Source organism: Zingiber officinale, chromosome 10A, assembly GCF_018446385.1.
Source record: "Zingiber officinale cultivar Zhangliang chromosome 10A, Zo_v1.1, whole genome shotgun sequence".
Classification (NCBI taxonomy): domain Eukaryota; kingdom Viridiplantae; phylum Streptophyta; class Magnoliopsida; order Zingiberales; family Zingiberaceae; genus Zingiber; species Zingiber officinale.
The window spans coordinates 64515117-64587205 of NC_056004.1; the positions used below are offsets into that span (position 1 = coordinate 64515117).

General features: G+C 39.0%; 1 protein-coding gene across 1 annotated transcript; it reads right to left on the reverse strand.

Annotated features, from left to right (window-relative positions):
- Positions 1 to 3749: 3749 nt before the first annotated feature.
- Positions 3750 to 28510, reverse strand: LOC122027616 (CTL-like protein DDB_G0274487). The gene is made up of 7 exons (XM_042586607.1): positions 28349 to 28510; positions 27749 to 28269; positions 5794 to 5977; positions 5472 to 5696; positions 5227 to 5343; positions 4273 to 4506; positions 3750 to 4132 (listed from the first exon to the last, which is right to left on the reverse strand). Exons 1-7 carry the CDS (start codon positions 28430 to 28432, stop codon positions 3926 to 3928), a joined length of 1572 nt encoding a protein of 523 aa, XP_042442541.1. The 5' UTR covers positions 28433 to 28510; the 3' UTR covers positions 3750 to 3925.
- Positions 28511 to 72089: the final 43579 nt, after the last annotated feature.

The window sequence follows — 72089 nt, forward strand, 5'->3', positions numbered from 1 at the left end:
GGTGCTAAATCCCTCCTTCATGGCCATTGTTTTGCTCTTCGGGTTGTTAAGCCGAAATGAAGAGCACCAGGCTCTGATACCACTTGTTAGGACCTTAGATGGCTAGAGGGGGGTGAATAGCCTCTTTGAAAAACACTAAACACAAATTTCTTCAAGAACTTTGTTAGCACAGCGGAATTAGAAAACTAAAACAAGAAAGCACAGCACACTAACTCAGAGATTTACGAGGTTCGGGGATAACTTGCCCCTACTCCTCGGCGTGTCCGTAAGGTGGACGAATCCTCTTGATCTTTCGGTAGATCACACCCCGGAAGCTATCCGGCTAAAGGATTCTCCTTCTCGGTGGAGTAACCTCTCCACAAAGTCTTTAACAGCAGTAAGAAATTAAGCACAAGACTTACAGTAGTGGCTCAAGTGAAATGATCAAAGGAAGCTCACAGCCACAATCAGCGAAGAACAAGCACACTGCTTCAATCTTCCAGAGAGTTTTTTTCCACAGTTTTTCACAGCAAGAGCACAAAAAGCATTGTCACGAGAGCCTCTCCTCTCCACCTTCATATGCCTCTCTGCTCTGTAACGGATCTCTGCCAAACCTGCAGCAAATCCCTGCAACCGTCCACGACGTCGCCAATCACGCTTCTTCCTTGTCTGATTGTCTCAGCTCCCACCAATGGCATCCTCGTTTCCACTGGTACCTCTGAGCTTGAACCTATCAGCATAAGTCAAGCTGATTTCGACCAAACGGCTGCCAGCAGATCGCAAACGAGACGTTGCTACCAAAACTGGTTTGTCCGCAGCGAGACACAGCAAAAGCTTTTTCGTCGCCTTCTACTAATGATCCTTAATTTGAATTCACCCAACATCAAGTAATCTGTAACCTGTAACTTCGAGAAAGCTTACAGCAGATGGTTAGAAACGAAATAGGTAAAAGCAATTGTGAATCAGAAACAATAAGAGAAAGCGCATGCAAAACAAGCCATACTGTGGATCGGTCAGCAGACCGATCCACGCTTCTATTTATCGTCACTGATCGGTCTGGTGACCGATCAGGTGCTTGTCTGATCGGTCCCAAGACCGATCCACCCCTTCACGCGAATCTGGCACCGAAGCCTGATCGGTCTGTGGACCGATCAGGACTCAGCTGGATCGGTCCGTAAGACCGATCAGTATCCACTCAGCGCTACTGAGGATCATCTGATCGGTCCCCGGACCGATCAGTATCCACTCAGTGTGCTACTGAGTGTTATCTGATCGGTCCCCGGACCGATCAGTATATACTCAGTGTGCTACTGGTTCCCGGACCGATCAGTATACACTCAGTGTGCTACTGAGTGTTGCCTGATCGGTCTGCAGATCGATCAGGCAACTGGATCGGTCTACAGACCGATCAGCCGTGCCACTGTGCCACTGGATCGGTTTGCAGACCGATCCAAAGCTGTGAGTCTCGAGTCAAGCTTCCAAGCTTGCTGCCCTCACCCCTGATGGTCTAGAGAGCGTGCTACCGAACCCTCTCCGACCATACATGCCAAGCTTCCACACTTGGACTTCCCAATTGCCTGGTTTCACTCACCAGGACTTTCCAATTGCCTGGCTTCACTCACCAGGACTTTCCAATTGCCTAGCTTCACTCACCAGGACTTTCCAACTGCCTAACATCCCAGTTAGGACTTTCCCACTGCCTGGCTTCACTCACCAGGACTTTCCCGTGCCAAGCTCCTCGCTTGGACTTTTCCCAATCAGGTCAATCAGGTTAACCAAGTCAACCTTGATTAGTAATTAATCTGAGTTAATTTAATATCTGATTCAAACTTAAATCAGTGTCAACATCAAAACAACATCCAGGTCAGACTGTATCAACATGGATATCACTAGAGAGTTGTCTACGTTGACAACTTCGAGATCCGGTGTACCTTGGACTTGCGGGATTTGCGAGGGCACGCATCGAAGGTATAAAATGTTTTTCCTTTGTAGATCTACTGTAGATTGAAGTTTAAAACTTGTACTCGTATTTCCAAAATTTTTCTTCGCACGGATCCAATGGCTAAGGGGGTTTCGAGGTTTCCGCGACGCGAAAAAGTGGTTTTCGCGGCCCGAAAACCCAACAGTCCTAATGACAGAGGTATCTCGTTACTAGACTTCATAGAAATCACTTCTATTTAGTAGTATAGGACATTGGTTAAGATAGCATTCCAGCTTGACCTCACGAGAAAAAGTTGGTAATGAATCTAACTTCCTACAAGAGCAAAAGATTAGAGGATAGGAAATAGGTGATCCATAATACATTGATTAGCATTACAATGAAATTGAACCCCTAGAATATTTCCCAAACCAAGTTCCTCAACATTCTCTCTTTCTCTTTTTCAATCTTACTTCTCTTTACTTAGAGCGTGACTCTCAACCATCGATTGTTTAGTTAATTCACCGTGAGTAATCATTAGTGTTTATAATTAGTTCCCGTGGGATCGATATTTAATTACTTGACGATACCCGTATATTTACGGGATCACATCATAGATCAAATACAAAGTTTCTAAATATCTAAAAGCTTCAAATCTATAAAATCATTCATTAAAATATCCACAAAAGCAACCATGATAACACGACTACTAACTTCATAGCTTTATTCTCCCTCACTATTTTTTTTTATTTTCTTCTTCAAGCCCGTTAGCTTCTGTTTTAATCTTAGAATTATGGTCATACCTCTATAGCACATGGGTGGATCTTTCCAAATAAAAAAAAGTTACAATTATCCTTCTACCAAAAACAAGAGTATGAGACATTAACATTCATAATAACATCAATAATGATTAAGAATAAATGAAAGGAAAAAAAATATCACCTCCCTGTCAATGCAACCATGAAACCTCCTACCAGAATCATCATTTGTCGAAGAAGTTTGTAATACTGACCATTTCACATATTTATAGAACATGAATACACTTTTGGAGGATTAAAAAATCTTGCTCGTTCAAATAAATTACAAATCCAAACGTGAATGTTGCTTTGTTATCTTCCTACTTCTGTGAGCAAACCAGATTCAAAGGCTTGGGTCGAGTTACAAGATTTTCAAATCTAGGAGTTATAGTGGAGAAGAATGGGAGATCATTGATTTGGGGTGGGGGGATATATGATGGGTGTAAATTTTTTTTTTTAAAGAATTTTATTTTATTAATTTTATTTCTAAAGTGATGTAGTTTTGATTTATTTATTTTGATAGTGAACTTAAAAAATTTACCACATAAATAATTCGTTCACCAAAAGTAAAGATAAAGATGTTCAAATTAATTTTCTTTGTGCCAGTATCACCACCATCTAGATAATTATCATTGGTTAATTTAAATTCTAAGTAAAAAAGAATTGAAATTGAAAAAAAAATATATAAGTTAATATACTGAGAATGAGGGGTAAATTTATAAATAACAGACCAAAATTAATAAAATTAATACTTAGGGCACAAAAAAAAATTCTCTCAAATTTTGGAGGTTGAAAATTGACCGTGTGTGGACGTAGATGCCTGATCAGCTGCATTGGTTACAACGCATGCTGACATGTAGATAACATCGCAGACTACCATCGTGCCTTCCACAAATACTGCCAGTCGGGCTACCTACCGCACCAGCATTTGTGCGCTCTGCCAGATGTGCATTTGTACTTCATGAGCAATCTTAGTCTCTATGTTATTCCCCAGGTGATCAAGCGTTGCAACCACCCGTGGGCTCACGTCCTGAAGAGTTCCATTCCGGCTAAAATGAGATAATTACAAGAAATGCAAATTAAAAAGAATCTGACATGTGATGCTGGTGTTCCTCGAACAGCAAGAATTGTATTTGACAGGAGGTGAGGAAAAGAAAAGCATTTTCTTTGAATTTTAAAAAAAAAAGGTTACAATTGCAACTGTTTGCATTGTTTGATCTACCGAGCAACTTCAAATGGGTGAATCCGCCAGTTGATCATGTTGGCGATTCATAACTTCTCTAGCTCTTGCACTCCTGTACTGTAACCGTTGGTGCAATGCCTCCGACATTTGGTCAAAGAATTCAGCGTCCCATCGCTGAATCAACGAAGGATCTTCTGCAAAACATACATATATTGACGTAACTGCACTTTCAACAACTACTACAGCCAGTCCCACCTGTGGAAATAATCAACGAAAAAATGGTTAACAATAAAGATACGAGGTGGGACCTCACCAAAACAATCAGTCACTCTGTAGAATGTGTGTAAAGTAACATTGTGGCAAGTAACATGGGATGATGTAAGGTGGGAACTCACCAAAATCATTCCCATCAAAATAGCAGTTGAGCCAACCATAATTACTTTATCACTCCTTTTAAACCATGTCCACACCCCTGTACATGTTCCAGTAATCATCCCGCCCAAAATAATGCTCATCAGAAGAACTGCACCTGAACAATCATAGGCAACAAGTGCTTCAATGCCGGTGGATTGGAATAACTCCCAGGCATCTCTAGCTGAGCTGTTGAAGCCTTTACCATTAACTGCTATCTATATAAAGATTGGACAAAAACCACAAATGTTTAAGATGACAATGGAACTATTTGTTGACATCTTTGGCAAACAGTCAGAAACATCTGTAATCAGATATATGGCAGAAGAGAATCCGCAAGTCAACTTCAAGTTTCTATTATAGAAGGGAAATCAGGACCAAGACAGCATGACTGATTAAAGATTATCATAACTCAAACATCCCAGTAATGCAACTGCAGGGGAAATCCTTAGGAAAATATTTAAAGTCTGCTTTAAGATAGTAGACGAACATGGGAGACGCTTCTTTTTTTGCTCCAAGCAAACAAGTCATTAAGGTACAACAACAACAACAACAACAACAACAACCAAGTCTTATCCCACTAGGTGTGGTCGGCTATATGAGTTTTTTATTCCATTGGCCTCAAGATCTCCTACTATATTATCATTAATATTCAAATAAATTTTATCTTATTATATTCATGGCAATTTTATCTTATTCTATTGTCAATAACTAAGTCACTATGGTAACAAAAAAAAAAATGGAAATGACTTGAGCAGGTACAGTAGTAGCACACTGAAATCAGATATGTGTAAGGTCTGTTGCAAGCATTCTACCTGAAAGCTCTTCTATCCATCATGTGGTATATAATAAATGACTGGACTACCCTTCATTAAGTAGGAAAGTCAGTGACCTATCTCATTATAAGAAAAATCTCAGATTTACTAGATGCAACTAACCTCAACATAGGCATATTTGTTGAAGAAACGAACTAGAGTCTCCACAAGGTGAAATAAGAAATCAACACAGCAGAGAAGGCACTCATTACTTCCAATCTTTGATCGAACTCCTCGGATCTAGACATTCAAGCAAACATACATCAAGAAATTATTTGAAATTGAAAACCATCAAAGATATTTCTTTAGTAGCAAATTGCCATGAATATTGAAAACAACTATGTAGTTTATCAAGTCTAGAATGTAACCTCCCACCGCATTGCTCGGATGGCTGCTGTAAAAAGTGATCCATAACAAATGCTACCAAAAGAAGTTGTCACTGCATAACGTAATGACTTCAAAACTGGATTTAGAGGCATTGATGGTGCACTTCGACTACCATTAATGAGAACAAGGAACACCATGCCAGATACTATCACATGGACTGTATTGCAAAATACAGCACCAATCCAAAATAAGCTGACAGCAAAAATCTACAAATACAGAGGCACAGGAAGATTTTATGAGTTGTTTGAACATTTGATTGATTGGACATTTCATTCTTTGGAAGTAGCAAACTTGCCAGCTCACCACAAGGAGCCACCAGCGTGCACTGTCATCCATGTTTGATGCAATAACCCCAGATACACCAAATGACCACAACCCCATCCAACAAAGCATAATTGCAACAAAAGCATAGGCTACTCGCATAACTTCAGGAAGGTTCCAGAGCATCTTCACAGCCTTTTGCAGCACTAGCATTGTGAAAGGAAACCTAGAGAAGAATGTTGAAGTTGTCTAAGACATCATAAACAAGAATGTACAACACACAAATAATATATTATATAATATATATTGAAATCTCTGAAGAACGTGTAACCATGAAAAGGATTAGTCAAGAATATTAGCTTATAATAGTGCATGATTTAAATGTCAATGTGAACAATCTCAACCGAACAGGCCAACATTTATTTTATCCACTAAATAGGTGGGTGAGTACCACATACTTGGCAGTTATTTAAATTATCTCAACTATAGCTAAGAGTTGATTGAAATTATTAATATAAGTTTTTATAATTAAAATCTAAGTTGACTCCGTGTTCCATGCGGCCAGTGAATGCGAGCCTCGCAAGTGGCATCTGTGGCGAATGCAAGGCCTGTACAAGCCCTCCGCAAAGGCCGCAAGGCCATCACGATGGGTTGCGAGGCCCCGGTGGCAGTGAGGCCTCCACAGTTGCTACAATATCCTTATAGGGTCATCACAAGGCCTCGCGGCCAGGCTTCTCGTGGCCTCCCCGGCGGTCGCGAGGCCATCACAAGGCCTCCGCAACGGCCACAAAGGCCGTCGTGGGGCCTCTGCGAGGCACACGCAAGGTCTCCACTATGCCTCTGGTGTGTCGATGTCGATTTCTGTTGACGAGGATATTTCACCCGTACCAAACGACACAGCATGATATTTTACACCTTGGGCATATTATTTCTTTCCTTTGATGTTATTTATTGGGATTTCTTGTCCAAAATTTTCATCGAACCTCATGGAAAATAGCATATTAACCAAATAAGTTCCAAACCTAAACAAATATAAGATTTTGATTCCAACAAACTGTTTTCTTCACTTTTGATATTATTTATTAGGACTATTAATTAAGACATGATACGTTAATCAAATGGCCATCATATCCCAAAATCCTAGTTATTTAATTCACTTCATAAAGCTCCTAGTCATCATTCACATATTCTCAATATTCAATTTCTTTTCCTCCAATCAATCACATATAAAGTAGCTAAATAGTTGCTCTCAAGTTGCCTACCAAGATTTTTCAATATACATATTCTCTAGGATCGGGGCCATAACACCATGGATTATACCTTTCAAAGAATTTTCATGCTCTGATGAATGACGCTAACACATGTTGCTTGTTAAATTTCCCATGTCAAATCTTCTTGTATTCTATGGGTTCCTAAGTCTTATATTATTTCCTAGAAAGCCAAATATTAAAATTCAGCGATTAAATATAAGTTATTTTAAAATTTTGACAGAGTGTCTTGATTAGCTATATTTTCCAACTTTAATGTAAATTTCACAAAAATATATGAATGATCAAACAATAAGAAAATGCATAAGTGAACGACTACCATGGAGTCAATACTTTCATTAAAAAGATAATTCATTATAGTAATTTTGATCATTTTAAGATAATAAATCTTAACAATTTCTACAAAGGTGAAATCCGTCACCCGCCATTGAGAGTGAGAAAATCAGGTACCGAACAAGCCCCACAGTGCATTTTTCATCGATTTCATCGGGATTCGACCCTTGCTCCATTTTGCAAATGTACCACATGGTTACCAACTCGGCTACGCCTTGAGACATAATAAATCTTATATATATATATATATATATATATATATATATATATATATATATATATTGATCCGGTGATAAGGGCCCACCCTTCAGGGAGTCATGGTCATGATGGAAGTCAAAGTCTAAGCGGTCAACATCCATGTATTGGTGGCCAGTCGGACAACTCACTCGCCCAACCGGGACAAAAAAGTATCAATCAGATATCACCACAGTTCGGCCAGGCACCGAGCTTCCGACGCTCAAAGCAAGACATACGCCGAGCGGCTAGCCCCCTCGGACTTACATCGAACCTCGGAGCCGGTGAAACAAGATCACAGCACAACGGAACTCTGACAGTGGAATGTTGGCCGAGCGGCCACTTCGCTCGGTCGAAGGGCTGGACCACCCGAACGGCCAAGGGTTGGCCGAGCGGGATGGCCACTCGGTCCACTAACAGACAAAAAGGAGGATCAGCCGATACCCTAGTGGGAACTCGCGCCACCGACAGACGGCATGGTTGGCGGCATGGCCAAGCAGAAGATCGTACGGCGGAAGCTTCCACTGTCATGTCAGACATATGCCCGGGTCATTGAGGTATGGTGTCAAGGACGCTTTCCTGACATGTCTTTTCAGGGAAAGCTTTGAGAAGCGTGCATGCCTCGAGAAGCGTGCATGCGCTTCCCCGGAGCCCTATATAAAGGGCTTCAAGCTTCGACGGAGGTAGGCATATTTTTACTGTAGCTACTGTTACTCTGCTTTTTGTGGTTGCAGGTTCCTTCGACTCGGAGTCCGTCAACAGTCAACAGGAGCGCCACGTCCCAGCGTCCATCGCCTCGACTCTCAAACAGGATCATACTCCCATCAATACGGGGTCTTGAGGAAAGGTCGGAACACATTGAATCTATTGTACGCAACCACCCTGCATTGCAAGAGGTTTCCACGACTTGAACCAGTGGCCACAAGGTCGCACGACAACAACATTACTATTGTGCCAAGGCTCCCCTTCATAATGCATTGTAAAGGTATTAATCAATCAAACACCTCCATGTTTGTTGTGATCAGGAGGATGAAACTTAGAATCTAGAGAAATCAAAACAAGTTTAAGGAAGAAAAAAGATAAAGAGAGAAGAGTTAATAGTATTTTAGTTTAGGAATATCTTTTCATAACAAATGCTAAAATTAAAATAATAGATCTACAATAATAGACAATGGAAAAGTTGTAACACATAAATTTAAAGAATTATAAAAATATAAATAAAAAAATGAAAAATGGTGGGAGATGCAAGCGATTACTAATTAGCTTTATACAAGGATCTACATGAAATGAGAGGTATTTTAAAGTTGCTGCCATCAAATACCAATCAAACACAAAATTAAATGAAGGGATATTAAAGATCAAGTAAATAAAGAGATTGTGAACTTGAAGTGCAAAGCTATCTACCAATGTAAAGCGACATGAATGCAAGTCATACATTTCATGGTATACAAAATTATTGACTCAATAAATATGCAACCAATAATTTATTGCTTCCTGTATTAGCTAGAAGTACTCAATGGAAGTTATCAAATGTTCAATTAACTACATGTTATCATATGGGAATTTTCTAAATTTGATTAAAATTAAAATTTAATGTTACTAATTTTATCCTATTCAAATTTTGTATTTTAATTTTTTTTTTCAAATTTTAGACTACAAACTAAGCGTGAATTAGACCACTATTTTGAGCTTTGGGGGTCGAGTTAAACTTAGATTAAGGTTAAGTTTAGATGGAGCTCATTTAAATAAATATAGCAATTAAGGGTTAGGTGAAGTTCATCAAATAGACATGATGGTAATTATGTTTGTGTGGGTTAAAACTGACCTTGATCTCGGTTCATTTTAACCAATTTAGGCCACAACCAATTTTATATTTAGGATAGTGTAGTTTAGACATGTTGGGTTGGATTAGCAAAACTCTTGGGAGGTTAACATTTCCTTCTATCTCTCCCACATATTCACTTTTATCCTCTCTCTTGATGCTTTTCTTCTCTTCCCCGCAGTGTTGCGCCCTCTCATGCTCATGTGTGTATTACTCGTTTTTTATTGTTGTTGCCATAAAGCATTGACCACTCCCACACCTCCAACAACTCTCTCTCTCTCTCTCACATAAACAGTCTCTCTAGGTCTCTCCCTCTTGTTTCTATTTCCGGTGTGTCACCGTCACTCAAAACCAAGACTTCGTCCCTTGTATTTTCTCTCTCTGCCTTTCATGTTCCTTTGCACTTGCTCACATCCCTATGTTGCCGCCACCTTTCTCCCAACCCATTTTTTCTCTCTTTTGCTATTTTCTTTTCCGAGGGTACCCTCCCCACACAAAGAGAGTGACGGGAAGCCTAACTTCGCCACTCTTATTTTCTCTCTCTTCCTTTCATCTTCCTTTGCACCTGCACACATCCCTATGCCGCCGCCACTTTTCTCTCTTTTACTACTTTCTTTTCCAAGACTACCCTCTCCACACAAGGACAGTGATGGGAAGCCTAGCTTTTCCTCCTTAGCATTCACAGTTGCCTCATTCCCCTTCTTATTCTCATTTCTAAATTTGGATCAAATTTTTTGGCTTTTTTGGTATAAAAAAAGTTCTCTTAGGGTGTAAGATTCTCTTGTTTTCTTTTCTTTATGTTTTGTTGATAATGATTATCTTTAACATTAAAACTATTGGTTATCTAGATTAGAGATTCAAGTTGTTCCTTATTATCATGCACCTTGAAATCACTACTTAGAAAAATTGTAAATAAGAGTTTAATCTCATTAGTTGGAACTGGGTTGTGATAGATTAGTGTATGGTGTTAATTTGGAGAAGTCTAAGGGGTGTTTTATCATGGTTGTTATGTTCTATTCCAATTTGGGTCATAGCATGGTATTTGGACCAAGATTGGATCCATTCACTGAGTTTTGATTAATTCTAAATTTTTCCATTATTATGAATTTAGTTTATCTTGAGCTTTTTTATGTTGTCCCTACACTTCAATTTGTAAGTACCCATTGGGAGAATAATGACAATGTAGAATTATGGATCGTTATGGTATATATATGAGTATATCCTTGAACCAAGGTTTAAAATTTTGACCCGTGTCGAGGTTTCGGTCCTGAACCGGAACGATACGATTTCGGTACCGTATCGTGTCGTGCCGATATAGTTTCAATATTTTTTAAATATAAAATATATTAATTAAAAACTAAAATATTTAACATAAATATTTAAAAAATAAACAAGATAAAAAATAATCTTTTAAAAAAGGAAAAGATATGAAAATAGATAAATAAATAAATAAAAATTTTATTATAATTTTTAAATTAAAATAAATGAAATATAAAATTAATTAGATAATTTTATTAGGGTTTAATAAAGTCTTTTTAGATTATCTCCACCATAACTAGGAGTTGATTATAAAAATTAAACTAAGTTTAATTAAAAAAAATCTGAAATCCATGTCGGGGTCTGGTGCACCTGTCGTGGGTCTGGTGCCAGGGTCGTGCCGGTGCCGGTCACCGAGCAAAACAAGACGTTTCACCCGTTTCGATCGTTTTAGCATGACACTTTAAACCATGCCTTGAACTTAAATTCGTTGTGTATGAATGAGGTTCAATCTTTATTGATAAGAGATTATTTATGTTTCTATAACAATTTTAAAAAGGGAAATAAACCAACACCAATAAAATGAGTTCTAAAGAACTAGATTATTGGAAGTAAATGTATTCTTTTCTTGCTATTTACAAGTGAGGATTTACATAGGGAGGGTTATTTTTAAAAGAAAATATTGTATTTATTTCTCCTTTGATGCATGTCTTTAAACTACTTTACCTTCCATGCTATATATTGATTTGTATGTTGACACTTATACACCTCTCTAATGCAATAAGTCCTTCTCAAGAGAGCATATATTAATATATTATTAAATTAGCCTAATACGTATTGCATAAACACTCAAAGTGAAACAAGTATTATTGAAAAAAATACTAAGATCTCTAAGCCTACCCCTTTATCATAGCATCTAAGTGTTCGTAGACATGTGGTAGCATAGATGGCACTATTAGGATCGATGCAAGCTAGAGGAGGGTGAATAGCTCCTTTCACATCAACAGATTGTGCCGTGGAAATTCGAACTACAATCGACGACACATCGCAAATATGGTCAGTTTATTTGGTTCACTACCTCTGAAGGTTGCTACATCCAAAGCCTAGTCCTAACGAACAACCCCTACTAACCTTCTCCTTCTCAGATAACTTCCAGAGGCAGAGAAGTCTCTTGCAACTTATTTCTAATAAACAATACAACAAGAAACTAAAATACAAATATAAATGAAAGTAAGGTTTAAAATTTCGACCCGTGCCATGGTTTCGGTCTCATACCGAAACGATACGGTTTCGATATCGTATTGTCATGCTGATACGATTTCGGTATTTTTTTATTTATATATAGTATATTTATTGTGTATAATTTAAAAATAAATTGTATATTGATTTTATATAAGTTCTCCATTATTAAACAACTTAATATTATTAGAAAAAATAATTAAATATAGTTTTCTATAAAGAAAATTGATCTATCAATAATTTGAATTTAAATTAATACATCAAAATATGTTACTTTGTGACCAAAAGATCACGGGTTCGAATACTGGAAATAGCCTCTTGCAAAAAGCAGGATAAGGTTACGTACAATGGATCCTTCCCCGGGACCCCGCATAGAGCTTCGTGCACCGAGCTGCTCTTTTTTACATCATAATATGTTACCTTACTAATACTAAAATGAGTGACGTTGGTTTTTGTAACATTTTGCTTAAGTAACCTTTATAGTTCTCCAATGCCAAGAATAAATAATCATAATTATATAAATTAATACAAAGATGATATTTTATATATAATAATTATATAAATTAACTATTTATTCAATTAATTAATTATTAATTTAAATAATATATATTTAAAATAATAAAAAATATTTAAATATCAATTAAATATTAAAATAGTAAAAAAAATACAAAAAAAAATTAAAAAAATATCATAATATAAATTTAATATATTGGGATTTTTATAAAAAAAATTAGAATTTTTAAATAAAATTTAAAATAGTAAAAATAATTTTTATTATTTAATAAATTTTATTAATTTTTTAAAATTTTAAATATTTTTTTATATTTTATTGAGATAATTTAAATAGAGTTTATGAAAACTTCTTTAAAATATCACACTTAAATGGAAATTGTTTGAATTATTTAAATTATAATATTAATTTTGCACAGTACACTCCCGCGACGCATGCTCGCAACGCATGCACGCGACGCCTCTAATGCCCCGCACACCTCTGACGGTGCTGGAGGCGTCCGGAAGTGTCTCGCTACACTTCCGGCTTCACCAGAAGCATCGCATTGCGACACCTCCAATGGCACCGGAAGCGTCCAACGATGCATTCGGGATGTTGTGCTCGTGACACATACTCGAAACAGCCACACGTAGGGTGTCCATTTCGCTTCCCCAATGGAACGGTAAAAACCGTTCGTGCCGCTTGGCACAGAATGACATTTCAACCGCTGAATGAAAGTAAAACACCTTTACTAATGAAAACTTAGCTTTGGATGCTTTATTATTGTTTTGGATTGTTTCTTGATGGTAAAAAACATAGCAACACTTTGTATCTAACCCCTCAAGAACAGTCGTAGCTTAACTTCCTTGAGACCCTCTTTTATAGGGTAGGGCTGATTTCCACCTAATAGGCGATTGCCAGGTTTCGATGTCCATGTAGAACTGCTCTTTCTGACTCATTTTGACCACTATCAATCGTCTGTTAAACTTCATCAATTGATTGATAGCCAATTAACTGATAGGCAACCAGTCAAGTTTCTTTCCAATCGATTTTTGAACTTTCTGTTCGCTACTACAATGTTGATCAAACTCATTAATCGACTAATATAAAATATTATAGCAAAAAACCTAAACCCTGACACTAAAGCAAACCTAGTTATTGTAGCAACTCTAATTATTATAGCAATCCTAATTACTATAGCAATCTTGGTTATTATAGCAAACCCTAAAAATACCTCAAACCCCAAATTCGAGGTTTAGAGTCCATTGATCGATCGATACAACTACCAATCAATCGATACTCCTGTTTCAGCCTTGCCAAAACTAAATTCTCGCCTTGCCTATATCTGTTGAATCTCAACCTACCAAAACTTTTTGTATAATATCCAATCAGCCTTGATCTGCAAGGACTTTCCAATTCTAACATCTAGTCTATTTTGATATGTCAGGACTTTATACGCCTAGCATCTACTCACCCTTGACCTAATAAAACTTCTCCAAATGGCAAACATTTGATCCATGACCTATTAAGACTTTCCTACTTACCTTTCATCCACATGCCAAGTGTTTGATCAACTTTAATCGACTTGGATTTCACATTTCATGACAAGTGTTTGGTCCTCCATAGTCCACTTGGACTTCGCTTCTCATGTCAAGTGTTCGGTTCTTCATGACCCACTTGCACTTTTCTTTTACCAACTCCCCGTTGAACTTCCTATCGTCAAGTGTCCGCTTAACCATTGACCCACTTGGACTACTCCACCGTCAAGTTATCAAGTCAACTTTGACCTACTTAACGTCTCACTCAATTCAACTAGCAAATTGATCAAATATCAAAATTCAATTCGAGGCAACTCGAGCTTAGTTAATTAAGATTGGTTAACCTTAACCAAATGTCGATTACACCAATATACACGTAGTCAACATTTATTTGCATAAAGACGCTATATCATTGATTATCTTCAAGAAAGGCTTAACCAACATGTTAGATGACATTGTTCATAATATGAGAACCCGACTCTAATGATTCACTTCTTAGTATATTTGTGGATTTATTAGTATGATTAAGAGGTGATAATTAAAAATTAATTAATTTATGATAAAAGATAGTGAAAATTAAGTAGAGCTATTTATCTTAATAAATGGTTATAATTAAATAAATTTTATTTGTGGAGAATAAATGATATTAATTAAGAATAATGGTGAAAACTCTGTGGCATAAAGATAAGAGATAATTTTATATTAAAATAAAAAACTGAATTTGAAACTCTAGTATTGTAATGAGAATTATGACTTGTCTAAATTTTTGAACTCTTAATTTAAATCAAGTTTACCCACTTAGTAATTTATGTTTTCCTCAAACTTTGAGACCAAGTATTTATTTTTGAAGTCTTGCTCAGCTAGAGTATAGAGTTGCCTAAAGATCCTCGACATGATGGAAATTCAATTTTACTTTCCTTGTTTTACTTATTATTTTGTGTGTTAGACTTTGTTGCTGTATATTCTCACATAGTCTCATTATACTTTCTTAAACAAAAGAAAGAATATATGTTTTGTTAAACACCTCGTGTTGCCATTTATTATCATTTTGGTCACTCTTTTATCATATCATCACCAAGTGCTCTACCTCTTGGTAAATGGAATTACAACCCTAAGTCATGACATTTATAATTAGACTTTTTTATATTCAACTTATCAATGAACTAAACTGATTGCAGTTTTATGAGAAACTTTAAATTCCATAATTAACTTAATAGTCTGAAATTTAAAATATAGTACAAATGGTAATTTCTGATAAGTTATTTAGACTAAGGATAAAGAAAACATAGGTGAGCAAAAGGGCACTTGGGGAACACATTTACCTATCTATATATAATTAAGATAGCTTTTGATTTGGTAACTATATTGTATAGAGTAAAAGAGTAATACAATGTTTGATCGAGTCCATTTAGTTATATGGTTATGATTCTCTTAGAATATGGAGCCTTTGAAAATGACCAAATCTCCCAATGATAATTATCATGAGTTTAATAAATTTTATCTTTTCATCAGTTTTTGTCCTTTGTGAGATCTGATTACTAGTATGTAGTGACTAAATCATTCAGCAATGTGTATATTAAATGACATGTCTTTCTATCTATTATATATATATAGGGAGAGAGAGATTTTAAATTATATATATATATATATATATATATATATATATATAGAAAGACATGTCATTTAATATACACATTGTTGAATGATTTAGTCCCTACATACTGGTAACCAGATCTCACAGAGGACAAATTTGAGGACAAATTTTTCTACCTGAAGCTCTAAGATGTAGGAATTGGAAAATAATAACAACTCCCAAACATTTATCCCACTAAGTAAAATCAGCAATATAACTAAATCTTTTTGTTCTCATTCTTCCTTGCTTAATGTGTGTATTTATCATGGTCTCATATCGCCTAAATAGGTCATTTATTGGTCGCCTAAATACATGAACATATCATTTTAAACATAACTCTCACAGTTTTCCCTCAATTGACACGACTTCGACTTTCTCTCTAATATTCTTATTTTTATCTTATTCATCCTGTACGTTCACACATGCACTTTAATATCCTCATTTCTACGACTCTCATCTTCTGCTCGAATGTTTGATTTATAAGTAATATTCAGCTAACCAACATTTTGTAAAACTTACTTTTAAGCTTTAGAGGTATCGTACAATCAAAAAAAATATTCTCCTCCATTTTAATCATCCTATTGATGTTTTGTATCAATCAACCCCTCCATCATTTTGTAAAAACGATCCTAGATACTTTAAACTCTTAGTTACAAAGCTCACAACAACCAAGCCTTATCCCACTAGGTGGGATCGGTTATACGGATCCTTTTACGTCATTGAACTCTATCTCCTACTATATCATCATCTATACTTAAATAAATTTTATCTTGTTTTATTGTGGCTAACCAAGTCTTTTTTGGTCTTCCTCTTCCTCGTTTGATATGCGTGTTTGTCATAATTTCACATCGCCTAACTGGAGTATTTATTGATCGTCTAAGTACATGCTCATACCATCTTAAACGTGTCTCTCAGAGTTTTCTCTCAATAGACGCAACTCTGACTTTCTCTCTAATGATTTCATTTTTTATTTTGTTCATTCTCGTATGTCCACACATTCACCTTAACATCCTCATCTTTGTAACTCTCATCTTCTGCTCATGTGCTCTATTATAACCTAACATTCATTTCCATATAACATAGCAAATTTAATTGTGATTTTGTAGAATTTTACTTTAAGTTTTAAAGGTACTTTACGGTCATATATAGTTACCAAGCTAACAATTACAAGTAACTAATCATCTCCTATCTTAACAATTATCCTGCTAAGTCAAATACTAAAAAAAAAGGCAATGCGATGTACAGAACTCCCACCAGTATGGGTCCCATGGAAGATTTGGACAACATTAGATTTATTGTATGTAGTCTTACCTTGTATTTTGCAAGAAACTTTTTTCGCAACTCGAACCCATGGCCTCAACATCGCATGACAATAACTTTACCATAGTTTGTCTAATACATCTAAATTTAAAATTTTATATATTTTATCTTTACTCTACTAAGCCTAAAATATTTTACTTCCAGTATTTCGTGTAAAAATTTGAGTTTAGCATTTACTCTTTTACGTGTCTCATCAACCAAAATAATATCATTTGCAAATAACATGTACGATGATAACGTGTTTTAAATGTGTCTAGTAAGTGTTGGAGCAATCTTGCTCAGGACATTACTCATTGTTGATGTTTGATTAAATTAGTTTAAGTTAGGCATTAATTGTGATCTAACATAAGTATTAGTAAGCAGATATGAAGAGAAGACCAAGTATGAAGACTTGGCAAGGAAAGTTCCGGAGGTATGATCTATTGCCAAAATAGAGACTTAGCATGACAAAGCCAACGGTAGCCCTTGAAGGCAAGCGCAAGGATGAGGAGTCATGGAGACGGAAGCATCCTAAGGGCGCAAGGCAGAGGGAAGGTGCTTGGAGGCATGAAATCTAAGCTAAGGAAGTATTTCAAGTATGTAAATAATGTAAAACTGGAACTGTACAAACTGCTGTAAATCTCAAAGGTATAAGGTACCAGTCGACTAGTACCCACACCAGTCGACTGATACCAAGGCACAGAACGAACAGAATGTCAACAGGCTGATTGGAGGCAAGTACCAGTTGACTGGTGCGAGTACCAGTCGACTGGTAGATAACCGTTGTGAAGTAGCGGCTCAAAATCACATCAAATCTTTAGTGCCGTTGATGCTATCAGTCGACTGATATGTATACCAGTCGACTGATGTCGGGAAAACTATAAAAGCAGTCTGTTAGAGCTTGGTTATAACTAACTGTTCAAAAAACTGGGAAAAGTGCTCATCAAGTGATCTTCAAGTCTACAGATATTCACTCCCTTCCTTCTAATTCTAGTCTTCATTTTGTAAAGAGGAAGAGGAAATTGTGCAAGGGTTTCTCCACCTTCGATTGTGATTCGAGAAGGAGAAGTTTATAGTGGAGCTTGATTGTGTGGGTGTGTGCCTTGGATTAGCCACCTCAAGGAGGTGGAGACCAAGTAAACCAAGGAGTTAGCATTGTTCTCTTGTTTTCTTGTATTTTCTTTATTTCTATTTGCTTCCGCTAACAAGATTGTAGGTAAAATCAAAGGAAGGCTATTCACCCCCCCTCTAGCCAATAGTAAAGGTCCTATCAATTGGTATCAGAGCGAGGTTTGCATCGGAAGACCTCACCGTCAACCGAAGCATCAAAATGGCATTTCAAGAGGGATATAGCACCGCAAGGCCACCCTTCTTCGATGGGAACGACTTTGCATATTGGAAAGGTAGGATGGAGTATTATTTAATGAATGACATTGAAAATTGGTTTAGTGTTGTAGATGGATTCGAAATGCCAAAGGATGGGTCGGGAGCTCCTCTATCAACCAAGGATTGGACAAAAGAGATGGCAAAGAAGGCTCAAGCAAATGCAAAGGCTACAACAACCCTACAATGTGGACTCTCAAAGGAGCAACTAAGCAAAATAGGACCATTCAACTCCGCCAAAGAACTTTGGGAAAAACTCATTGAGTTACATGAAGGATCAAGCGAATCAAGGAGAGCCAAGAGAGATCTCTTGTTGGGGCAACTTCAAACTTTCACTATGAAGTCCAATGAGACCGTGAGTCAAATGCATGGTAGATTCAAAGAGATAGTGAATGGACTTCATGTAATAGGTGAGAAAATTGACAATCAAGACTTAGTAAGGTATGTTCTCCAATCTTTTCCTAGAACCACCTTATGGGCATCAATGGTTGATGCATATAAGGTTTCTAGAGATCTTTCTTTAGTTAAGCTTGATGAATTGTTTTGTGAGTTTGAACTACATGAACAAGCTAATGTGGTTTCAAAAGAGAAAGGTATGGCTCTTGTTGTAGAAAAGAAGGAAAAGAAAAAGAAGAAAGAAAAGAAGGTGGAATCCTCATCATCCGATCCAAGCAAGAATCATCGGATAGTGATGATGAAATGTCGGCAAGTGAAGTGGCACATTATGTTAAGAAGATGATGGGAAGATCAAGGAAATTTACAAGGAAGGATGTAAAGAGAATGTTCCAACCCTCAAAAGGTAAAAGTAATCAAAGTTCAAGTTTTAACCCTAATGTCATTTGTTATAGATGTAATAAGAAAGGACATATCAAGCCAAATTGCTCGGAATTAAAGAAGAAAGAAGAAAAGGAGAAGAAGAAGGAGAAAAAGAAGAAGGAAGCCATGGTGGCCCAAGCTACATGAGATACACCAAGCATTGACTCATCGGATGAAGATGAGCTATGCCATGTTACTCGACATATGACATTTATGGCTTTTGAAGATGACAAAGAAGAGTCAAGTCAAGAAGAAGTGTCAAGTGAAGAGGATTCATCAAATGAAGAGTCATCAAGTGAGGAATCATCGTCAAGTGATGATGATGAGGTAAAAGAATCTCCCAAAGTAGAATTTCTCTATAAAACTATTGCTCACCTCAAAAATGCTTATGTCAAATCACAATCTAAGGTAAAAACCTTGAAGGGAAAACTTAGGACCATTAAAGTTGATACATGCATGTCTAGTGAGTCAAATGTGCTCAAGGAAGAAAATGAGAAATTGAAGAATGATGTGATTGAATTAAGAGCATGTTTAGAAAAATTCACAAATGGATCCAAGTATCTAGATATGATCATTAGAGATCAAAGAGCCGTTTACAACAAAGCCGGAATAGGGTATAGACCTAAGGAAAAGGAAGTTGCATATATGTCTCTAATCAATGGTACTAGAAATGATGTACTTAGAAACAAAGTTACGAAAAATCTTAAAGGGAAGGTAAAACAAGCTTGGGTGCCTAAGAAATATTTGAATGATATTTCCGAATCTAGTGCATGGGTACCAAAGAGTTGTGTGTTTTATGTTTCTTAGGTAGAGGAGAAGAAGGATGCAAGTATGTGGATTGTGGATAGCGGTTGCTTAAGACATATGACCGGTGATGTGAGCAAGTTCTCTACAATAAATTATATAAAGAAGGGAACAGTATCATTTGGGAATAGTGGAAAGCTCAAGATTATAGGTAAAGGTACAATTGAGGTATCATCTAAAATTATCATTCATAAAGTCCTATTGGTTAAAAGTATGGGATTTAATTTGCTTAGTGTTAGTCAATTATGTGATGTCGGATATAATGTGGAGTTTCATCCCGATAAATGTTTAGTTAAGCACAAAAATCTTGAGAATGTTATGCTAAAAGGATTTAGAAAAGCAAATCTTTATTATATTGATCTTTCATATGCTTTTAATCCTCCTATTAAGTGTTTGATATCAAAAGAAGAGGAAGGATGGTTATGGCATAGAAGACTTGGACATATCAACATGAGAAACATAGCCAAGATAGCCAAGATGGATCTAGTAAAGGGACTACCAAAGATCAAGTACATCAAGGACAAATTGTGTGATGCATGCCAAGAGGGTAGGCAATCAAGGTCATCACACAAAGGTAAAACCTTAACTAGCACTTCATTACCGTTAGAATTATTGCATTTGGATCTTTTTGATTGTCATAGAACACCTTCGTTGGTAGGTAACAAATATTGTTTGGTGATAGTAGATGATTACTCTAGATATTCTTGGGTTTATTTCTTGAAACATAAGGGAGAAACTTTAGAAACTATTATGGGATTTGCCAAGAGGGTAGAAAACGAAAAGAACCTCAAAATTGATAGAATTAGGAGTGATCATGGTGAAGAGTTTGAGAATTTGAACTTTTCTAAGTTTTGTCTAGAGAATGGCTACAAGCATGAATTCTCTTGTCCAAGAACACCTCAACAAAATGGTGTAGTGGAGAGAAAAAATCGAGCTTTACAAGAGGCGGCTAGAACCATGCTCAATACATACTCCTTACCAAGCTATTTGTGGGCCGAAGCGGTTAATACCGCTTGTTACATTCAAAACCGTGTCTTGATTCACAAGTTCTTAGGGAAAACACCATTTGAATTATGGAATGGCAAAATCCCTACAATTCACTATTTTAAAGTCTTTGGTTGCAAGGTTCATATTCTCAATACCAAAGATGACTTAGGAAAGTTTGAGGCCAAGTCCAATGAGGGAATTCTAGTTGGATACTCATCTACTAGTAGAGGATATAGAGTATACAATAAAAGAACTCAAACCGTTGAGGAATCATCAAATGTTGAGTTTGATAAGTCCACTAAGACTTACCCTAAGAAGTTCTCTATTGACAAGGATATAATTGAACATAACCAAACCATTACTCAAGAAATGAAAAGTCTACAATTAGGGGGTATTGATCAAGGGGGAGAAAGAGATGGTTCGGATGATGAAAGAAACAATGTAAACAATGACCTTTCCAAAGATGATGATTCGATTATCTCAAGGACCTTAAGGCACCATCAAGATCATCCTATTAATCAAGTAGTTGGAGATGTGACACAAGGGGTAAGGACTAGATCCTACTTTAGGGATCATACTAGTCAAATTGCTCTAATATCACAACTTGAACCAAAAACAATTGATGATGCTTTACTTGATACGGATTGGATTTTAGCAATGCAAGAAGAGTTGAACCAATTTGAAAGGAGTGAAGTGTGGGAGTTAGTTCGAATACCTAATGATAGTACAATCGTCATAACAAAATGGGTTTTTAGAAACAAGTTGGATGATCAAGGGAGAGTCACTAGAAATAAAGCTAGGTTGGTAGCTAGGGGTTTCAATCAAGTAGAAGGACTTGATTATGATGAAACATATGCTCCGGTAGCCCGATTAGAGTCCATCCGAATATTATTAGGATATGCCGCTTACATAGGTTTTAAACTTCATCAAATGGATGTGAAATCGGCTTTCTTAAATGGGTTCATTAAGGAAGAAGTTTATGTAGAGCAACCACCCAGATTTGAAAGTGTAGATTGCCCAAACCATGTTTATAAGCTTAAGAAAGCATTATATGGGTTAAAACAAGCACCCCGGGCTTGGTATGAAAGACTTTCATCCTTTCTAATTTCCAAGGGCTTTAGAAGAGGAACAATTGATCCAACATTGTTTTTAAAGTCTAAAGATGGAGACATTTTCGTTGCCCAAGTCTATGTTGATGACATCATTTTTGGGTCAACAAATAATGACCTTCTTCATGATTTTATTAAACACATGGAAAGCGAGTTTGAAATGAGTCTAGTTGGAGAATTGAGTTTCTTTTTGGGATTACAAGTAAAACAAACTAATGAGGGAACCTATGTTTACCAATCCAAATTCGCTAAAGAACTCATCAAGAAATTTGGGTTAGAAAATGCTAAAGGAGCAACTACCCCTATGGGGACAAACACCAAGATAGATAGTGATCAAGAGGGAAAATTAGTGGACCCAAAGCAATATAGGAGCATGATTGGTAGTTTGCTATACCTAACCGCTAGTAGACCGGATATATTATTCGCGGTAGGAATGTGTGCAAGATACCAATCATGTGCTAAAGAGTCACATTTAGTAGCGGTAAAAAGAATTTTGAGATACATCAAGAGCACTCTTAATGTGGGGCTTTGGTACCCTAGAACTAGAAATTTTGACTTAATTGGGTATACCGATTCCGATTATGCGGGTTGCAAATTGGACAGAAAAAGTACTAGCGGTGGATGTCAATTTCTTGGATCTTCTCTTGTAAGTTGGAGTAGTCGAAAACAACCTTGTGTGACATTGTCCACAACCGAGGCCGAGTATGTGGTAATGGGTGGTTGTGTAGCCCAATTGCTTTGGATGATGCATACTTTGAAGGATTATGAGCTACATTATTCCAAGGTCAAGGTCTTATGTGATAATGTGAGCACCATTAATTTAACCAAAAATCCCGTACATCACTCTAGGACAAAGCACATTGAGATAAAACACCACTTCATTAGAGATCATGTGGCAAGAGGCAACATTGAACTACTTTATGTTGAATCCAAATCTAATCTTGCCGATATTTTTACCAAACCTTTACCCGAGGTGGAGTTTATCTCTATTAGAAGAGAGTTGGGTTTGTGCCTTGTAGAATAATAGATTTAGCTTTTCATGATCCCATAAATTTAAAAGCTACATACATACTTGAATGTATCTCACAAAGACCTAGGATGACTTGCTTAGACATCATGTGAGATATTAGGAAGATGTATTTGGTTCACAATGTTAGTTATGATGCATCATTTTGAGCCAGTATGACATCTAGTCACATTGATCCTTAATTGGACCAATCATTGGGAAGGCTTGTGCAAAATTAATGTGTACATAGCTCTTTGAACATGATTGGATATTTTCTTAAAAAAAAAAAATAAAATAAACAAACAAATATCATACCGCATGAAAGGACCCTTGTTCTAACATAAGTACAGAAACTTTAGAAAAGTCCTAATTGGAACTTTCACTCAAGGATATACTACATAATCTATCTACTTTTGAAGTTTGTGTCAATCTTGGGATCCGTGATAGACATATTTTTATGTATATTTTTCCCAAGTAGACATGATTCAAATAAACCTCTCCACAAAATTTGAGATTTTTTTGAGGTATGTGGAATTATCAGTGAGTTTCTGAACTTCGGGTCAGAATTGGGTAAACATTGGTATCAGTCGACTGGTGCAGATACCAGTCGACGGGTAACAGTGATTTTTTTCGAACAGAACCATTCTGTGTGTTTTCATTTTAGGGACCAGTCGACTGATATACACATCAGTCGACTGGTGTCAGGATGTTATATTCTCACGGGCGCCAGATGGCCCGACAAAAACCCTAGGTTCCTCAGCCGTCTGGTGTCGCCTGCGTCCCCGAGTCTTCTTCTCACCATTTCCAGTCATCCCCGACCACCTAGAGGTTCTCTCCTTCTCTGATCTACCTTGTATCTCTCTTCTTGTCAAGTTCTCAGTTCCCATTTTTCTTCTCAGCGACGGTGACGCTCACAGCACTAGGGTTTCAGTTTTTGGCTGTCAAATCCTATTCCTTTTCATTCCATCTCAGTTGCTATGGAACGACGGTAATTCTTCTCCCACACTTTTCTTCAAGTTCAGGTGTGATCTAAACCCTAATGGTGTGTTGTTCTATGTGTGTTCTTGTTGTGTTCTGTCTTGTTTTTCTTTTCGCTTCACTTGGGGTTGCATTTGATTCATATGCATTGCATTACTACACTTAGGGTTAGGCAAAAACGCAGGGCTGGTGAGGGGACCTCCCGGCAATCTGCTCCCGTTCCCTCGGCGGATCGATTTCGCTCCGAAGCCGCACGGCAACGGTTTGCGACTACTGATTTCGCTATGATACCCTGTCGGTATCTGAATCAGACCTATTTTACTACGATTGTGCCAGATATCATGGACACCATTCTGTACTTTGGATTGGATAAGTTAGTGCATTGCATGCATATGGTAAATCTGGATTTGTGTAAGGAATTCTACAACAATCTGCATCCTAGTGCTAGCGGAGGTTCTGCATGGATGTCTCGGGTAGGTGGTGTCGACATTGAGTTCACTCCCAGCATTCTCCGATCTTTCTTAGAGTGTCGGGCTTCTAATAGCTCCTTTACGTGTTTTCCTACCGTTGTTGAGCCATTCACCGATTCACTCTCTCAGTTGTCTTTAATGCCCCCCGAGCTCCTTTGCGGCGCATCTTCGATGCCACACGTATGTCTACCCGCAGTAACATTCTTTATAAGATTGTTATTGCGTGTATCTTACCCATAGTCACTCGGGGCAAGCCAAGATTCGACTGCCCCATCTGGTCATGATGTATGCTTTGGAGCACCGGCTCGACATCAACATCGCTCTTCACGTCTTTGAGTCCATCCTGCACTTCACTAGTCCTATCCATGAGAAGTTGTACATGTCTTACTGCCACATCCTGACTTCTTTCTTTGCCTCTCGGGGTATCGATGTCATGAGGGGTCAACAGCATCAATTATCTAAGGACTATGATCAGATAGGGGCCCGCCAGCTATCTCTTGCAGGTATTGAGAGACGCCGGGGGAGATGGTATGGCGTGCTCAGGTGGCGGATGATTCTGACGATGAGGAGGAGGCGGACGTTCCTGCTCCTGCACTGGCGCCGGATCCAGCTCCTATGACTGTCGAGGCTCGATTGACTCAGCTGGAGGAGACAGTACGCCAGGGGTTTCAGGAGTTTCGTGGGTTCCGGCAGGATTGGACTGCATCTCAGCAGCGTCAGACAGAGGTGTATGCGATGCTGCAGCGCTGGGATATGACATACCAGGCTCCTCCCCCTCCTCCTTCCAGTGATGATCACTAGGATGCTGCTTCTTTTGTTAGTGTCGAGATATGTTTTGGTTTCGATAGCGATATCGTTTGTTTATCTCGAACACTTGGTTGTCAGACTATGATGGGTGTATGCTATTATGACATTATCTGTCTAGTGTTTATTATGTGCTGATGCTTCTCTATTTCTCTATTGCTGTTTTGTGAGTTCCTCTATGTCCGGCTGTGTCTTCTCTTATTATTTGTCATGTGTCCCTCTCTATCTCTTGCTCTTCGAGGATATCCTGGATTCAGGGGAGCTGTTAACATACTTCTAAATCTTTTTGTTGTATGTCAAAAAGGGGGAGACTTGGATGGTTTAAGTTAGATATTTTGTATGCTTATGCTTCATTCATGCCTTATGTTATATGTAGATACTTTGTATGCTTATGCTTCATTTATGCTTCATGTTATATGTTTCATATTATATGCTTCATGGATATTATCATGCCTTACCGTTATGATACATTTGAAAACCTAACTTAAACAAATTTTGCCAAACATCAAAAAGGGGGAGATTGTTGGAGCAATCTTGCTCAGGACATTACTCATTGTTGATGTTTGATTAAATTAGTTTAAGTTAGGCATTAATTGTGATCTAACATAAGTATTGAGTAAGCAGATATGAAGAGAAGACCAAGTATGAAGACTTGGCAAGGAAAGTTCCGGAGGTACGATCTATTGGCAAAATAGAGACTTAGCATGACAAAGCCAACGGTAGCCCTTGAAGGCAAGCGCAAGGATGAGGAGTCATGGAGACGGAAGCATCCTAAGGGCGCAAGGCAGAGGGAAGGTGCTTGGAGGCATGAAGTCTAAGCTAAGGAAGTATTTCAAGTATGTAAATAATGTAAAACTGGAACTGTACAAACTGCTGTAAATCTCAAAGGTATAAGGTACCAATCGACTAGTACCCACACCAGTCGACTAGTACCCACACCAGTCGACTGATACCAAGGCACAGAACGAACAGAATGTCGACAGGCTGATTGGAGGCAAGTACCAGTCGACTGGTGCGAGTACCAGTCGACTGGTAGATAACCGTTGTGAAGTAGCGGCTCAAAATCTCATCAAATCTTTAGTGCCGTTGAAGCCATCAGTCGACTGATATGTATACCAGTCGACTGATGTCGGGAAAACTATAAAAGCAGTCTGTTAGAGCTTGGAGATAACTAACTGTTCAAAAAACTGGGAAAAGTGCTCATCAAGTGATCTTCAAGTCTACAGATATTCACTCCCTTCCTTCTAATTCTAGTCTTCATTTTGTAAAGAGGAAGAGGAAATTGTGCAAGGGTTTCTCCACCTTCGATTGTGATTCGAGAAGGAGAAGTTTATAGTGGAGCTTGATTGTGTGGGTGTGTGCCTTGGATTAGTCACCTCAAGGAGGTGGAGACCAAGTAAACCAAGGAGTTAGCATTGTTCTCTTGTTTTCTTGTATTTTCTTTATTTCTATTTGCTTCCGCTAACAAGATTGTAGGTAAAATCAAAGGAAGGCTATTCCCCCCCCCCCCCCCTCTAGCCAATAGTAAAGTCCTATCAGTAAGTTCATTCATGACTAGTGTAAAAATATACAGTTAGAGTTGATCTTAATTTAATATTTATATGAAGAACTCCAATTAATCCATTAGAAATTTCATTCTTATCATTACATTCTCGTATATATCCTTAATTCATTGCATTACGTTAATACCTTTCTTTTCTAAAATTCTCCGCATAATTTGAAAAAAAACTATGGATGCATGTTGGAATTATAATTTCATTTACTATGCAATTTTTTGTATTTTAACATATATGGATGCATGTTGTATAATTAAACAGATTCAATGACTTAATTATGTGAAAAAACATATGAGCAGAGAGAGTGAGATCTGGAATTTTTATTTTATCGACTCCAGAAAGTAAAATGTAGAAAGTTGATAAAAAAAATAAAAATTTCTAATTTTCTTTATTCTGCTGTGTGTGGAAAACAATTGTGCAGCAACTAAATCATTCAACATATGTGTATACTAAACAACATGTTTACAAGTATGTATCAACTTGCCAAGCAACTGGTTATTGAGTTATCTTCAATCGGGTTCAGGCCCTACATTTCTATATACTTATGGTCTATCAATGATCATATCTCAAACGTGGAAACTTATTTGATAGTATATCGTGATTAAACTCACAACAAGAACTCGGAAGAGTACATCCTTATATCTTAAATGCCAACTCATCGGTTATAACTTAAATGGAGTTTCTTGAAGACCAAGGCAACTCTGACGTTTATATCTCTTCCATTTGGGATCTAACCAGTAGGTAAGCAAAAGAAATCATACATCTTACTTGAGGCGCAGAACACAAGATGTAATGGTTTATCACTCTCTAGTCATCACAAATAACTTCCAAACATAAAAGAAGAAAAGAAAAGGCATATAATTACTTTCCATCAATCAATAATCTTCAAAAGTATACTCCAATATTATTCAAAATCAAGTCGATCAAAAAGTGGGTAAAGGAAAAAAAGAAGAAGAAGGCCTGAAGCGTACCTCTCCAACACCGACATGACATACAGGAACTGTAGTCCAGCGCCCACAGCGAAGGCCACGCCCCAAAAGAAGTGCTTGACCCAAAAGCACAAAACGCTGACCACAGCCAGATAGGTGGTAAGCCCGTGGATAGACACCTTCATCATCTGGCTCCCATGGGTACCCAGCAGCGATAGCCACGACCACGCCAAGAGCGCACCCGCTCCGCCTGCCACCCCGTAGAACGGCCAGTACGTCTCCGTGAGATCAACCCGCGCGCTCTGCTGCTGCTGCTGGAGGAGCGCATCCTGACTGGAGTTTCCACCGCCAGTGATATTGGTGAAGCGATCGATGTTAAATCGATCAGGCCGGCTGAAGTGATTGATTCCGAGGAGGGCCAAACCAGCGCCGAAGGCCAGAAGGTGAATAACGAAGATGACGAGCCAGAAGAGGTCTCTCCAGTGTCTCGCCTCATTCAGGGAGGGCCTGGGAGGCGGCCCGGGCGACGCGTCGCTCCCGTTACTGACGTAGCTCCGTTCGTTCTGAAAGGAATTCGAAGCATGAATCGTTCGGCCGAGAACAGGAAAAGGGAAATTTAAATTGGGGTACGAGAAAGCGAACCTCGTCTTCATCCTCGTCGACGGAGGCGGAGGAGGCCAGATCGGCATCGGAGAAGGCCCGGCGCTGCGGGTCGCGGAGGCTCATCCTTTGGGGTTTGAAGAGTAACTGCTGAATGCTGCAGGAGGCGTGAAAGTGAATAAGAAATCGAATCCAATCAAATCAAATTACAGTATGGAATAGGACAGGAAAGGATAGGCAAAAGGAAAAGGGTTAACCTGTTCCTAACAGGAGGGAATTGGACCTTGGGAATTTATGATTGTTAGGGGGTGGTTGGTTTGATAGAAATAGGAGTGAGAAATAGGAATGAGAATCATTGATTGTCATTGTTAATTGTTCCGGATATGAATGTGGCATGGGAGGAATTAATGGGAGGTCAAAGGGCATTTGGGTAATTGGGGATGTTGAGGGTTTTGGGGATAAGGAGGCAGCCGGTTCGTGATGAGAAGGGAGGGGGCTGGTGTTCGGGGGTTGGGGGGCCTCCACGCTCACACCAGGGAGAAGCTCCTGGGTTCTTCCGCCGCCGCCGGGGAGAAACAGAGAGGAGGAGGGGCTTTTGGTGGACGGGCGCCGCCAAAGGAAAGGGGGTTCGGGCATTTTGTGGATTTCCGCCGCTGGCCACGATGAAGCTTTTCGCCTTCCCAAGCTCCCCGCCGGAGCCGACGAAGTCGCCGGCGCTCCCTGCTTCCTCTTCTCTACCCCTTTCCCCCAGCAGCTTCACCCCTGCGCGCCCATCAGCAGGAAGGGGGAGATCGGTTCATATTGTTGCCACCAGCCAAGGAGAGCGTTGTTCCTTCGTGTGTCCTTCACCGGCGCCCGGCAAGGCCGCCGGCGCTGCTCTTCTCCTTTCCTTCCTCTCCTCTCGCGGCAGCAGCCACGAGCAGGGAGGGGGAAGCTCGTCTCTCTTCCTCTCCCAGTCGGCGTCCACCACAGCAGCTTGTGGCTGTCACTGTGACCGGTCATCAGGACGGTCTTCGTCATCGTCTACCACCATGAGGCGGGCTCCGCCACCTCCAGCAGGTGGTGTCACCGCCGCCGGCAGCCGCTGCCGCCCCTTCCGACGGCCCCCACAGTTAGCTCCGGCGTCCTGACAGCTCGCATCGACGACTGTACATTTGAGATCCGGCCCTTTGCGGCGTTTATATGCATCCATTGTGTTTTCCGGCCATCGAGCCGTGATGTTCTGTTCTTTGTATTACTGCTATGACGATCCGGCTTGCGTGCCGCGTATCGGCCTATGAGCCATTGTGTATCGCCACTATCAGATTCGGCTTATCAGCGGGTCCCCACCCATTCCATTGTTGGGGCCACGACGACTCGGTCAGCACCATGACCAGCTCATCCATCCATCCGAGGGCGCCCTCCTGGGCCAGGGTACGTTCTCGTACCTTTTCTGCATTTAGTTAATTATTTTGTCGTTAGTATTCGATTGCTCATATATCTGTGGGATTCGCCTCGAGCACCGAGGTACCAAAGGCCGGGGCGACCCGGTCGCTGGATACAGGTACAGTTGACTGGAGGAGGACTTCTGACGATCTGGTCAACGTAGAGGACAGCTCATCAACCGGGTCATGGGGATGCGGTCAACCTTCCAGACACGTCACCCCCCCGGCAGGTTCGTTTTCTCAGCTTCCAGACAGGATCATTAATGTTTGGATTATAGAAATAGGAATACAAATAAGGTAATGAATCCTTGAAATTAGGTAATAACTCATTCTCATGTATCTCCCCCTCAATGAGTTATTACCCTATTTTTATCAATCAAAATATTCTCTTATTTCAAAAATACTCTTGACCTAAAATTTAAATTTTCTCTCTTAATATTAAATATCAAAATATATTTATTTATTTTTTCTTTCATATCATTTCTCTCTCCTTGTTCTCTCTCATCATATTTTCACTCTCATCATTTTATCACACACTTTCTCTCTCCTTAATCTCTCCTATCACACTCTTTTTTCTCATTACACTTTCTCTCTCATCATACTTTCTCTCTCCTCAATCTCTTGCACAATTTTTTCTCATCATACTTTCTCTCTCCTCAATCTCTCCATCACACTCTCTTTTCTTTTTTTTTTTCTCATCACACTTTCGCTCTCATCACATTTTCTCTCTCCTCAATTTCTCTTGTCATACTCCTTACTTTTTTTTCCTCAACACACTTTCTCTCTCATCATACTTTCTCCCTCATCATGCTTTCTCTCTCCTCAATCTCTCCCATCACACTCACTGTTCTCTTTTTTCTCATCACACTTTCTCTCTCATCATACTTTCTCTCTTCTCAATCTCTCTCATCACACTCTCCTCATTTTTTTCTCATTACATTTTCTCTCTCTTCATCCTCTCCCATCATATTTTCTCTTACATCATACTTTCTCTCTCATCTTCTCTCATCATGCTCTCTCCTATCACACTCTTTTTTCTCATTTTCTTTCATCACACTTTCTCTCTTTTCATTTTTTCTCATCATTCTCTTTCATCATATTTTTCTCTTACATTTATCTTTCTCTCACATCTAATTTTTTCTCTTATTTTCCTTTAAGGGTAAAAAAAGGAAATTTTGATTTATTCCGATAAAAAATATGCAACTAATCAAATATTATTTTTAAGACTGATATCCATGCTCATACCCATTCCATAATACAATGATTCTCATTCCGATTCATATTCCTAGGAAAGAATCAAACGCCCCCTTAGTCTCCGATGTTTTTATATAAATATACTCGACAAATGGTATTTGTTGCCCTTATCTCTAGTCTAAAAAAGGAGGCGCAAGTGGAGTTTAAATTATGAACAAAACACTTTCATTTCCTGCCATTTCATAATTCCGCTTGCTTTGTTTGAGAGAAGTGGAAAGAAAAAATATATATATATAAATAAGGGATAAAAAAAAATTGACTCGAATATAATAAATTAAAAGAAGGGGCGAAGGGTAAATTTTACCCTTGCATATTTGAGAATAGGCGTAATTTGTTATATCTCAAATTAGGGTGTAAGAGAAGAAGCACTCATATCAGTTTTCCTATCACTATATCTAAAATTTAGGGTAATAACTCATTTTATTAAATTTAGACAATTACTTTTCATTGCATACTACATCAACTACCCTAAAATTTATATTATTTTTAATTTATTATTATTTTCTTCTCTTTCCTCTATTTTTTTATTATTATATTTATTGAATGAGTGGAAGGAGAGAGATTAAAAAGGAGTAAAAAGAGAGAGATTGAAAAGAAATAGTATTTTACTTTTAAGGTAGAGGTTTTATTCACTAAATTTATAGAATTACTATTCATTAAATCTAAATTTAAGGAATAGATAGGGTAGCTGATGTAAAGGATTTTTAGCTACCCTATCTAAAATTTAAGGTAAAATCTTTAGATAAGGTGACTGATGTGGATGCTTTAAGGAAGGGGAAAGAAACTTATTCTAATATCATTCCTCCTTCAACTGAAGAGGTTTGCTTGGTCGACTTTTGACGAAATTGACATCCCAGGACTTGAGGTCCTCATCAAAGATTCCTAGATCTGACGGTGTCCTCAAAAGAGGACTTGGAGGCGGCAACATCAACATGCTTCTTGCAGTACACAACCACCTTAGCGAGGATCCTGGAAGAGATGTTGGGGAGGGGGATGTCGTTGTCGGTGCAATCATCCTCGATCATGTGCTTATGGTCTATGACTCCATCACTACCGCCTCCTCCACCTCGAACACCACATTATTTGAGCTCTTCGGTGTGATCATCCTCGCCATATCTTCCACTATCCAAGGACAAAATCGCATGAGAAGATTGAGGGAATGAGAGATCAAGAAAGGGAAAATAAGAGGCAAGAAAGTCATGGCATAGATGGGGTGGGGGGAGTCGAACGTGAAGATGTTGGGGCTAACTGGCGGTTCATGTGTCGAGATCTCCATCACCATCGCGACCATCAGAGTTTACTGATGTGAATCCAAAGAGAAAGATATCTCAAGAACCCACAACGAATAGAAGAAGAAAGAAAGAAAGAACTAAATCGATAAGATTGATGAAAATAACTCGACCCAATGCTTAGGAAAGCATGAACCTTGGTATAGAAGATGGTAGACGGCACAACCTTGGGATGGAGGTTGATAAGTCTTCGAACGCCACAAGGAAATGCCTTGATAAGTTTTAATTCAATGAAGAACCAACAAGTGAGAGTCTCACCGTGGTTTAGATTGAAAAATATGTCAAAGATATATGTGTGGTTGTCACTCCCTTTATTTATAGCTATAAGGTGACCAAAAAACCTAAAAGGCCTAAAGAAAGCCTATTTAGTAAAGGCCTATGTAGACTACTTAGCCATTTTAAGCTTATGGCTTTATTACAATCCAAATAAAAGTAGAAATTGAGTCTAAATTAAGCCTACATATCCCTACTACATAGACATGAGACTTAAGTGCTAATTAAGCTCATCTAAGGCTTAAATTAGGTTAACTATGCCGAATGACTTGCTCTTGGTCAAACCTTCTTCAATAGTAGCTTTGGCCTTCACATCTTCAATTAGTACATTAAGTGCTTCCTTCATCTTTCTAGTCTTAGCCCTTGTAATTGGGCATCCATTGATGCATAATGGATCATCATTAACATCTAGAATGGGTTGACCATGATCCATATCGTTAGTTTGTTGCTCTCTTTCTTTAACTCCATCATTCCCCCTTTCCCCAAAAGGATTCGTCCTCAAATCTTGATCACCTCAGTTTGTCCATCTGTTTGTTGATGCCAAGTTATAGAAAACAAAAGCTTTGTTTCCAATTTTCCCCATAGTGTCTTCCAAAAGTAGCTTAGGAACTTTGCATCACGATCTGAAACTATGCTCCTCGGTACTCCATGAAGTTGGACAATCTCCCTAAAAAATAGATCTGCAATATGGTTAGCATCATCTATTTTCTTACAAGGAATAAAATGAGCCATTTTAGAAAATCTGTCCACAACGACAAAAATAGAATCCATACCTCATTTAGACCTTGGTAGTCCTACAACAAAGTCCATGGAAATATCAACCCAAGGTTCACTAGGAATTGGTAAAGGTGTATACAATCCATGAGGTAAAGATCTAGATTTTTCTTGCCTACATGTTATACACTTCTCATAAAACTTGACTACATCTCGTTTCATGTGTGGCCAAAAGAAATGCTCTACCAACACTTCTAGAGTTTTTCTTACTCCAAAATGTCTCATTAGTCCCCCACCATGAGTTTCTTGGATTAATAATTTTCTTAATGAACAATTAGGGACACACGACCTATTTACTCTAAAAAGAAATCCCTCATGCCTATAAAACTGCCCAAATGCAGCATGTTCACAAACATCAAACATATTTCCAAAGTCAGGATCATTAGAATATAGATCTTTAATGTATTCAAATCCTAACAATTTAGTGTTCAAAGTAGAGATCAAGATATACCTTCAAGACAAAGCATCTGCAACAATGTTTTCCATACCTTGTTTATATTTGATAACATAAGGGAATGATTCAATAAACTCCACCCATTTTGCATGACGTCTATTCAACTTACTTTGGCTCTTCAAATGCTTCAACGATTCATGGTCAGTGTGAATGACAAACTCTTTGGGCCACAAGTAATGCTGCTAAGTCTCTAAAGCTCTCACCAATGTATACATCTCCTTGTCATAAGTTGGATAGTTCAATGCTGCTCTGCTGAGTTTCTCACTAAAATAAGCAAGAGGTTGACTTTCTTGTATTAGTACAACTCCAATACCTATTCCTGATGCATCACACTCAATTTCGAAAGTTTTAGCAAAGTTAGGTAATGCAAGTAATGGTGCAGAACTTAGCTTCTCCTTAAGTAAGTTGAAAGCTGAAACTTGTTCACTATTCCAATGAAATCCAACATTCTTTTTAACTACTTCAGTTAAGGGTGCAGCTATAGAACTAAAATTTTTAACAAACCTCCTATAGAAACTTGCCAATCTGTGAAAGCTACGTATCTCAGTTATCATTTTTAGTGTTGACCACTCACGAATTGCCTTAACCTTTTCTTCATCAACTGCTATTCCCTTAACACTAACAATATAACCAAGAAACTCTATTTTACTAGTGCAAAAAGAACAGTTTTGAAGGTTAGCATATAATTTTTTATTTCACAAAACAAGTAGAACTTTTTGTAAATGATCGACATGCTCATCTAAATTCTTATTATAAATCAAGATGTCATCAAAATATACTACAACAAAGTTCTCAATATAAGCACGCAAAATATGGTTCATTAATCTCATGAAAGTACTAGGTGCATTAGTTAGCCCAAATGGCATGACTAACCATTCGTACAAATCATATCTAGTCTTAAAAGCAGTTTTCCATTCATCTCCCTCATGCATGCGAATTTGACGATAGCCAGACTTCAAATCAATTTTAGAGAAAATGCAAGAACCATATAGTTCATCTAGCATATCATCTAATCTAGGAATAGGATGACGATACTTTACCATAATTTTATTGATATCCCTACAATCAACGCACATTCTCTAAGTTCCATTCTTCTTAGGCACAAGCAAAACAGGAACTGAACAAGGACTCAAAATTTTTCAAGAATACCCTTTTCTCATCAACTCTTCAACTTGCTTTTGAAGCTCCTTCATCTCCATAGGATTGCTCCTATAGGCTGGTCGATTAGGAATGGTTGTTCCTGGGATGAAGTTAATTTGGTGCTCTATTCCCCTAAGTGGTGGCAATCCATCAGGAACTTCTTCAGGAAAGACATCATCAAATTTCTGCAAAAGAGATTTAACAACACTAGGCAAAGAAGGGTTAAGATTGTTAGTGTTTGATCCTGTCTAAGAAGCTGGACAAGACGGAGATCCGGAAGAAGAAACCCACTGCTGAACGGAGAATAATACCTATGGAACGCCTGATCCTAGAAACCTAAAGCGGATCCAAGAAGATGAAACCACAAGAATGTCCTCTCGATGCAAGATACCAATGGCGATGAAGAGATCCAATCGAAGAACACCCAGATTCGGAGCTCCCAAGGTTTCCTGTGCACCAAAGACCAACCAACACTACCGTTAGTGACCTAAGACCGGGGTGAGAATCCCTGGCTAGGCCCTCCGACGCTCAAGTTAGTGATCTTTCTTGGTGTGGAAGAAGGAGGAAGAAGATGAACAGTAGTTGAAAATTAGGCTTACGAATGTGCGTGATGATGTGTACTTACCTAGCCAATGGAGAGGATTCCCCTTTTTATACCACTTCATATAACCTCCGTAATCATGAAATGGACCCCGGTTTGTTAGAGTTTGTTATGAGATGACGTAAGTTGCGTACTTGTGGTGAATGACTTTTAAGGAATCTTTCTTGTACCCCAGATGTACCTTCTTTGTCGTTTAGCACCTGCAAAATAATCTAAAAACACATTTCCCGCCAAAATATATAATACCTGTCATATAGTCACATATTGCAGACATCTTCATTAATTATCTTATTTGAAATATTTACCTCTATCCTATCTCATGAGCCCCTTTAAAGTGTTTCTATCGTTTCTTCCCACCCCTCCTGCTTCTATTATATCATGGATAGCTCAATATACCAATGTTCCTTGTATCAGTCGAAGTTAATCATGACTAGGTTTAGTTAACGATTATTATTCCTCATGAGGCTTTTGTCGGCGCCCTTCTACGTTAATTATCCTAACTAGCACTAGGCTATATTTTATCAAGTATCTTTCCAAGGTATTGGTCAACCGGCCGGTCTTGGCTTTTCTTCTTAAAGGCATGTTTTGATCGATATCGGCCTGCCTCCTTAAAGACGTATCCCGACCGATATTGGCCTTCCTTCTTCTGGCTCCTTTCCCTTCCGGTGCTCAGTAGTCTAAATCGCCGGATTATGAGCTACCGGCGGAGTAGCCCCAATATGAGCTTGATGTTGTTGCAAAGCTTTCTATACATGAGTATTAATGAGAAAATCCAGATCTTCGCAGCTAATAGTGAGTAGATTTGATTTCCCAGCCTCTTCCATCTTGTAGTCTTAGATTCAGGTGAAGTTCCCACAGACGGCGCCAAATTTGATCCTGTCTAAGAAGCTGAACAAGACGGAGATCCGGAAGAAGAAACCCACTGCTGAATGGAGAATAATACCTATGGAACGCCTGATCTGAGAAACCCAAAGCGGATCCAAGAAGATAAAGCCACAAGAATGTCCTCTCGATGCAAGATACCAATGGCGATGAAGAGATCCAATCGAAGAACACCCAGATTCGGAGCTCCCAAGGTTTCCTGCGCACCAAAGACCAACCAACACTACCGTTAGTGACCTAAGACCGGGGTGGGAATCCTCCGACGCTCAAGTTAGTGATCTTTCTTGGTGTAGAAGAAGGAGGAAGAAGATGAACAGTAGTTGAAAATTAGGGTTACGAATGTGCGTGATGATGTGTACTTACCTAGCCAACGGAGAGAATTCCCCTTTTTATACCACTTCATATAACCTCCGTAATCATGAAGTGGACCCCGGTTTGTTAGAGTTTGTTATGAGATGACGTAAGTTGCGTACTTGTGGTGAATGACTTTTAAGGAATCTTTCTTGTACCCCAGATGTACCGTCTTTGTCGTTTAGCACCTGCAAAACAATCTAAAAACACATTTCCCGCCAAAATATATAATACCTGTCATATAATCATATATTGCAGATACCATCATTAATTATTTTATTTGAAATATTTACCTCTATCCTATCTCATGCGTCCCTTTAAGATGTTTCTATCGTTTCTTCTCCCCCCTCCTGCATCTATTATATCATGGATAGCTCAATATACCAATGTTCCTTGTATCGGTCGAAGTTAACCTTGACTAGGTTTAGTTAATGATTATTATTCCTCATGAGGCTTCTGTCCTCGCCCTTCTATGTTAATTATCCTAGCTAGCACTAGACTATATTTTATCAAGTATCTTTCCAAGGTATTAATCAACCGGCCGGTATTGGTTTTTCTTCTTTAAGGCATGTTTCGATCGATATTGTCCTACCTGCTTTGGAAGTATATCCCGGCCGATATTAGTCTACTCGCTTGAAAGTATCTACCGGCCGATACTGGTCTACACGCTTTGGAAGTATATCCCGACCGATACTAGTCTACTTCTTTTGAGATATATGCCACTCGATATGAGTTTTCCTCCTTGAAAACATATCTCGGTTGATACAAACCTACCTCTTTTTGAGGTATATCCCAGCCGATATTAACCTACCTCCTTCTAGGTATACGTTAATTGACATGGGTCTTCCTTCTTGGAAGCATATCTCGGTCGATACAAACCTACCTCTTTTTGAGGTATATCCCGGCCGATATTAACCTACCTCCTTCTAGGTATACGCTAATTGACATGGGTCTTCCTTCTTGGAAGAATATCTCGATCGATACAAACCTACCTCCTTTTGAGGTATATCCCGGCTGAGATTAGCCTACCTCCTTCTAGGTATACGCTAATTGACATGGGTATTCCTTCTTGGAAGCATATCTCGGTCGATACAAACCTACCGCTTTTTGAGGTATATCTCGGTCGATATTAACCTACCTCCTTCTAGGTATACGCTAATTGACATGAGTCTTCCTCCTTGGAAGCATTTTTCAGTCGATACAAAACTACCTCCTTTTGAGGTATATCCCGGCCGATATTAACCTACCTCCTTCTAGGTATACGCTAATTGACATGGGTCTTCCTTCTTGGAAGCATATCTCGATCGATACAAACCTACCTCCTTTTGAGGTATATCCCGGCCGAGATTAGCCTACCTCCTTCTAGGTATACGCTAATTGACATGGGTATTCCTTCTTGGAAGCATATCTCGGTCGATACAAACCTACCGCTTTTTGAGGTATATCTCGGTCGATATTAACCTACCTCCTTCTAGGTATACGCTAATTGACATGAGTCTTCCTCCTTGGAAGCATTTTTCAGTCGATACAAAATTACCTCCTTTTGAGGTATATCCCGACCGATATTAGCTTACCTTCTCTGTTTGGTTATCTCCTTTCCCCCTCTTATCAGGGACCCATGAAACCTAACCCATATCAGTGTTGAAATAAGCCTCCTTGTACAAAAGTACAATCATCGGCTGTTGAGAATAAAAATCTCTCTTAACCTCTCTTTCTTTTTCATAAAAGCTCCCTTTTTTACTCTCTTGCTCTATTTTTTGTTTCTGTTTCATTCTTTTTTTTCACTACTCTCATCCTCACTTTTTCTTTTCTCACACTCCTTTTCATTTTCATTTTTTTTCTCTCACAATCTTTTCTTTTTTCACTCTCTTTTTTTTATCCTCAATTGATCTTCATATACTTGCTTAGGAGTTAATGGTACAAGAGTTACAAGTTTACCATGCATTTTAAAAGAATATTTGTTAGTGAATCCATCGTGCATGACCCTCCTATCAAATTACCATGGTCTACCTAAAAGCAAATGACTTGCATGCATTGGTACTACATCACAAAGAACATCATCATGATACCGACCAATGGATATTTAAACCAACACTTGCTTAGTGACCTTAACTTCCCCGCAATCATTCAACCATTGTAGTTTATAAGGCCTAGGATGTATAGTGGTAGGTAAGCACAATTTTTCAACCAAGATAGTACTAGCAACATTAGTGCAATTTCCCCCATCTATAATCATACTACATACCTTATCTTTGATGTGGCAATGGGTATGAAATATGTTGTCTCGTTGTTCTTCATCTTCTTCCTTCACTTGCACATTTAAAGCACGCCTAGTGACAACGACTTCACCTTCGACGGGATACTCTTCTACATCACTTTCCATTAATGGTGGCACGACATTATCATCTTCGGACTCACTCTCAGTTTTAATATCACCATTTTCTTTCAAAATCATAATTCTTTTGTTTGGACATTGTGAAGCAATATGTCCTCTTCCCAAACATTTAAAGCATTTAATATCTCTATTTCTTGAAGATTGGATAGTTTCTTTACCTTTGACCAATGGAGAACCAACATCTTTATTCTTCAAAAACTCGGTCTTACTCTTTGATGCCAATTTATCATCTCTTTTGTTCCAACTAGATTTCCAAGTGGATGAATTTTGACCATGCTTGATTGAACCCTTCCTTTTGAGTTGCCTTTCAACTTTCATGGACATATGCACTATATCTTCCAACTCCACATAATGTTGCAACTCCACTACATTTGCAATTTCTGAATTCAAACCTTGTAAAAATCTTGCCATGGTTGCTTCTCGGTGCTCCTCCACATTGGCTCGAATCATGGCAATCTCCATCTCCTTGTGATATTCCTTCACAGTTTTGGATCCTTGGGTTAGACTTTGTAGTCGTTGGTACAAATCTCGATAGTAATGTGATGGCACAAACCTCTTTCTCATAATAGATTTCATCTATTCCCAAGTGCCAACGGGTCTCTCGTTGTTTCTTCTCCTGCTTAGAATAATTTGATCCCACCAAATAATAGCATAATCAATAAATTCAATAGTAGCTAGTTTTACCTTCTTCTCTTCAGAGTAGTTATGACAATCAAACATTAATTCAACTTTCTTTTCCCACTCCAAATATACGTCTGGATCACTTTTGCCTTGAAATGAAGGAATCTTCATCTTGTTATTTCCCAAGTTTCTATCAATATAATCATTCATTCTTTCTCTTCTCCCACCAATTCTAGTATGACCAGATCTGCCACTAGAAACTCTATCATCAATGTCCTCAGATACGCCATCATCATCATCATCATCGTTGTCATCACGGTTATATTGCCTTGAATTTCGTGTAGGAACTCTACCCACTTGGCTATTTTGCAATCCTAAAATTACAACATCTTGTCTCTCTAATCTGTCGAGGATTTGATTAAATCTGATTTCCATGTATTCCAAGTGTTGTCTCAAGGCTCGTTGTTCAAGTGTTTCTCTCGGTCTTGCTTCCTCTCCACTTGTCGCCATTAATGCAATCTGTTGACGCTCAATCACTCAACTCGCTAATGTTAGCTCTTTAAATAACTTAGAATTGTGGCAATTTCCCTATAAGCATTCATTGACTAATTTAAACTCCTAAGGATATTAGGATAAAAGATAGGAATTGATATAAAAATACAAGTTGCAGAATTAAAAACTGATATTAAGGATTGAAAGGAAATTTGCCAGAATTAAATCTAGGCAAGACTTTAAAGAAAGATACAGAATTGGAAAACGCAAGTATACTAGGCAAGACTTTAAAGGAGATGCGGAGTATACTAGGCAAGACTTTAAAGAAAGATACGGACTTGGAAAACGTGAATATACTAGGCAAGACTTTAAAAGAGATGCGGAGTATACTAGGCAAGACTTTAAAGAAAATACGGAATTGGAAAACGCAAGTATACTAGGTAAGACTTTAAAAGAGATGCGGAGTATACTAGGCAAGGCTTTAAAGAAAGATACGGAATTGGAAAATGCAAGTATAGAAATAATAATTCTCTATACCCACATTTTTTTCTTTCTTTTTTTTTAAAAATTTTTCGACCCTTTTTTTTTTGCTCAAAATATTTTTTTCCTTTTTTTTTTTGAATTTCGGCCCTTTTTTTTGCTGAAAATATTTTTTTCTTTTTTTCTTGAATTTCAACCTCTTTTTTTTTATAGCAACAAGACGACTAAAAACTCACTAAGATTGAAATGATAACGATAAGTAGATAATGTTGAACAAAATAAACAAAGATTCAAGTTCAAAAGAAAAAGGATAATGAAATCGATTTAGAAAAACCAAAGCTCTGATACCAAATGATGTGAATCCAAAGAGAAGGATATCTCAAGAACCCACAACAAATGGAAGAAGAAAGAAAGAAAAAACTAAATCGATAAGATTAATGAAAAGAACCTCGACCCAATGCTTAGAAAAGCATGAACCTTGGTATAGAAGATGGTAGACGACACAACCTTGGGATGGAGGTTGATAAGTCTTCGAATGCCACAAGGAAATGCCTTGATAAGTTCTAATTCAATGAAGAACCAACAAGTGATAAATGCCCTTGACATGTCCAAGGGTCCAATCACACACATAATAACTATAAGCCATAATAGTTGGATCCTGCATCCACAAAGTTAGCACATCCTACTATTAACCTGCCTAAATTATGTATGACATGTGCATAATTAAACTAATACCAAATACACAGAGGCAAAACCTCGCTCTGATACCACTTGTTGATTGCTACTCAAAAAACCCACTGGCTCCACTGTACAAAAATATTGTACATGATCTGAACCTTTCCTAGCTAGCATGTGTCCTTTTAAGTTAAACTTGTATCTCCTGCGGAACTTAACACGTTTGATTCCAAGTTTAACTTATATGTTCTTTTAGGTTAAGATTTGGATCTCCTGCGGAACTTAACACGTTTGATCCAAATCACCTAGGTTATAAATTCAATTAAATATTAGTTTCCAAAATTGGCTTCCAGTATTGCATGGCGAGGTACTTGGCCTTCTTTGATATGGGAGCAACCACCACCGACTAGACAAAGTCTTTTAAGGAAAGTTAATATTTAATTTCCTTATATAACTCTAGGTTAACCAAAAGGAACAATCAAATCACAAGGAAAAAAGAAAAAGAACACAACATCGAAATTAAATTCGAAAAATAAGAATCGAATGCCTCATGTATTTGGTATTTATACAAAGAAAAATTAACTAGTATGATGCAGAAATTAAATACTAGTTGTACCTCTTCCTTGTATGCTAAAAACCTCGAGATCTTCTGCTGTATCCCTCGCCTCCTCTTGGACGTCGTGTGGGCGACGATCTTCCAAGACGAACACCACCCGAAAAGCTTCTCCTCTTTCTCTAGAATTCGGCCACCACCACCACAAAGGAGCAAAAAAGAGCAAAGGGAAGAGAGGGAGAGGGGCCGACCACTTGATGATCTCCAACAACACAATATCAATTGTTATGTTCTTCAAGGCCTCCCCTTCCCCCCCTTTTATATTAGTTTCCCAACGGAAAATTATGCAAAGAGTTTTATAAAAAATTAGACTCATTCCTATTTCCTTTTTTTTCTTTTTCTTTCCTTTTAATTAATCAATCCTAGATTGATTTATTAATTAAACAACTATTTGTTGATGTTTAATTATTTGACCGGCCCCTTGCTTGGGCACCAAGCAAGGTGGCCGACCACTTATTAAAAGGGAAAGAAAGAAAAATTTGTTTTATAAAATTTTAAAAGAAGAAAACTTCTAATAAAATTTTACAAACTCTTTTTTTTTTTTTCTAATGTGGATATTAAAAGGAAAGTTTTAAAATTTAAAACCAAGTTTTAAAATTTAAAACATCTCTAATAATATTTCTTTTTAAAAGAAAGTTTTATAAATTTTACAACTCTCTTTTAAAACCTTGTGGCCTAATTTAAATTAGGAAAATTTTAAAATCTCTCTTTTTAAAAATTGAAAATATCTGACGAAATTTTAAAATTCAAAAACAACCTTCCTAATTTAAATATTGCGGCCGGCCCCTTTGCCCAAGGCAAGGGCCGACCACTTCTAGAGAATATGTGGCCGACCATTGCTTGGTCACCAAGCAATGAACTGGCCCCTTCTTGGACACCAAGATAGGCTTTTCTTTGGATGGACTTGAGGCTTTATTGAGGCTACAACAGGGACCTAGAGGAGAAATTGGTTTTGGCCTTCCGATGAGCTTGAGTATCCCGTGCTCGCCCCGAACACACAACTCAAGTTCATCGATAATAACTCATTCCACTAGAGAGTTATTACCGCACTACCGCACCAATCCCAAATTACATTATGGGCTCCTTCTTATCATGAGTGTGTTAGTCTCCCTGTGTTTAAGATTACGAATGCCCACTAATTAAGTGAGTTACTGACAACTCATTTATTTAATATCTAGCTCCAAGAGTAGTACCACTCAACTTTATTGTCATGTTGGACTAGGTCCACCTGCAGGGTTTAACATGGCAATCCTTATGAGCTCCTCTTGGGGACATTCTCAACCTAGATAACTAGGACACAGATTCCTTCTATAATCAACAACACATACTATAAGTAATATCATTTCCAACTTATCGGGCATATTGATTTATCGAGCTAAACCTCACCCTTTGATAAGTCAAAGAAATAAATATTAAATATACATGCTTGTTATTATATTAGGATTAAGAGCACACACTTCCATAATAACTAAGGTCTAGTTCTTTTACTAAGTCAGTACAAAAAGAACTTACCTAAATGATCCTACTCAATACACTTAAAGTGTATCAGTGTAATTTATTAGTCAAGATAAACTAATACTTAATTACACTACGTCTATTCTGATGGTTTGTTCCTTTCCATCTTAGTCGTGAGCAACTGTTTATAATTATAGAGAACCGATAACATGATCTTCTAAGTGTGACTCCACACTCCATTGTATCTACTATATAAATTAATTGAACAATTACATTTAACAAATAAATGTAAACATTTGACCAATGGGATTCTTTATTTCAAAATAAATGTGTACAAAAACTAAATTTTTAAGTATACACTCCAACAATCTCCCACTTATACTAAAAGTCTAAGCTGCCATATCTGTTGCCATACATCTGATTCTCATCCCCTCCACATGCCGATCAAAAGCTTTCGCCGGAAGGGCCTTAGTGAAAGGATCTGCCAGGTTATCTGCTGATGCCATCTTGGCGACGACAACTTCTCCTCGCTTGACGATGTCTCGTATCAGGTGGTACTTGCGCTCTATATGTTTACTTGCCTTATGGGCTCGTGGTTCCTTCGAGTTTGCAACTGCACCGCTATTATCACAATAAATTGTGATGATTTTGGGCAAACCAGGAATCACATCTAAGTCCATTAGAAAGTTCCTGAGCCATACTGCTTCTTTAACCGCCTCAGAGGCTGCTACATATTCAGCTTCCATAGTTGAGTCTGAAACACATTTCTGCTTAACACTCCTCCATGCAATGGCTCCACCTCCTAAAGTAAACACATAGCCTGATGTAGACTTACTGTTGTCCCTATCTGATTGGAAATCTGAATCCGTGTAACCCACAGGGAGTAAATCGTCTGCTTGGTAAACTAGTATATAATCTCTAGTCCTTCTTGTTGGGACGTTAGATGGCTAGAGGGGGGTGAATAGCCTCTTTGGAAAACACTAAACAACAATTTCTTCAAGAACTTTGTTAGCACAGCGGAATTAGAAAACTAAAACAAGAAAACACAGCACACTAACTCAGAGATTTACGAGGTTCGGGGATAACTTGCCCCTACTCCTCGGCGTGTCCGTAAGGTGGACGAATCCTCTTGATCTTTCGGTAGATCACACCCCGGAAGCTATCCGGCTAAAGGATTCTCCTTCTCGGTGGAGTAACCTCTCCACAAAGTCTTTAACAGCAGTAAGAAATTAAGCACAAGACTTACAGTAGTGGCTCAAGTGAAATGATCAAAGGAAGCTCACAGCCACAATCAGCGAAGAACAAGCGCACTGCTTCAATCTTCCAGAGAGTTTTTCACCACAGTGTTTTTCACAGCAAGAGCACAAAAAGCATTGTACCGAGAGCCTCTCCTCTCCACCTTCATATGCCTCTCTGCTCTGAAACGGATCTCTGCCAAACCTGCAGCAAATCCCTGCAAATCCCTGCAACCGTCCACGACGTCGCCAATCACACTTCTTCCTTGTCTGATTGTCTCAGCTCCCACCAATGGCATCCTCGTTTCCACTGGTACCTCTGAGCTTGAACCTATCAGCACAAGTCAAGCTGATTTCGACCAAACGGCTGCCAGCAGATCGCAAACGAGACGTTGCTACCAAAACTGGTTTGTCCGCAGCGAGACACAGCAAAAGCTTTTTGTTGCCTTCTACTAATGATCCTTAATTTGAATTCACCCAACATCGTAATCTGTAACCTGAAACTTCGAGAAAACTTGCAGCAGATGGTTAGAAACGAAATAGGTAAAAGAAATTGCGAATCAGAAACAATAAGAGAAAGCGCATGCAAAACAAGCCATCTTGTGGATCGGTCGTGACCGATCACGCTATTATCGTCACCGATCGGTGCGGGACCGATCAGGTGCTGTCTGATCGGTCCCAAGACCGATCCACCCCTCACGCGAATCAGTAGCGAGCTGATCGGTGCGGGGACCGATCGGGACTCAATGGATCGGTCGTAAGACCGATCGGTATCCACTCGAGCTCGAGGATCATCGATCGGTCCCGGACGATCGATCCTCGGTGTGCTGCGAGTGTTATCGTCGGTCCCGGACCGATCGATACACTCGATGTGCTCTTGAGTGTTGCCGATCGGTCCCGGACCGATCGAAGCTGATCGATGCAGGCCGATCAGCCGTGCCATTGTGCCACTGGATCGGTCTGCAGACCGATCCAAAACTGTGAGTCTCGAGTCAAGCTTCCAAGGTTGCTGTCCTCACCCCTGACGGTCCAGAGAGCGTGCTACCGAACCCTCTCCGACCATACATGCCAAGCTTCCACACTTGGACTTCCCAATTGCCTGGTTTCACTCACCCGGACTTTCCAAATGCCTAACATCCCAGTTAGGACTTTCCCACTGCCTGGCTTCACTCACCAGGACTTTCCCGTGCCAAGCTCCTCGCTTGGACTTTTCCCAATCAGGTCAATCAGGTTAACCAAGTCAACCTTGATTAGTAATTAATCTGAGTTAATTTAATATCTGATTCAAACTTAAATCAGTGTCAACATCAAAACAACATCCAGGTCAGACTGTATCAACAGTTGTTTGACAACAATTTAAGATTTAAAACTCTCATATCCATAATTTCGGAAATTAAGATCTCCCCCTAAGATGGATATAACTCAGTTACCTTCTCCTTTTTTTTATATTGATTCAAAGAGGTCAAATCGTCTCTAAACTTAATTATTCTCTCCCCCTTTGTCAAACACCGAAAAGGTGTAAAATAATGAATAAGACTGACAAGCACCTCCCCCTTTTAACCAATAACGCCTCAATCTTAATCCACATAAAAAAAATACGGTATATGAAAAACAATGGCATATGAAATATCATAAGTGTATCATGAATAGTGAAGCATCATAAATAGCATGAATATAAGAAACACAGCTAACATCCAGTTCAGATAAATGTATCAAAGACATAGTATCAACAAAACAATCAAAACATAGAGAATGTCAGCCAACATCCTCATCAAGAGGATCATCCGCAGCATCAGCTGGAAGAGTGGAATCCTGAAGAGGCATGCTGCTGCCTGAGGGTAGCTCGCCCGCGGAGTGCTGAGGAGGTGGATGGCCGGCCATCCATCCTAGAAATGCCTGATGTGTCGCCAACTGCTGTCTCTGTAGAGTATCGAAGCGCTGATCAATCTGGAGGCGCAGGCCATCGAACTCTGCAGCCACCATCTCCTCGTGGCGGTCAAACCGGCTCTCCAGCTCAGCGATCTGCCAGCGCAGATCTGGATCCTCCTCGCCATATGCAGCAGCAGCAGGAGGACGAGCAACCTGTCGTGGAAGTGGTAGCTCACCCAGTGCCCTCCCATCCTTCCACCTAACCGTCCCATCCTGACTTAGGATTCCGGACTTGGAAAACGCACGTTTCCCAAGTCGACAATCCTGCCTGACCATCTTCACTATCCTCCCCCTAGAGACGTCAATACCCATGGACTCGAGCCAACCAGTAATTATATGCCCAAAAGGCATATAGATGTTGTCGCCGCTCGGTTCGCTATGGGATATGATAGACATATAGACACTCGACATAATATCAAAATCTAGACGTCGACGTAACCCATAAAGCATCAGACAGTGATATGGTCGAATTTCTGCCAACGGTTTAGAGGTGATAGGTAGAAGACATTGTGTGACAACTTTGAAAAGGATGTAGTCAGGAGCAGAGAGTCTAAGGGCTGCAAATGTAGGAAAGTCGTCATCTAACTCATCTAAACCATCCAGTCTCGGATGACCAAAAAAGTACTCATAGATTGAGTCAGAAGAGACATTAAGAGGATGAGGTATGGGTTCAGGCAAAACAGGATAGATGGAGAACACCGTCCCCGAACACAAACGACAACCTAAATACCCAAAGAAGTCAATTATGTTGAGATCAACGTTTTGCTTAGCCACTCTTGTCCTATAACTACCATCAGGAGTCTGATGAAGGTTGTTATAGAATTCAGATACTAGATCAAAGTTGATGTCCCTTTCTAGAAAAACCAACGAATCGAGCTTGTAGTAGGCAATGGTTTCTAAAATAGAGGGACAAGATTCCTGCATGAACTTCTTATCAACAGATCGACAAGGGAGTAATTTGAAAGTCCTCTCCTTAAATGATTTTTCAAATTTTTGGTTGGGGAATCTCCCCGAACTAGCCGGTTGAGGTCGGGAGGTAGCAGGAGCTTTGGACTTGGATTTGGATTTCTCGGTTGGTTCCTTAGAGGTACCCTCACCACTAGTGGGTTTCTTCCTAACCATTTGGACAATGGGAAACAAAGAGAGAGCACCGGAGCCACCAACAAATAAGAACCGAGACAAACACAACAACAGATGAGAAATGAAAACACAATGCCAAGTTCTATAGAGGTAGGAGTTACCTTGGAGCCATGGAACTCTCGGCTAGGGCTTCCGAGGGCTGGAGCTTCGGCGTGCAAGGAGAAGAGAAAGGGTGGGCTGGTGGGAAGAATCGGCTAGGGTTCGCGTGAATGAGGGAAAGAGGGGATCGGGAGGTTTTAAGGGTTAAGATGGGTGTACAGTGAAGAAATGATCGGACGGTTGTCCGATCAGAAGGTATCCGACGCCCCTGATCGGTCACCAGACCGATCAGGGAACCTCCTGATCGGTCTGTGGACCGATCAGAAGGTGATCAGTAGCATTCAGTGAAGCCCCTGATCGGTCACCAGACCGATCAGGGAACTTCCTGATCGGTCCGTAGACCGATCAGAGATCGAACAGTAAGCCCCTAAGTCACAGCCTTAACCAATGGAACCACTGATCGGTCTATGGACCGATCAGAAGAGCCTTATGCGTATCAGATTATCCTGATCGGTCCTTGGACCGATCAGTGAGTCGCACAAAAATAACCTGATCGGTCCCTGGACCGATCAGATTACAGACAGAAAGATTGGGAAGTTTTTGGATCGGTTTGTCGACCGATCCATCTTCTCCTGATCGGGCTGTAGCCCGATCAGTGTCTGATACTGAAATTTTCAGTGATTTCAGTAACCGAAATCCTTTGATAGTTCGTAGAAGTTTCTCCAATAAAACTTTCAAAATCAATATCTAGAACCCTGAGAATCTACAAGCATAACTATGTCCTAACGATGGGCTCTTATGGTGTGAATTTGTTTATAATTTGAGACTTTCATATTCGACTACAAACACTGAGATTTCAGACAAGTTTCAAGTTTGTCAAAACAGACAACTTGTCCTAATTTGCAATCAAGGCATGAAAGCTGAAATTCTTGATTCTTGTTATGTTTAGTTTCAAGTTTGTCAAAATATATTCAATTTATTATTATTTCCTTTAATAACCTATCGTTCTATCAATCAAAAGTCATGACATGAACCAAACAACAATACCAATCAACACATTAACCATCAACCATGATTAGAAAAATTTCTAGGCAAATGTCCAACCAAGATTCCTTGGTTGGAATATATGAGTAAGATCTAGGAACCAAATACACATGAATTATGTAATGGCCTTCCCCATACTCAATTAATGTCTCTTCAACCTAATTATTCAAGAGATGCATAATACATTTTGAATAAATTGGTTGTTCCTAGCATCTCACCCCATTTCTAGCAAACAAAAACAATTTGTTAAACCTTATCGTTTGTGTGAGATGTCCCCAAATTGCCCAAATCAGTTTCCCAATTACTCTTGTCATCTTAATAGTCCTTATTGATCATGGTGAAGTTCTAATGACCTAAGGAGCCAAACACATTCCCAACTCCCTCCTTAAATGACTAAATTCATTCTCCGGAAGGGGTTTTGTGAAGATATCGGCTAGGTTTGACTTTGACTCAACATATGTGAGCACAATGTCTCCCCTAGCTACGTGATCTCTTATGAAGTGATGACGCACTTCAATGTGTTTGGTCCTCGAATGATGGACTGGATTTTTAGTTAGGTTGATTGTGCTAATGTTGTCGCATAGCACTTGTACACCCTTATAGGAGAGTCCATAATCCTCTAGGGTGTGTATCATCCACAACAACTGTGATACACTCTCTCCCATGGCAATATATTCAGCCTCGGTCGTGGAGAGAGCAACACAATGTTGCTTCCGACTTGACCAACTAACTAAACATGAACCTAAAAATTGGCAACCCCCACTCGTACTTTTCCGATCCAATTTGCACCCAGCATAATCGGAGTCGGTATAACCTATCAAGTCAAATGATTCAGTACGAGGGTACCAAAGACCTACTCTAATTGTGCCTTTAAGGTATCTCAGAATTCTCTTAACTGCAATTAAGTGAGATTCCTTGGCACAGACTTGATACCTAGCGCACATGCCCACAGCAAAGAGTATGTCCGGTCGACTAGCTGTGAGATATAGAAGACTACCGATCATGCTTCTATATTGCGTTAGATCAACTGATTTTCCACTCTCATCATTGTCAAGACGAGTGCTCGTCGCCATAGGAGTGGATACTTCCTTAGAATCACTCATTTTGAATTTCTTAAGCATCTCTTGAGTGTATTTTGCTTGATGGACATAAATGCCATCTCTAGTTTGTTTGATTTCTAGTCCAAGGAAGAATGTCAACTCTCCCACAAGACTCATTTCAAACTCACTTTCCATGTGAGTGATAAATTCATTTAAATAGCCCTTGTTATTTGAGCCACAAATTATGTCATCGACATATACTTGAGCTACAAAAATATTTTCACCATCTCGACGAAGAAATAGTGTTGGGTCTATTTGACCCCTTACAAAACCCTTTTCTAATAGATAAGTCGACAACCTTTCGTACCAAGCTTGAGGTGCTTGTTTTAGCCCATAAAGAGCTTTCTTGAGCTTGAACACGTGGTTTGGAGCTTCGGTATTCACAAACCCCGGTGGTTGTTCAACGTAGACTTCTTCTTTAATGAAACCATTTAAGAAGGCCGATTTAACGTCCATTTGATAGAGCTTGAAACCTCTATGTGCAGCAAAAGCTAGCATTGAACGAATGGACTCCAATCGTGCCACAGGAGCATAGGTCTCATCATAATCGAGGCCTTCAACTTGACTATAGCCCTTGGCTACTAATCTTGCCTTGTTTCTTACTACCTCTCCCTTTTGGTTTAACTTATTTTTGAAGACCCATTTAGTTCCAATAATGGTGGTCTTCTTAGGTCTAGGAACCAAGTCCCACACTTGGCTTCTTTCAAATTGACCTAACTCATCTTGCATAGCTATGACCCAATCAGGATCATGCAATGCCTCATCAACTAGTTTAGGTTCGATTTCTGAGATCAAAGCAACCTCATTCGACTCATTTCTGAAGAATGATCTAGTCCTAACCCCTTGTTGGATGTCTCCCACAATCTGGTCTTGTGGATGACTAGAGACTATCCTAGATTGCCTTGGAGTTGGCGGTGCCTCATGAGTGGTCTCACTCGGCACAGGCAAGAGATCAGATTGAGCCCTTTCTTGCCTTTGCTCATCATCTTCAGAGTCAACTTCGACCCTTCCAATGTTTTGATCATTCAAACTTAGATTTCTAAGTTCGAATTGAATTTCTCCTACATCCCTTGATTGATCATTTGATTTAGGGATTTCTTCAAATGCTACGTCTGAGGACTCTTCAATCAATTTAGTCCTCTCATTGTAGACTCGATAGGCTTTGCTGGTAAGAGAGTACCCGACCAGTATCCCTTGATCAGCCTTAGCCGTGAACTTCCCAAGATGGTCCTTGGTGTTTAAGATAAACACTTTACAACCAAACACCCTAAGATGTTTAATTGTAGGCGGTTTCCCAAACCAAAGTTCATGGGGAGTCTTTCCTAAAAACCTATGTATCAAAACTCGATTTTGCACATAGCAAGCTGTATTCACAGCTTCAGCCCATAAGTAGCTCGGTAGTGAGTACTCATGAAGCATGCTTCGTGCAGCCTCTTGTAGGACTCGGTTCTTTCTCTCCACAACCCCATTTTGCTGTGGGGTCCTTGGAGTAGAGAACTCATGTCTATATCCCTTTTCTTGACAAAACTCTAAAAACCTATGATTTTGAAATTCCCCCCCATGATCACTTCTAACGGTTTTAATTGTTGTCGATTTTTCATTTTCAGTTCTTCTACAAAAGGAAATAAAAATATCTATAGTTTGGTCCTTATGTTTCAAGAAGAAAGTCCATGTGTATCTAGTAAAATCATCAACGATTACCAAACAATATCTACTTCCATTCAATGATATTACACTACTGCAATCAAATAGGTCCATGTGCAATAAATCTAAAGTAGTAGATGTACTTACATTGCTTTTACCTTTATGGACAACTTTTGTTTGCTTACCCTTTTGACATGCATCACATAGTTTGGTCTTGTGGAACTTGATGCTTGGTAAGCCTCGCACTAATCCTTGGTTGGCCAACTTCCAGATGTTCTTCATGTTTACATGTGCCAATCTTCTATGCCATAACCAAGACTCTTCTTCTTTCGACATGAAACACTTAATCAAAGCATTAGTAGCACTTTTAAATGATACTTGATAAATATTGTCAACCCTTGTGCCTACTAGTACCGTGTCAAGTGTGTCAATGTGTTTAACCAAACATTGACTTGAATGAAATTCAATTGTGTAACCCGTATCACACAATTGACTGACACTTAAGAGATTAAAAGTCATCCCCTTGACTAGAAGGACATTCTTGATATGAAGACATTCGGATATATGAATGTCTCCAATTCCTACACCTTAATGCTACCATTATTACCAAAAGACACATTACCTCTACTTTTGTTTTGAATGGTAGTAAACAGTGATTTGTTCCCAGTCATGTGCTTGGAGCATCCACTATCAACAAACCAAGTTGATAGATGCTCTCCCTCGACCAATGCCTACAATACACGAAAAATAGAGGTTTTAGGTACCCAAATCTTGGGACCTAATGCTTCTACAACGAAAGACCTAGGAACCCATGCCTTGGTCATACCTTTCCTAGTTCCATGAACTCTAGAAACATGTGATCTACTATTTTGAGTTCTAGACATTAGAGAAATGAAACTCGACTCCTTGGGTTGATACCCTAACCCGGCTTTGTTGTAAACTGCCCTTTGGGCATTTAGAATCATGTCTAGAGTCTTAGAGCTAGTTGAGAATTTCTCAAGCATTTTCTTGAGTTTCTCAACCTCACCCTTTAAGGCCTTGTTCTCATCCTCAAGGACTTCTAGATGTAGGTTATCGACCTCATCTTCCCTAAGGGTCCTTAAGGTTTTTACTTCTTCTTTCAACAATTTATTTTCTGTTTTTGACTTTTTAAGCAATGTAGATAAGTGAGTGATAGTTTTATAACACTTTTCTATATGAGAAGGGGTTACCTCTTCATCATCCGAAGATGATGAAGCCGTGGTTGAAGCGCTTGAGTCATCACTCTCGGATTCGGACTCTTCCCTTGCCATGAGTGCCAATTGCCGAGTGCTCTTTTCCATCTTCTCTTCTTCCTCCGATGAGCTTGATGAGGACTCATCCCAAGTGGCCTTGAGGGCCTTCTTCTTCTTGGCTCTTTCCTCCTTCCTTTTGGCTCGTTCCTCCTTCCTCTTTAGTTTCGGACACTCGCTCCGAATGTGTCCTTTCTTGCTACACTCATAACATGTAACATTAGATTTATCAAAATTTTGATCATTAGTTTTACCTTTTCCTTTGTATCTTAGGCCTCTTCTCATAATCCTCCTTACGAAGTTCGCCATCTCGCTTGATGATGATCCACTTTCATCATCGGATTCGGAAGAAGAGGTGGATGAGGAAATCTCCTTTTCTTTCTTCTTTTCCTTCTTCCTTCTTCCATCCTTGCTCTTTGGTCCTGCAAATAAAGCAATACCCTTCTCTTTTGACCTTTGTTAGCAAGCTCATGAAGTTCCATCTCACAGAAAAATTCATCTAGTTTAACAATGGAAAGATCCTTGGATACCTTGTAGGCATCTACCATGGATGACCACAAGGCATTCCTAGGAAAAGATTTAAGAGCGTACCTTACTAAGTCACGGTTTTCTACCCGTTCATCCACGGAGTGGAGACCATTGATGATCTCCTTGAATCTCCCATGAAGTTCACTCACCGTTTCATTGTCCTTCATGGTTAGATTTTGGAGCTGATTCAAGAATAGGTCCCTCTTGGCAATCCGAGAATCCCGAGTTCCCTCTTGGAGCTCGATGAGTTTGTTCCATAGGTCTCTTGCACTTGAGAACGGACCTACCTTGACGAGTTGGTCCTTGGCGATTCCACATTGCAAGGTGACCATAGCCTTGGCATCGGCTTGTGCTTTGCGGAGTTGTTCGGTAGACCACTTTGACGACTCGAGTTCCTTACCTTCTTCATCCTTTGGTGGTGTGAAACCTTCCTTGACTGAGAACCACATGGCTATGTCGGTTTTGAGGTAGTACTCCATGCGGCCCTTCCAATATTGAAAATCTGCTCCTTCGAAGTAAGGTGGACGGTTGGTGCTAAATCCCTCCTTCATGGCCATTGTTTTGCTCTTTGGGTTGTTAAGCCGAAATGAAGAGCACCAGGCTCTGATACCACTTGTTGGGACCTTAGATGGCTAGAGGGGGGTGAATAGCCTCTTTGGAAAACACTAAACAACAATTTCTTCAAGAACTTTGTTAGCACAGCGGAATTAGAAAACTAAAACAAGAAAACACAGCACACTAACTCAGAGATTTACGAGGTTCGGGGATAACTTGCCCCTACTCCTCGGCGTGTCCGTAAGGTGGACGAATCCTCTTGATCTTTCGGTAGATCACACCCCGGAAGCTATCCGGCTAAAGGATTCTCCTTCTCGGTGGAGTAACCTCTCCACAAAGTCTTTAACAGCAGTAAGAAATTAAGCACAAGACTTACAGTAGTGGCTCAAGTGAAAATGATCAAAGGAAGCTCACAGCCACAATCAGCGAAGAACAAGCACACTGCTTCAATCTTCAGAGTTTTTCTCCACAGTTTTTCACAGCAAGAGCACAAAAAGCATTGTCCCGAGAGCCTCTCCTCTCCACCTTCATATGCCTCTCTGCTCTGTAACGGATCTCTGCCAAACCTGCAGCAAATCCCTGCAAATCCCTGCAACCGTCCACGACGTCGCCAATCACACTTCTTCCTTGTCTGATTGTCTCAGCTCCCACCAATGGCATCCTCGTTTCCACTGGTACCTCTGAGCTTGAACCTATCAGCACAAGTCAAGCTGATTTCGACCAAACGGCTGCCAGCAGATCGCAAACGAGACGTTGCTACCAAAACTGGTTTGTCCGCAGCGAGACACAGCAAAAGCTTTTTGTTGCCTTCTACTAATGATCCTTAATTTGAATTCACCCAACATCGTAATCTGTAACCTGAAACTTCGAGAAAACTTGCAGCAGATGGTTAGAAACGAAATAGGTAAAAGAAATTGCGAATCAGAAACAATAAGAGAAAGCGCATGCAAAACAAGCCATACTGTGGATCGGTCAGCAGACCGATCCACGCTTCTATTTATCGTCACTGATCGGTCTGGGGACCGATCAGGTGCTTGTCTGATCGGTCCCAAGACCGATCCACCCCTTCACGCAAATCTGGTAACGAAGCCTGATCGGTCCAGGGACCGATCAGGACTCAGCTGGATCGGTCCGTAAGACCGATCAGTATCCACTCAGCGCTACTGAGGATCATCTGATCGGTCCCCGGACCGATCAGTATACACTCAGTGTGCTACTGAGTGTTATCTGATCGGTCCCCGGACCGATCAGTATACACTCAGTGTGCTACTGAGTGTTATCTGATCGGTCCCCGGTCTGGAAACTGGATCGGTCTGCAGACCGATCAGCCGTGCCATTGTGCCACTGGATCGGTCTGCAGACCGATCCAAAACTGTGAGTCTCGAGTCAAGCTTCCAAGGTTGCTGTCCTCACCCCTGACGGTCCAGAGAGCGTGCTACCGAACCCTCTCCGACCATACATGCCAAGCTTCCACACTTGGACTTCCCAATTGCCTGGTTTCACTCACCAGGACTTTCCAAATGCCTAACATCCCAGTTAGGACTTTCCCACTGCCTGGCTTCACTCACCAGGACTTTCCCGTGCCAAGCTCCTCGCTTGGACTTTTCCCAATCAGGTCAATCAGGTTAACCAAGTCAACCTTGATTAGTAATTAGTCTGAGTTAATTTAATATCTGATTCAAACTTAAATCAGTGTCAACATCAAAACAACATCCAGGTCAGACTGTATCAACACTTCTCAGGTACTTTAATATTTGCTTTACCGCAGTCCAATGTCCTTGTCCAGGGTTACTCTGATATCTGCTAACCATGCCCACAGCAAAACAGATATCAGGTCTCGTACATAGCATTGCATACATTAGACTTCCTACAGCCGAAGCATAAGGAACTACTTTCATGTCCTCTATCTCCTTTGATGTCTTCGGAGATATCTCTTTAGATAGAGCTACTCCATGCCTAAAAGGTAAGAAACCTTTCTTGGAATCCTGCATGCTAAAACGAGCAAGGATTGCATCTATATATGAAGCTTGGGACAGACACAACATTCTTTTCTTGCGATCTCTTATAACTTTGATCCCAAGGATGTGTGCACATTCTCCTAAGTCCTTCATATCAAATTGTTTGGACAACCATACCCTTACGTCCGATAATACCTTAACATTGTTGCCAATTAACAAAATATCATCTACGTATAGTACAAGAAATACCACCACATTTCTGTTACACTTCTTGTATACACAAGACTCATCCGGGCACTAAATAAATCCATCTGACTGGATTACTTCATTAAACCGGATGTTCCAAGACCTTGAAGCTTGCTTCAGTCCATAAATGGACCGATTGAGCTTGCACACTAGATGCTCTTTGCCTTTTTCAATGAACCCTTCTGGTTGCTTCATATGGATGTTCTCTTCAGGACTTCCATTAAGGAAAGTTGTCTTGACATCCATTTGCCAAATCTCATAATCCATATGAGCAGCAATGGATAAGAGTATCCGGATAGACTTAAGCATGGCTACCGGTGAAAAGGTCTCCTCATAATCGATTCCCTCTTTCTGAGTGTACCCTTTCGCAACAAGCCTAGCTTTGAAGGTTTCTACCTTCCCGTCCGTCCCTCTTTTCCTTTTGTAGATCCACTTGCATCCAACAGCTTTTACACCATCGGGTGGTTCTACAAGCTCCCAGACTTTATTAGAGTACATAGACTCTATTTCAGAATTCATTGCCTTTTGCCAAGATGCTGCATCTATATCTTGGAGTGCTTCGTCATATGTTCGGGGATCAGGTTCATGTTTACCCTGGATCAAGTCCGAAGACTCTCCCAAAAACATGAATCTATCAGGCTACCTTACAACCCTCCCACTACGACGAGGCACTGTTTGTGGTTGTGTATCATGTGTGACACGTGTTGCAGTCTCTTGTGGTACTTCATCTTGTACTGTTGGTACTGAAGTAGACGTGTCATCTCTAAGTTCTTCTAGAACAATTTTACTACTGGGCTTGTGATCCATTATATAGTCTTCTTCTAAAAACTGGGCATTGGTGCTAACAATGACCTTATGATCTTTAGGACTATAAAATAAACCACCTTTCGTTCCTCTGGGATACCCCACAAACACGCGAACTTCTGTACGAGATTATAACTTATCAGCATCTGGTTTCAGCACATGTGCTGGACTACCCCAAATCCGAAAATGTCTTAGACTGGGCTTTCGCCCATTCCATAATTCTGTGAGAGTAGAAGAAACTGATTTAGAAGGTACTAAGTTCAGAATGTACACTGCCGTTTCTAGAGCGTATCCCCAAAACGAATTTGGTAATTCTGAATAACTCATCATCGATCTAACCATCTCCATAAGGGTCCTATTCCTTCGTTCCGCCACACCATTCTGTTGGGGTGTACCAGGTGCGGATAATTGGGATTGAATCCCGGCCTCTGATAAGTAATTCCTAAACTCTCCTAAGAGGTATTCGCCACCCCGATCAGACTGTAGTGTCTTGATACTTTTACCTAGACGTTTCTCCACATCAGCCTTGTACTCTTTGAACTTATTAAAGCACTCAGACTTGCGGCGCATTAGGTAAATGTATCCATATCTTGAATAATCATCTATAAAAGAGATAAAATATTCAAAACCACCTCTTGCTTGGACAGACATAGGACCACACAAATCAGAATGAACTAATTCTAACACTTCTTTGGCTCTATACCCCTTGGCCTTAAAAGGCCTCTTGGTCATTTTACCTTCCAAGCAAGATTCACAAGTTGAAAAATTTTCCAACTCTAATGAACCCAAGAGTCCATCGGTTATAAGCCTCTGAATCCTACTTAAGTTAATATGACCAAGACTTAGATGCCAAAGATATGCTTGGTTCATTTCTGAAGGTTCTTTTCTCTTATTTGAGTTAGAAGATGTGTTATTAATTTTCATATTATGCTTTGTGGGAGAAATTGGATTTAAAGTATACAAATTACCAACTAATGCACCAGAACAGATAATCACTTTATTTCTCTTAATAACTACATCGTTACTAAAGGAAACTGAATATTCATCCAAAAATAGTTTAGAAACTGAAATTAAATTCTTTCTAAAACTGGGTACATAAAGACAATTTCTTAAAACCAAATTTCTATTCCTATTAAAAGATAAGTAGACATCTCCCACTGCAATAGCTGCCACCTTAGTAGCATTGCCCATGTAGACGGTAATCTCTACTTCAGATAGTCGTCGGGTTTTCTGGAACCCCTGCAAGGAATTACAGACATGATCAGTGGCTCCCGTATCTACACACCAGGTGCTGGTAGATAACACCGCTAAACATGTTTCAACAACTAGAGTATGAGATATACCTTTATTGTTCTGTTTCCTATGAGGACAGTCCGCCTTCCAATGTCCAGTCTGCTTGCAAATAAAGCACTTGCCCTTCGGCTTCTTTATTCCAGCTTTTTGTCTTGCACCTTGAGGTTTATTCACCTTCTTTGCTGAGCCATTTTGTTTCTTCTTCTTCTTGCCTTTTGGCTTAGAAGTAGAACCATTTTCAGCATAGTGAATTTGAGAATGTTGATGAAACAACCCTTCGGCTGCCTGAAGTTCTGTCAGAAGTTTCGCCAATGAATACATCCTTTTATTCATATTATAGTTCAGGCGAAAATGCAGCGTTTGGAGGATGATATCAACCTGGGTTTTCCCATCAATTTCCCCTCCAAGAACTTGTATTTCGTTTAAGTAAGCCATCATCTTGAGAATATGATCCCTCACGGGAGTCCCCTCAGTCATGGTGGCTGTCATCATTTTTCTCATTGCCTCTTGCCTAGCAGCCCGATTCTGATGTCCGAAGAGTTCCTTGAGATTGTTCATTATATCATAGGCTGTTGGTAAGTCCTGATGCTGATGTTGCAATACATTTGACATCGAAGTCAAGATGTAACACCGCGCCATCTCATCAACTTTTACCCATTTACTATGATACTGAATCTCCTCTGGGGTAGAATCATTGCTAGGTGTTTCTGGGCATTCCTCTGACAGTATAAACTTATAGCCCACAGCAGTAAGAACAATGTCCAGGTTCCTTTTCTAATCTATGTAGTTAGGACCAGTAAGTTTGTTCTCTTTTTGTTAGCTAGAGCCTTAGAGCCAATCATTTGATGATTATATTTTGGACTTGTTGTATCATATTCTATAGAAATAAAGGCATTTGGTTTTTGGTTATTATACTTACTTGTATTGGTGTCAAATAAACTAAGTATAATAACGTCCTTGAGTAGACGGTTCTCACCTATATCAATCGGTTAGTTGAACCGATAGTGAGATGATATATGGAACACTACTCTTAATCATTCCTAGTCGAGTATTAACATTCAGGGACAATGTTAATGCAATAAGACTAGCATGTAGGTCAACTCGATGACTTGATCTCACAAGTCATGGATATAGAGATATCAAGTTGACACATGGGTATGCATTAGAGAATGTATACTGAATGACCCGCCATGAGAAAGTATCATGGATCGTTATATGAGTGTCATATACTTTCTCATGTGGCTATTAGTATGACTACTAGTCCTTAGACCTGAAGTCACCATGGTTCCCTACATAAGGAGTTATGTACTTTAGTTTCGTCAAACGTCACCCGTAACTGGGTGGACCATAAAGGCGATTACTGGGTATGTAACAAATTATGCGGAAGGATGTGAGTGATGTAGATGGGATCTATCCCTCCTATATGACGGGAGAGACATCAGTATTCTTGATAGAGTGAGACCACGAAGTGCATGGCCATGCCCAAATGAGTCAATATAGGATATTGAGCTCATTTGATAGAGTGAGTCTACTTGGAGTTCAAGATTTAGATTGATTAGAGGATGACAAGGTCTATGTCTCACATTGATCAATCTAGATGTCTAGGATAGAAGGACACTTGTCATATATTGTGAGGAGTCACAATTAGTAGTCACAAGGTGATGTTGGATCTCAACATTCTTGTAACTTGGGTAGTAATGATGTATTGCTAGATACCGCTCATTACTTATGTTTCTAAATGAGTTTAGGGCCATTGCCAACGTTACAAGAACCTATTGGATCATACACAAAGAACAAGTGGATGGAGATTAGGTTCATATGATGAACCAAGAGGATTAGATTCATTTGATGAATCAAATTGGATTAAGAGTAATCCTAATTGGGCTAATTGAGTTGGACTCAAGTTGATTCATGTGTTCAATGAGTCTAATTTAGATTATGACTCATTGAATCAATTTAATTAAATGAATTAGATTCATTATATTAAATTGACTTGAATTAAATGGTTGGATTAGATCAACCATGAGAGAGATTAAGTCAAGTTTGACTTGACTTGAGAGGAAGATGAAGAATCAAGTTTGACTTGACTTTATACCACCTCATTGGTGAGTTGGCATTAAGTGGACCAATGATGATGCTCCACATCATCATGGTTACTTAAGTGAAGTGCCACCTCATGGGAGTTACCAAGAGTTGTGACTCTTGGTATCCCATGGAGGTTATAAACCACTTAATTAGATGAAAAAAAGAGTTTCATTTTGGCAAGTGTAACTCTCATTCAAGTGATCTTCCTCCTCCTAAGTTCTCTTCTTGCTCCTTCTTTTCTCTTGGTCGTGGGTTTCAAGCAAGGGAGAAGAAAGGAGAGTGAATCTAATCCAAGAAGAAAGGTTAGTGAAAGTCACATAGAGATTTTAGAGGAGTGTGTTCTCTTCTTTTCCTTTCTTCTTCTTCCAATCCTACCCGAGAGCCCTAGAGAGTGCTAGCACACTTGTGGTGCTCTCTTCTCCATCCTTGAGTGTTAGAGAACACTTCTTGTTCGTGTGGATATCACTAGAGAGTTGTCTACGTTGACAACTTCGAGATCCGGCGTACCATTGGACGAGCGGGATTTGCGAGGGCACGCTTCAAAGGTATAAAATGTTTTTCCTTTGTAGATCTACTGTAGATCATAGTTTGAAACTCGTACTCGTATTTTCGAAAGTTTTTTTCGCACGGATCCAATGGCTAGGGGGTTTCGGGGTTTCCGCGACCCGAAAAAACGGTTTTCGCGGCCCGAAAAACCCAACACTTTTAGTATGATGGCCAGTGGGTTGAAAGTCATCCTAAGAATCACAAATAACTTTTGGTCAGAACTCTAAATTTAGAATAATATTGATTCCTCAAACAATACTATTTTAAATTAACCAACACCTCAAAACACCGTGAATTTTGTATGCCACGATAGTGTGGACGTATACAAATTCAACATTTGTAAAAGGAGGGTTTTACCCATTAATTTTATTATCTTGTCGACCTAACTTTTTGACAAATAAAATTAATAGTTGGTTTACTTTGGTCACACGAATAATAGCAGTGACTCCGATGGGGAGGATACTATTAGACGTGCCTAAGTGTGTACCATTACTTGACACTAATTCCATTAATAAGATTGTGCCCCTTCCGATGGGGAAGATCACATGCTCTTAATTAACTTCCTATAGTCATCCTAAGAATGGAAGTTTAATCTAGTGATCCGCAAACAAACTCATCTGATATGGAGGAAGGCACTCAGAGCCAACACGCAAGCTTATTGCATCACTTATAAACCAGTAATGGAGGCCATGGAATTTATCTAAAAATAAATCCCTCTCCCACTTAGTTATTTAAAGTGAGGAATTTTGACTATGCTAGCCTACTAAACATGCATACTAACAAGCACACACAGTCATAGCATAAAAAGCAATAAATAGAAAAACTATTTTTCAACTATTATAGCTTTTATCTATTGCTGTCCTCCGTGTGTCGCCAACCCTAGCTGCTGCCATCTTTGGCCACTGCCACCGGGTCTAGTTGTCGCATCCATCTTGCCCCTTGTTCCGCTGCGTCTCTGGTCCTCAAAAAGGTTCCACGCCTTGCAAGATTCGATCCGCGACATAAATAGAATTTTACATTTTTCGATCCTATATTCCTCGAAGGAATGTACATGTGAACTAGATCGAACATAAAATAAAAATTTACATCCATCGATCCTATATTCCATAAACGGAATGTACATGTAACTAGATCAAAAATAAAACTAAATACAGCTCCTGCTATATTTTATAATACAATCATGCACACATAATAAATGCCCTTGACATGTCCAAGGGTCCAATCACACACATAATAACTATAAGCCATAATAGTTGGATCCTGCATCCACAAAGTTAACACATCCTACTATTAACATACCTAAATTATGTATGACATGTGCATAATTAAACTAATACCAAATACACAGAGGCAAAACCTCGCTCTGATACCACTTGTTGGTTACTACTCGGAAAACCCAATGGCTCCACTGTACAAAAATTTTGTACGTGATCTGAACCTTTCCTAGCTACCATGTGTCCTTTTAAGTTAAACTTGTACCTCCTGCGGAACTTAACACGTTTGATTCCAAGTTTAACTTATATGTTCTTTTAGGTTTAGATTTGGATCTCCTGCGGAACTTAACACGTTAGATCCAAATCACCTAGGTTATAAATTCAATTAAATATTAGTTTCCAAAATTTGCTTCCAGTACTGCATGGCGAGACACTTGGCCTTCTTGGATATGGGAGCAACTACCACCGACTAGACAAAGCCTTTTAAGGAAAGTTAATATTTAATTTCCTTATATAACTCTAGATTAACCAAAAGGAATAATCAAATCACAAGGAAAAAAGAAAAAGAACACAACATCGAAATTAAATTCGAAAAACAAGAATCGAATGCCTCTTGTATTTGGTATTTATACAAAGAAAAATTAACTAGTATGATGCGGAAATTAAATACTAGTTGTACCTCTTCCTTGTATGCTAAAAACCTCGAGATCTTCTACCGTATCCCTCGCCTCCTCTTGGACGTCGTGTGGGCAACGATCTTCCAAGACGAACACCACCCTGAAAGCTTCTCCTCTTTCTCTAGAATTCGGCCACCACCACCACAAAGGAGCAAAAGAGAGCAAAGGGAAGAGAGGGAGAGGGGCCGGCCACTTGATGATCTCCAACAACACAATATCAATTGTTATGTTCTTCAAGGCCTCTCCTTCCCCCCCTTTTATATTAGTTTTCCAACGGAAAATTATGGAAAGAGTTTTATAAAAAATTAGACTCATTCCTATTTCTTTTTTTTTTCTTTTAATTAATCAATCCTAGATTGATTTATTAATTAAACAACTATTTGTTGATGTTTAATTATTTGACCGGCCCCTTGCTTGGGCACCAAGCAAGGTGGCCGGCCACTTATTAAAAGGGAAAGAAAGAAATTTTTTTTTTATAAAATTTTAAAAGAAGAAAACTTCTAATAAAATTTTACAAACTCTTTTTTTTTTCTAATGTGGATATTAAAAGGAAAGTTTTAAAATTTAAAACCAAGTTTTAAAATTTAAAATATCTCTAATAAATTTCTTTTTAAAAGAAAGTTTTATAAATTTTACAACTCTCTTTTAAAACCTTGTGGCCTAATTTAAATTAGAAATTTTTTATAAATTTTTAAAATCTCTCTTTTTACAAATTGTAAATATCTGAGGAAATTTAAAAATTCAAAAACAACCTTCCTAATTTAAATATTGCGGCCGGCCCCCTTGCCCAAGGCAAGGGCCGACCATTTCTAGAGAATATGTGGCCGGCCATTGCTTGGTCACCAAGCAATGAACCGACCCCTTCTTGGACACCAAGATAGGCTTTTCTTTGGATGGACTTGAGGCTTTATTGAGGCTACAACCAAGGTTCTAAAATTCGTTAGGCGCTAGTCGGGCGGCGGACCAGCGCCTAGCGCCTAGCGCCTAGGCCGCCTAGGCGGTGCTAGGCGGATTCCTCGGTATTCCTTGTTTCATGTGGACTGTGGATAATATCATATACAAATCTAAATGTTGTCTTAAATAATTTCATAGCAATGGAGATCTAACTATGTATGCTGAAATAAATACATACTTTCCAATACCAAAAAATGAAAAACTATAAAAGAAAATTAATAGTTTTGTGCAAAGGAAATATACTAGACTTAGTAAATATGAGTTAAAAAAAATAGTTAAACAATAGAACATGCAGTAAGTTATCATAATCATATAGCAAACAGTAGAACATTGGAAAATAGTAGCAATAGTTCAATTCAAGATTACAATGCATTGTGAATCAGTAACCAGTAACCACTAAGCAAAATATAATTGTTAAATAACATAAATCATGTTTTAACAAAATGAGTTCAAAATTACACAACTAATAATATCTCATAAACTCGTATTTATTCTGCTTCCTCTTCTCCATAATTTTCAATAACTTGTTCTTCATCGGACACAAACTCAATATCATTATTGTGATCCTCGTCTTCTTCTTCATATTCAAAATCATCTTCATGAAGTTCTCTCACTCTAGAGCTTCTTCGGGGTTGTAGATTTTAATCCGCTCCACTTGCTTCATCAACCATTTGCCAAGTGAGCCCAGAACATAGTTCAACTTCATCATCTTCCCCACCGTCCACAATCCAACCTTGTGCATTTGAAGCATCTTTTGCAAGAAGGACATCAACATTTCTTTCTTTTTCTCTTTTTTGTTTGTTCAACAATCTAGCATTAAATTGGACAAATACTAGATTTATTATTTATTGGAATTTTTAAAATTTTAATTTAATTTTCATATTTTAAAATTGATTTATATAAATTAATAATATTTATTAGAATTTTAATATAATTTTAATATTTATAAATTCGATTAATATAAATTAATAATATATAAAATTTATAAATATGATTTATATAAATTAATAATATGTATTATATTTTTTAAAAATTTAAAAAAAAATTATTTTTTAAATCTGAATATCTGATAAATGATAATATTTATTATAATTTTTAAATTTGTTAATATATAAATTAATATTTAATATTATTTATTAAAAAAGTTAAATATATTATTTATATATTAAAATCTGATTAGTGATTATATAAATAATAAATTATAAAATTAATAATGGAATTTTATATATTTAAATTTGTTTTATATCAATTAATAAAATTTATTAAAAAAATAAATTTTAAATATATTTAAATTTTAAAGGAATTGTTTGAATTTATTAAATAAAAAAAAACAAAAAACGCCGTCTCGCGTCCGGCGAAGTCCGCCGTTGCTTCCAGCGGCGCCGGAAGCGTCGTGGAAAGCTTCCAGCGCCGCTGGAAGCATCACGCGATGCTGTCGGACGCGTCCTAAGACGCGTCCGGCGGCTACGGACGCATCCGGCGTCGCCGGAGACGTGCCGCGACGATGACTAGGGCCGACGAGGCCCGCCGAGCCCGCCGAGGCCCGCCGAGGGCCGCCGAGAGCCGCCTAGGCGGCTGGGCCGCCGAGGTCACTCGCCTGGGAGTTTTCCGGCGCGGCTTGCTGCCGCACAGCGACTAGGCGGCGCCTAGGCGGCCGCCTAGCCCGCGTTTTAGAACACTGGCTACAACAGGGACCTAGAGGAGAAATTGGTTTTGGCCTTCCGATGAGCTTGAGTATCTCATGCTCGCCCCGAACACACAACTCAAGTTCATCGATAATAACTCATTCCACTAGAGAGTTATTACCGCACTACCGCACCAATCCCAAATTACATTATGGGCTTCTTCTTATCATGAGTGTGTTAGTCTCCCTGTGTTTAAGATTACGAATGCCCACTAATTAAGTGAGTTACTAACAACTCATTTATTTAATATCTTGCTCCAAGAGTAGTACCACTCAACTTTATTGTCATGTTGGACTAGGTCCACCTGCAGGGTTTAACATGCCAATCCTTATGAGCTCCTCTTGGGGACATTCTCAACCTAAATAACTAGGACACAGATTCCTTCTATAATCAACAACACATACTATAAGTAATATCATTTCCAACTTATCGGGCATATTGATTTATCGAGCTAAACCTCACCCTTTGATAAGTCAAAGAAATAAATATTAAATATACATGCTTGTTATTATATTATGATTAAGAGCACACACTTCCATAATAACTAAGGTCTAGTTCTTTTACTAAGTCAGTACAAAAAGAACTTACCTAAATGATCCTACTCAATACACTTAAAGTGTATCAGTGTAATTTATTAGTCAAGATAAACTAATACTTAATTACACTACGTCCATTCTGATGGTTTGTTCCTTTCCATCTTAGTCATGAGCAACTGTTTATAATTTATAGAGAACCGACAACATGATCTTCTAAGTGTGACTCCACACTCCATGTTATCTTCTATATAAATTAATTGAACAATTACATTTAACAAATAAATGTAAACATTTGACCAATGTGATTCTTTATTTCAAAATAAATACAAAAGCTAAACTTTTAAGTATACACTCCAACACCATACACCATTACTTGCATTACCTAACTTTGCTAAAACTTTCAAAATTGTGTGTGATGCATAAGGAATAGGTATTGGAGCTGCGCTAATACAAGAAGGTCGACCTCTTGCTTATTTTAGTGAGAAACTCAACGGAGCAGCTTTGAACTATCCAACTTATGACAAAGAGATGTATACATTGGTGAAGGCTTTAGAGACTTGGCAACATTACTTGTGGCCCAAAGAGTTTGTCATTCACACTGACCATGAATCGTTGAAGCATTTGAAGAGCCAAAGTAAGTTGAATAGATGTCATGCAAATGTGTGGAGTTTATTGAATCATTCCCTTATGTGATCAAATATAAATAAGGTATGGAAAACATTGTTGCAGATGCTTTGTCTCGAAGGTATACCTTGATCTCTACTTTGAACACTAAATTGTTAGGATTTGAATACATTAAAGATCTATATTCTAATGATCCTGACTTTGGAAATATGTTTGATGTTTGTGAACATGCTGCATTTGGGAAGTTTTATAAGCATGAGGGATTTCTTTTTAGAGTGAATAGGTTGTGTGCCCCTAATTGTTCATTAAGTGAATTATTAATCCAAGAAGCTCATGGTGGGGGACTAATGGGACATTTTGCAGTAAGAAAAACTCTAGAAGTGTTGGTAGAGAATTTCTTTTGGCCACACATGAAATGAGATGTAGTCAAGTGTTGTGAGAAGTGTATTACATGTAGGCAAGCAAAATTTAGATCTTTACCTCATGGATTGAATACACCTTTACCAATTGCTAGTGAACCTTGGGTTGATATTTCCATGGACTTTGTTGTAGGACTACCGAGGTCTAAACGAGGTATGGATTCCATTTTTGTCGTTGTGGACAAATTTTCTAAAATAACTCATTTTATTCTTTGTAGAAAACAGATGATGCTAACCATATTACGGATCTATTTTTTAGGGAGATTGTGCGGCTTTATGGAGTACTGAGGAGCATAGTTTCAGATCGTGATGCAAAGTTTCTAAGCTACTTTTGGAAGACACTATGGGGAAAATTGGGAACAAAGCTTTTATTTTCTACAACTTGTCATCCACAAACAGATGGACAAACTGAGATAGTAAATCGAACTTTATCTACTTTATTGAGAGCTATCATTCAAAATAATTTAAAAGGTTGGGAAGATTGTTTACCACATGTTGAATTTGCTTATAATAGATCTATGTATTCTACTACTTATTTTTCACCTTTTGAAGTGGTATATGGGTTCAACCCTTTAACTCCTTTAGATTTGCCACCTTTGCCTATCTCTGAGCATGCCAGTTTAGATGGTACCAGAAAATATGAGTTTGTGAGGTAAAAGTTTGATTGTAAATTGAAAAGAGGACTGAACAATATGCTACGTAAGTCAACAGGGGATGAAAAAAGTGATCTTTGAACTCAGAGATTGGGTTTGGATTCATATGAGGAGGGAAATAATCCCTACTAAACATCATACTAAGTTGCATCCACGAGGAGATGGTTCCAAGTCATTGCTAGAATTAATTATAATGCATACAAGCTTGACTTACCTGGTGAGTATAATGTGAGTGCTACATTTAATATTTCTGATCTTTCTCCCTTTGATGTAGGTGATCAAGATTTGAGGACGAATCCTTTTGGGGAAAGAGGGAATGATGGAGTCAAAGAAAGAGAGTAACAAGCTAATGATTGTTGGGACTTTCGAGCCGCAAAAACCACTTTTTGCGTTGCGAAAACCTCAAAGTCTTGCCACGGATCCATGCGAAAGATATATAAAATAAATCATGTACATGTTTCTAACCTAGATCTACCTTAGATCTACATGAATAAGAAGCGTTACCCTTGTTGCGAAGCCCTTCACTTATCCCGCTCGTCCAAAAGGTTGCCGGATCTCGAGAGTGTCAAGCGTACACTCCTCTATACGTATCCACACGGACAATAGGTGGAGAAGAACCAATTAGAGTGTGCTAGCACTCTTGGGTGGCTCGACAATGGAGGAGAGGGAGAGAGAGCTAGAAGAAGAGGAGGAATAATGATGATCCGTTCATTATGAAAAATAAGAGTAAAATTGGCTTAAGTATTTTCATCTAATGAAAATACTTAATGCTCATTAATTCTATTAATGAGCCTCATTAATGAGTCTTAATGAGTATTTAATGAATATTCATTCTTCATTAAATGACCATTTTGAAACTCCTCTTCTCTTCATAATTTGAATCAAAATTTGAATCTAATATTCAAATTGAATTCATAATTCAATAAATGTCACCATTTATCATTGAATTCAAAATTCAATGAATATCATCATTAAGCCTCACTTGAGTCTAACTCAAGTCTAGCCTCACTTGAGTCTAACTCAAGTCTAACTTAATCGAATCTTGCTCAATTAATCTAATTTGGATAATACTTAATCCAATTTGGTTCATCATATGAACTTAATCCTCTTGGTTCATCATATGAACCTAATCTCTATCTAATTGCCCTTTGTGTGTGACCCTATATGTTCTTGTAACGTTGGCAATGCTCTTAAATCCATTTAGAAGCATAAGTAATGAGCGGTATCTAGCAACACATCATTATTACCCAAGTTACAAGAATGTTGAGATCTAACATCACCATTGTGACTACTAATTGTGACTCTCACAATATGTGACAATGTCCTTCTATCCTTGACATCTAGATTGATCAATTGAGGTATAGACTGTGTCATCCTCTAATCAATCTATGTCTTGAACCTCAAGTAGACTCACTCTAATCAAATGAGCTCAATATCTCATATTGACTCATTTGGCCATGACCATGAACTTAGTGGTCTCACTCTATCAAGAATCATGATGTCATTCCCGTCATATAGGAGAGATAGATTCCATCTATATCACTCACATCCCTCCGTATAATTTGTTACATACCCAGTAATCGCCTTTATAGTCCACCCAATTACGAGTGACGTTTGACGAAGCCAAAGTATGCAACTCCTTATGTAGGGAACTATGGTGACTTCAGGTCCAAGGACTGATAGTCATACTAATAGTCACATGAGAAAGTATATAACACTCATATAACGATCCATGATACTTTCTCATGGTGGGTCATTCAGTATACATTCTCCAATGCATACCCATGTGTCAACTTGATATTTCTATATCCATGACTTGTGAGATCAAGTCATCGAGTTGACCTACATGCTAGTCTCATCGCATTAACATTGTCCCTGAATGTTAATACTTGACTAGGAATGATTAAGAGTAGTGTTCTCTATATCATCTCACTATCAATTCAACCAATTGATTGATATAGATAAGAACCTTCTACTCAAGGACGCTATTATACGTAGCTATTTGGCACCAATACAAGTAAGTATAATAACCATAAAGAAATGTCTTTATTAATATATAGGAATATGATACATCGAGTCCATACAACAATCATCATATGATTGGCTCTAGGGCTCTAACTAACAATCTCCCACTAGCACTAGTGCCAATCAGTGTAGGCTCTAAGGCCCAATGACCTAGTGTGACCATCATGCTTTCTTTGTGCCAAAGCCTTGGTTAAGGGATCAGCGACGTTAGCCTCTGTGAGTACTCTGCAAATCTTCACATCTTCTCTATCGATGATATCTCGAATGAGATGGAAGCGCCGTAGTATGTGTTTGGTCCGCTGGTGTGAGTGAGGTTCCTTAGCCTGTGCAATTGCTCCATTGTTGTCACAATAGAGCTCTATAGGATCGGCTATGCTAGGAACCACCCCAAGCTCATTAATGAACTTGCGGATCCAAACCACCTCCTTTGCTGCTTTTGATGCAGCAATATACTCAGCCTCTGTTGTAGAATCACCAACTGTGTCCTGCTTCGAACTCTTCCAGCTCACAACACCACCATTCAAGCAAAACACGAACCCAGACTGCGATCTATAATCATCCTGGTCAGTTTGGAAGCTGGCATCACTATAACCCTTTACAGCTAGCTCGTCATCGCCTCCAAATATCAAGAAATATTCTTTAGTCCTTCTTAAGTACTTAAGAATATTCTTGACTGCTATCTAGTGACGCTCACCTGGATCTGATTGGTATCTGCTGGTCATGCTCAAAGCATACGAAACATCAAGACGAGTACATAGCATGGCGTACATGATAGATCCTATGATTGAAGCATAAGGAATCTTATCCATGCGGTCTCTCTCCTCTCTGGAAGAGGGACTTTGAGTCTTCGAAAGACTCACACCATGTGACATCGGCAGAAATCCTTTCATGGAATTCTACATTGCAAACCGTAGTAATACCGTGTCAATATATGTACTTTGACTTAGGCCAAGCAATCTATTAGATCTATCTCTATAGATCTTATGCCTAGAATACAGGCTGCTTCACTTAAGTCCTTCATTGAGAAACAATTCTCCAACCAAGTCTTTACAGACTGTAACAAAGGGATGTCATTCCCAATGAGTAGTATGTCATCCACATACAAGACAAGGAAGACAACTGTGTTCCCAACAACCTTCTTGTAGACACAGAGTTCATTTTCATTCTTGATGAAACCAAACTGTTTGATCGCATCATCGAATCAAAGATTCCAGCTCCGAGAAGCTTGATTTAGTCCATAAATGGACTTATGTAACTTGCATACTCTGCCAGTATGCTGTGGATCTACAAAATCCTCAAGTTGTGTCATGTACACATCCTCGAGTAAGTTCCCATTCAGAAATGCGGTTTTGACATCCATTTGCTAGATCTCATAATCGTGGTATGCTGCAATAGCAAGCATGATCCGAATGGACTTAAACATCGCTACTGGAGAAAAGGTTTCATCATAGTCAATACCATGAATTTGCTTGAAACCTTTAGCTACCAAGCGACCCTTATAGGTAATAAGTCCATCCATGTCAATCTTTCTCTTAAAGACCCACTTACACTCAATGGGTTTGACGCCTTCAGGTGGATCAACCAAAGTCCTTACTTGGTTGGTGTACATGGATTCCATCTCGGATCTCATGGCCTCTAGCCATGACTCAGAATCTAGTCTCATCACAGCTTCCTAATAAGAGGTAGGCTCATTCTCAACGAGCATAACGTTATCATGGTCAGACAAGAGAAATGAGTATCTCTCAGGCTGACGACATACCCTATCAGACCTACGAAGAGATAGGTCTACTTGAACTGGTTGTTGTTCCTCATCTCCTTCTGGAACAATCTCATCATCCACAATAATTTGTGGTTCCAGTTCAACTTCCATCAAGGCTTCAGTGCTATGGTCCATATCTTGAACTTCTTAAATATCGAACATACTCCCACTAGTTTTTCTAGAAACAAAGTCCCTTTCTAGAAATACCCCAGTCTTAGCCACAAACACTTTATGTTGACTGGGAATGTAGAAGTAATATCCCTTCGTTTCCTTGGGATATCCTATAAAATAGCACTTATCAGATTTGGGTCCCAGTTTGTCCAAGACTTGACGTCGAACGTAAGCCTCACAACCCCAAATTCTCATAAAAGACACCTGGGCATCTCTCCCAGTCCATATCCTATATGGTGTCTTTATCACAACCTTGGATAGAACACGGTTAAGTGTGAAGGCTGTTGTGTCTAGAGCATATCCCCAAAAGGATATAGGAAGATCTGTGTGACTCATCATAGATCGTACCATATCTAATAGGGTACGATTCCTCCTTTCGGATACATCATTCCACTGTGGTGTTCCAGGAGGAGTGCGTTGGGATATAGGATCCCACACTCAGCTAGATAGTCTTGAAACTCATGGCTAAGGTATTC

Coding starts and splice junctions, on each gene's coding strand:
- LOC122027616 (XM_042586607.1), bottom strand. CDS start 28,432: ATGAGCCTCCGCGACCCGCAGCGCCGGGCCTTCTCCGATGCCGATCTG. Junction 5,697..5,793: donor CACGCTGGTGGCTCCTTGTG/GTGAGCTGGCAA, acceptor CTGTATTTGTAG/ATTTTTGCTGTCAGCTTATT. Junction 5,344..5,471: donor TCCGAGCAATGCGGTGGGAG/GTTACATTCTAG, acceptor TTGAATGTCTAG/ATCCGAGGAGTTCGATCAAA.